The following is a 60,948-nucleotide window of genomic DNA, read 5'->3' as shown; positions in this document are numbered from 1 at the left end:
CCACGCGTCGGGGAGCCGCGGAGGCGCATGCGCGCGCGCGCCGCGCGTCCACGCCGCCGCCCCGGGCCGCGCGGGTCGGCCCGGCGGGGTCCTCGGCGCGGGCGGGGCCGCGCGGGGCGCCGGGTGGGAGGGGCGTCCCGGTCCCCGCCCCGCGCCCGCCCCGGCCCGCCCCCGAGCGCGCCCGCCGCCGCCGCCGCCGCGCGCCCGCCGCCACTCGCCCGGCCGCCAACTTCGGAGCCGCGGGCCGGGCCATGGGGGCGTCGGCGGGCCGGGTCACGTAGCCGCGTCCGCCGCGTCCGCCGCCTCCTCGCCGGCGATGGGCGGCCGCGGGGCCCCGCTCCGCGCGGCGCAGCCTGAGGTACGCGCGGCCGGGCCGGGGGCGGCGGCGGGGCCCGGGACGCCCCCTCGGGCCGAGCCGCGCGCGCGCCGGGGCCCCGCGGGGCGCCGGGAAGGGTGGGCGCCGGGCCCCCCGGCCCCGCGCTCCGCCGCCGGCCGCCCAGGCTCACTGTTCCCCTCCCCGCCCGCAGGTGGCCGAGGGCGGCCTGGCCCGGGAGCCGCGGCCGCTGCTGGAGGTGTCCCCGCGCCCGAAGCCGCCCGCCCGGCCGGACCCGGACCCGTGCGGCCGCCGCCCGGCCCCCGAGGGCGCCGGCGCGGGCGCGGAGCCGGGCCACGCGGCCGGCGCGGGCGGCTGGTGCCGCCACTGCCACACCAAGCTCGGGGAGCTCAAGCGCCAGGCGTGGAGGCTGGTCGGCGGGCCCGGGACGCCCCTCAGGGTAAGTGCGCGCCCCTCCGCGGGCGGCCCGGGCACCCCAGCCCGGACGCCCGAGGCTCGCGGCGGGACACGGGCCGCGCGCCCGCGGAGCCTCCCGTGGTGCCCCCTCCCGCGGGCCTCAGTTTCCCTGCGTGTGACGCTGGAGAGTTGGGACTGCGCGGCCCGGTTTCCGCTGCGGGTGGAGGGAGCGGGCAGGAGGGTTTTTTTTTTTTTCCCTTAGCTACAGATGTCCCACAGCTGGAACCACTTGTCTGTGTGTGCATCTGTGTGTGTGTGTGTCTGTGTGTCTGCCCCACGTGCCTGTCTCTGTGTGTGGCCAGCCACACACTCCACCAGGGCAGAGCCCCACCAGCCACCAGAAGAGGTTACTGGGTGTGGGGGGAACCGTGGCACCTGGGCCCTGGCAGGCCTGGGTCTGGAGGACTTCTGGGCAGGGGAGAAGGGGCGGCTGGCCCCTGCCGATGGGGTGCTCTGGGGTACCCAGTCCCACTTTCTCCATGGGGTTACGCCCATCCAGGACCTCTCTGCCTCCCACGGGTGGTGAGTGGCCAGGCCTCGGGGTTCCCGGGCTGCAGCCTCTGGGGCTGGCCGGCCTGGAAGGAGCCATTGTTCCAGGAACAATACGCCTGGAAGTTTGCGGCCCAGGGGAAGCGGCCTCTGACCTGCAGCTCTTTGAAGGAGTCTGGGAAGTGCATGTAGTCCCACTGAACGCAAACTCAATGCTCCAAGCACTTGGTGTGGTCTGGGTGCGGCCCTGGGTGCGGTTCTGGGCCGGGGCAGACCCCTGGGGACCGGCCGGGGCTGGGGGCTGGGGAGGCCTCGGCCTCTGTGTAGGGGGAGAGAGCGCGGGCCTGGCCTGGGAGGACCCTGTGGCTCCTTTGCCAAGCTCTGCACCCCAGATGGCTTGAGTCTAACTTAAAAGATGGCAGGGCTCCCTCAGAGATGCCATTTGGGAGGGACGGGCAGGGCTCCCCAGGCCCTGCAGGAGCCCGGCCAGGGCTGGGAGGGGCTCCTTGGTGGAGCTGGCCTCCCGGATGGCGGAGTGGACTTTGCCTTGTGCTGCTTCTCAGGCCCCAGGGCAGCTGGCCAGGGTCAGGCTCAGGGCTGTTGGGGGGATGGAGTCCATACCAGCTGACTCTGGAGTTGAGGGTCTCTCTTCTGTGATGGGGGAGGGTCCACACCCCTGAGTACAAGCGCCGGGTGGGGGTTCCCCTGGCCCTGGGCGGCACTGGCACCAGCGGACCAGGCTTCCGGCTGCCCTGGGCCCCACCCACCCCAGGTGTCCTCCTCTGTCACCTGGGCATGGCCCGCTGGCCTGGAGTGCCATGTTGAGGGCAGCGAGGTCCCTCGTCATTCTCCAGAGGACCGAGTCCTGGAGCCTGCCTGCACCGCCTCCCCGGGTCCTGTCCTGTTGCTTTTGTGGCTCAGAGTGCACGTGGCACGGGCTCTTTCCTGGGAGGCGAAGGAGGCCGTGTGCAGCCCGCTGAGAGTGAGCGCCCAGCTTTCACGCCTCGGAGCCCAGGCACGGGCCCTCGGCCATTTAGTGCGCGGCTAGGGTCTTCTAGAGAGGTCTAGTTCTTATTTCTGGTCCCAGGGAGGTGAACTCTTGAGAACAGTTGAAGGGTTTGCAGAGAAGGGAGCTGCCTCTTTCTCTCTCGCAGCTGTAGCAGTGGCGCGAGGCTGGGACCCGTGCCCTGGGGTCCCTGCCTGGCCTCCAGCCTGCCAGCGTCACCGTGAGCTTGCTGGTCACTCACTCTGCTGGCTCTTGGTCCCCTTTCCCTGCTCCAGCACTGGTCTCTGCGGTGCCCGTGTCGCAGCCGTGCAGACTGGTGTTGGGCAAGGCGGGCTGTGGTGTCCAGGACCTCTCTGCTGCCCGCTGCTCTCCTCTGAGTCCAGGAGGGAGGGAACATCCTCCTCCTGCCCAGCGCCCAGGGCAGGCTTGTCCCGCCCCATCTGCGAAGCCGTGGGGCCTGGGTGTGGGGGAGGGCCCCACTGTGTCCCCTTCCCCCCCAGGTCCCCAGGCCTGTCCCCTGGCTTAGGATGCCTGCGTGGCCTGGATTCACACCTGTGGCCTGGCTTCCTGTGGTCTCTGGGCCACATCCTCTGTGGGTCTGGAACCACACTCCTCCTCTGTCTTAGATGTCTTCCTTCTCCCCAGTCCTCCTGCCACCACTGCTGTGGTCCTTCATGGCCCCTTCCCAGGGGGCGCGCCATGCATAGCATGCCCTTCTCCGAGGCCAGAGCCAGGACCTTCCCCTGGACATAGCCGAGCCTGCTACCCTCCCCGTCCTGTGTCCTCATCTGCCACAGTGAAATGGCCACCAGTTCCGTAGCCCCTAATCTTTGTCCCCAGCCCAGCCCGCTCCAGGCAGCAGCTCCGCCAGGGGAAAACAGTGACCACGGGATGTTTGCTGAGTGGCTGAGGGACAGCTTTTCCTCCTGCACCTCTGTGGGGGCGGCTGGGCCGGATTCCTGCTCTGTTCCCGGACACTGTCCCATGCAGGGCGGTGCTCAGGTTTGCTGCAGAGGCCCCTTCTCCGCTCGGGTGGGGTGGGGGCTTGGGTCACAAGCTGCTGCCACACGTGCCCCTGGGAGGTGGCGGCTCCTCCAGAGACCCTGTGACATTTGAGGTGTCAATACCAGCACTGAATTGATTATCACCCCAACTGGGAGAGGATCGATTCTCATTTAGCTCTTGCAAACCTCCTGCTCATCTGAGGCTGGGGTCTTGTTCCCCTGCCTTCCAAGTGCCTCAGAGCCCCTGGACCGCCTTGCTTGTGTGTGTGTGTGTGTGTGTGTGTGTGTGTGTGTGTGTGTGTGTGTGTGTGTGTGTGTGTGTGTGTGTGTGTGTGTGTGTGTGTGTGTGTATGTGTTGTACAGCCTCCTCTCATGTGTGTGGCTCTTGGTTGCCTCTCCTTCCACCTGGGTGAGGGGGGAAGTCCTCCTCTCCCCAGCCTCTGAGAACTGTCTGCAAGGCCCCCAGCTCTGACGTTACATTGTGATTTTGAGACCTTGGGTCTGTGGCCCTCCAAACAAGGTGTAGCCCTGGGTGGGTGAGCCAGGCTGGAGGCTTCCCCTGCCATGCCCCCTTCCCCCTGCCTCCCCCCTCTCCCCTGCTGTGGGGAGCCAGGCCTGGGCTCCACCTGCTGCCTGCAGGCTGGCGGGCTGGCCGCCTGGGGCACTGCGGGGTGGGGCCTGGGCGGCGTCGGCTCTTTCCCACCTGAGCCCAGGTGGCACCTGGGGCAGGTGTGGGGGGCAGTGCTCCTTTGGCTGGCAGGGGACAGGGTGATTCATGGGGAAGCAGTCTGCTCCTGGGGCTCGACTGGGAAGTTTGGGGTTCCAGGCTGCTGATGGGAGGCAGAGGGGCTGGTGGAGGCCTCTGCTGCCATTGCTAGCGGACGTTAGAGGATGACCCGAGATAGGAGCTGGCGTCCTCTGACCTCTTCTGGGTCAGCTGTGTCCAGGGGTCACAGTTGGTAGAGGAGCCGTCCAGGGGCTGGGATAGCTGTTTGTCTTGTGTGAGGGATCCAGCTGTCGTACCAGGGGCTGAGTGTGGCGGCCGGCCTCACTGCCCTTCTTCAGCGGTGGGGGAGGCGGGGAATCCACACAGGCCTCGTGAACTGCTGCGCGAACTGCTGTGTAAGCGGGGCTTGCGGTGGCCTGGGCGGGCCAGGGAATGGCCCCGAGGCCTTCCCTCATCTCCCTCCGTGGTTCCCGAGGGCCTCACCTTTGGGAGTCAGAAGGGCTGTGAGGAAGAGCCATCCCCCGTCCCTGTCTGCCAGGAAGCTCACGGTAGATCAGTCTCCTTCCTTCCGTCCTGTCGCGGTGACCAAGCTGGTCTGACGGAGCTGGTCATTCTTGCGGGTTGCAGCGGTGACCGGCTCCCGTTGTGTGTCTGCCAGAGCACGTCTTGCGAGGCCGGCCCTGGTCTGCTCAGCTTGGCCGGGTCACGGGGACCCGGGCAGTCGAGGGGCGTCTAGAAGGCCCAGACAGCCCTTCGGTGCCCTCTGCCAGCTGCGGGACAGGCTGGCCTCTGCCCTGGGGCTCCAGCTTCTCACTCTGTGCTGGGGTGAACGCTGTGCCAAAGGAAATTCTCCCGGGAAGGTGGACCTGGGGCAGGACACAGAGGCTTCAGTTTCTCCATCTGTGAGCAGGGTCCTGGTGGAGTCTCTCTTGCTCCTGTCGGGCTGGGGGTCCTTGTAGCCAGGGCTGCATCTCAGGTGGGGCTCTCCGGGGTATGCGGCTGGCTGCAGACACCCAGTGTTCCCAGCCTTGTCTGGGCGCGGTGGCAGGCTTCCAGAGGGAGGAGGCCGGCGGGGCTGTGCGGGCCCGGACTGGCCTGTGGAGCTGGTGGATGTGTGGTCATTCATGGCCCAGGGCCATGCCTGGCGCCTGCTGTGGCTGGTCCCGGGTGGCCGCTCTGACATGTGGCATGTGTGAGCCTTTGACCCTGGGTGATGAGGTCAGGCTGGGCCACTGCCTGTTGGCCGATGGAATGTGCCAGGCCGGACTTTGCTTGGTGCTTTGTGCCGGGAGAGGCTCAGGCTCAGGGCCTTCCGGGACCCCGCCCTCCCCCTGTGGTCCCTGCCTGCGGCCTTGGGCCACGGCCCAGGGGCCTCACCATTCCTGCCGGCCCAGGACTGAGGGATTGTCCTCCAGCCTTCCCTGGCTTGCCTCGGGCAGCTCTGGGCACCTCTCCTTGGCACCTACACCTGCCTCCTGCCTGGGAAGGCATCTGAAGATAGATACCCTGGTTTCCTCACTCTCCAGGCCCAGAAACCCATTCTGCTCCTGAGGACCGGGCTGGGCTGGGGAGGTCGGCCTGGAGGCCCTCCAGGAGGGGGAAGCGGGCGGTGGCCAGGGCGAAGCTTGGGGTAGATCCCCAGAGTCATCTGACCTGGTTGCACGTGTCCACTGCTGCTGGGGCCTCCGAGCCTCGGAGTGACACGGGCACCGGTTCCCTCCACGGGAGCAGGGTGGAGGCAGGTCCCTGGTGCGTGGGGCGGGGCCTCGCTGTTGAGTTTGGGTGAGGATGGGACACGGGACTGTGGCCACAGGTCCTCTGAGGGGAGGAAGTTGGCCTGTGCTGCCTGGGCTGGGCGGGGCTGGGGCTGGCCCAGATGCTTCTTGTGGGTTTGGGTTCCTGCTCTCATCTGGCGGCCTTGCAGTGTGAGCTGGGTGGGCGGGTGGACAGCAGGGCCAGCGCGTCCAGTCAGCACCAGAGCTGTGTGTGGGCAAAGGGTGTAGCGGCTCTGAGGAGGGACGGTGCCGCCCGCAGGCTGGAGACCGGGTGCCCTCACAGACTGGTTCTCCATCTGCAGCGCCTGACTTTCCTACCCAGAGCCTGGGGAAGGCCTTGCTGAGTCGGGTCTTTTCCGTGACCCTGCTGGGATCTCCGGTGTCTTCTGAAGGGAGCGTGTTCTGGGCAGGTCTGCGGCTCCTCACTTCCCTGGGCGGCTAGTGGTGCTGTTTCCTGCCGGCAGCAGGGGCCTGGCTTGGCTGTGTGCACGGCTAGTGGTGCTGTTTCCTGCCGGCAGCAGGGGCCTGGCTTGGCTGTGTGCACGCCCCAGGATGGCCAGCTAGGGAGCTCCTGGCCTCGGCGGGCCCAGCCAGTGGCACCGGCAGGCTCCCCTGTGGCCAGCTTCTGATCCTGTCCCCAGCACCTGCAGTGCAGATTCACCGCTGCCCCGAAGCTGGGGGGCGGGGGAAACAGGTGCACGGGGCTCTGTGCCTCACCCACTGGCTGCAGCCTATTCCACAGACTGTCCCCGCCTCCCCAAGGCTGCCTGTGCCTGCCTGGCCTGCTGTTCCAGGGCCTGGCTGCCGGCAGGGAGGCCAGTGGCGGGGAACAGGGCAGGCCTTTGAGGGGGAGGTCTCAATGGGGGGATCTGTCCGGAGCAGTCCCGCCGGGCCGCGCCTGGCACGGGGCTGGGGTGGCGTGCTGGGCAGTGCTGGGTGGGCTGGCCTGCCTCCTTGGATGCCCCTCTGCTTTGAGAACTGCAGATCCACAGCCTGCAGCCTGGGCCTCGAGTGAGAGGCTGGCAGGGGTGGGCGGGGCCGAGGGCAGAGCCCCACTGGCAATTTCCAGGCTGGAACACTCAGCACTCCCTGGCCCCTGGGCCCCCAGCCCCACCAGTCTGCTGGAGACAGAGGAATGTTCTGGAGCAGCCCCTGGCCCCGCAGGCAGCCCCAGTCCTTTCCTGGACCTGTTGTGAACTCCGGAAAGAGCAGCTTAGGGGTCACAGCCTAGAGGCTTTGTTTGGGAAGGGAAGGGAGGAAGAGGCGGAGGGGTCGGTGGCAGGGACGGCAGCGGGGTCCTGGGCTTGGCTGTCCACTTGCTCGCACCCTGTGGTGTCCGGCAGGAGAGGCCAGGGTCTCAGGCCCTCGGCCTGTCTCCCCTGAGCCACCCTGCTTGAGGGAGCGGGGGTCCCGTGACAGCTCCGAGGGGGTCTCCCGCGGGGTTGGTGGCCCCTGGTCTGCTCGGCCGGGGTGGGGGGGGTGTCTGTTCTGCTGGTCAGGCTGGGTCAGGCCTGGAGCCCACACATCTCCAGGCCAGGCACCGGCTATGCACGGAGAAGGAAATGGAAGGATTACTTACAGCAGCTCGGAGACCCAGAAACAAAATAAAAGCTGAAAAGTCATCATTTTCAAGTAAGAGAGGCCCCAAAACCTACTGTGTGGTGTGGGGGAGCGCAGCGTTCAATTGAATCAGAGTAAGAAAAACACTTTCCAAGCGCAAGTAAAATATCTGTTTAATTAGACCATAAAGAGGAAATTAAAAGTAATATTTTGCAGTGGAGTAATTACTGTCTTTCTGAAACCACTGACTCGGGTGAGTAGCAGCCTGGGCGCCCGGCTTTCAGGGGTTCAAATCTTAAAACGTGGGGGCTGACCCCTGGGGCTGTGGCGGGGGCTGGGGAAGGGTCTGGTTGCGCGGGCTGGGCCCCTCCTGCTCTAGACGTGCCAAGTCCCACCAGCGGCAAGATGTTGGCTGGAGGGAGCAGAGTTCATAAGTGGCTGCCACGGGAGGTGGGGGGAGTGGGCTGGAGGAGGGCAGAGACAGGGCAGAGCAGCCGGACGCAGGCTGGGGTCTGAGCTCAGTGAGGTGCTTCGTGGGGAGCAGCAGGTGCGGGGCCCTTCGGAGGCTCTGAGGAGCCGTGAAGGTCGCGCGCACGGGGCTGTGCTCTGCGGTTGCTGTCCTGCCTGTCTTGCACACGCGTGCGCCCCTGGGGAGATGTCTTGATCCCCCTGGAGCAAACAGTATGGTGAGACCCGATCAGAGGCTCTGGGTCCCTGGGTTCCCCTTTCTGTCCCCCACTGCAGCCTGGCCCGCCTGAGAGACCCAGGGTGTCCCTGCTGTGTGACGGACAGGTGACCCTGCTGGGCCTGAGCCTGGGGCTGGTGGGCCCGGGAGTAGGGGGTAGTTAGGAGATGGACTTCCTTGACCTAGCAGAGCTGCTGTCCCCAAACCAGGCTGTGGCCTCAGAGCCCCACCTGGCCCTTGCCCTCAGACCTGCCTCCTGGCCCCTGCCCTACTCTTAAGGCTGCCCTGATCCCGAAGCTGGGGTGGTGGAGGGAATCCCCCAGAGGCCCCAGAACAAAGGGCTGGCTGGACTGGGCTGGTTTGGGCTGGGCTGCTGGTCCAGGGCCTGGGGCTGGAGTTGGGGGCGGGGCCCCAGTCTTTTAAGTTGGGTTAATGGCTCCAGCAGGCTGTACTTCCTTCCCCTCCACAGCCCCCTGCTGAGTGGAAAAACCAGCCCAATCAAAAAGGAGTGGACAGGAAAATGGGCAGCTGTCCTCAGCCTGGGGCTGGCCCCCACCAGCCAGCATTCCTGCCCGGCCCTCAGTCCTGCAGAGCTCCCTGTGGCTGAGGCCAGTGAATTCCCTGGGGCGCAGGAGGAGCGGGGTGTTGGCTAATCAGGACCAGGCCTGCCAGGCACTTCAGAGCCTGGAGACAATCCAGGCCTTCCGGAACAGGCTGGCGTGTGCTGGGCCTGGCAGGGGTCACCCCTTCCTCTGTCTGGGGCCGTGGGGGAGGGGCTTAGGCTGCAGAGTGTGGAGTGGAGCTGGGGGCCAGAGGAAGAGAGACCCCAGGCCCCTGCCACGGTGGGTCCCTGCCCCTCGCAGTGTTGGGTACCCCAGGGCACGGCTGTGGCCGGTGGGAGCTCCTGTGCGTTGTGGCCACGGCTGCTGACCACACAGCAGGCACAGGGAATGTCCCTGTGGGACAGCAGCCTCGGTTTCCACATCTGAGGAATGAACGCGCCTCTTCCGTGGTCAGCTGGGTGGCTGGATCAGGCCCAGGCCTGTGTGTGGCCGGCGAAGCACTGGGGTCTGCCTGGGCCAGGGTGGGAGGGGTGCCCGGGCCAGGCCGCTGGGGTGTGCGGAGTGGTCTGCAGGGAAGACCTGGAGCTCTTAGCCAGCTGTCACGCGCACACTCCAGCCTCGTCACAGTCACGTCTGCCCGTGTGACCCAGGGCTCCCTGCCTTGTGTTTGGGGCTGGCCGGTGCCTTCAAGAGCAGGACCGGCTTCAGCCAGGCTCGGGCTCTGGCCCTGAGGGGCTGCGGAGGAGGGTGGGCAGAGCCTGGCCAAGTAGCGGGGAGGCCCTGCCTCCTCCTCTGCCACTGTGGAAGGTGTGGCCCTCCACCCTGCTCCCCAGTGGGCATCGGCTCCTGCTCCTGCCCATCTCTGCCCAGTGCCCTCACTGTTCGCGCTGGGCGAAGGAGGCCCTGTGGCCTGGTCTCTACTCACTGGCCTCCTGCCTGAGCTTCCCAGCATCTCTGCTGCCGGGTTTGGTTGTCCGGGAGCTGCAAGCACATCGTAGGCACGAGCAGGAGGCTACTAAGGGCCCTGAAGACTTCACCATTAAGCTCTGATAATTATTTTCCTGCTGGGATCCCATGGATGAAATGGTTCAGGCTTGTTAGTCGGTTATGGATGGTGCTGGGTTGGTGTGGGAGCTTGCTGCGCCGTGGGGGCCGAGTCGGACGGCGGGCTCCTTGCCGGGCTCTGTGAGTCCTGGCGCTGACCGGTTTTGTCCCTTGCTGTCCGCAGGATCCCTGCCTGTCTGCTCTGCTTCTCGACAAGCTCCCAGCACCCGGGGTCTTGCCAGCATGCCGTCCGGAGGCCGAGAGCCGCTGTGACGTCTGTGCCACACACCTGCACCAGCTCACGAGGGAGGCCCTGCACCTGCTCCAGGGCCCGGCCGGCCGGGGTGGCCCTGATGTCCCAGCTCCCAGCCCCGGAACCATGACCAACGCCAAGGACACACCTGGGCCCGTAGGCCCTGCGGGGAGACCGCCCCCAGCAGGGCCCGACAGGAGGAAAGGCCCAGCCTGGCCGTCCGGACCGAGCGTCCAGGTGTCCGTGGCACCCGCGGGCCTTGGGGGTGCTCTGAGCACCGTCACCATCCAGGCCCAGCAGTGCCTGGAGGGCGTGTGGGGTCTCTCGAGGATCAACAGCTTCCTGCCGCCCACCTGCCTGGTGAGTGCCCGAGCGGGCTGAGCAGAGCTGGGGGCTTGGCATGGTGCCTTCTGGTCATGGGGCCCGGAAGTGGGAGGTGGTCCCCGGGCCTGGCGCGGGTCCCCGGGCCCGGTGCTGGTCCCTGGGCAGTGCTGGTCCCCGGGCCTGGTGCTATTCCCCAGGCGTGGTGCTGGTGGGAAGGGTCTCTCACCCTTGGGAGTGGCTGCAGATGGTTTTGGCCAGCCTGCCTGTGATGCTGTGGATTGGCAGAGGCCCAAGCTTGGCTGAGATGAGTCCAGACCCTTCCTGGGGTGGGGAGCGGGCAGCACCTGCCTGTGAGAGTGAGCTAAGCTAGGCTGGCCCCCTTCCACCGTCTCCATGGACAGGGGCCGCCTGGCGCCAAGGGCAAGGCCCCTGGTCTACAGTACGGCTGCAGGCCCGCCCGCCAAGCTGGGCCTGGTCCCTCCGGCTTCCCCTCCCCACGGAACCCACCAGGGGGCCTTGCAGTGGCTGGGCTCTCCAGGGAGCCCCTAGTGGGGCTGGACAGCGGCCACGTGGCCTGAGAAGCAAGCTCGGTGGCCACTCTGTGTCTGGGTGCCCCCAGCATCCTGTGCCCTCTGTTTTCCAGCTGGGAGAATGGGTTTGGAGGGGGACTTTTCTGGGACGTTGGAGAGCGAGGTCTGAGTTTACGAAGTGTGGCCACGTGGCTGTGCCAGCCACTCTGCACAGCCCCTGCCCAACTTGAGACACTGCTCTGGGGCTGCCTGCCTGTCCCCAGCCAGAGGCCCCGCCTGGGGAGGGGGTGCCAGTTAGTGCAGGTGGAGGGCATGGCCAGCAGAGCTAGGAGAGGCTTGAGGCTCCGTGGGGAAGGCTGTAGGAGGGGGCAGAGGCCAGGGGGAGTCCCAGGCCGTAGGTGGGTGCGAGGAGCATTGTCTCCACAGGATCTGCCTTCCAGGTATTTGGCTCTGGGTGTGGGAGACTGGAATGGGCTGGCCAGCCCTCAGCCGTGGTCTCCCAGCCAGCAGGCATTCCAGGAGGGTGGATGGAGGCTCAGGGAAGCCCACACCCTCCGGACAATGTTTTGAGATCTCTTCGGTTGACAGGCCCACCCCCTGGGATGAGGCTACCGAGAAGCCTTCCCGGCTCCTCCGGAGCTGGTTCTGGAGCTGCCTGTTGAGGCCAGTCTTTTGAGGCCATTCTGTTCTAGGGTTAGGGTACAGAGGAGGATCATGGCATCTTGTTGGTTGGCTGATTCATCCAGCAAGGGCCCCATTGTTCCTGGTATGATAGCACAGGGCTCCGTGTATCAACCCGAAGGGATCTTGGGGTGGGGACTGGGCCTCCTGGGAGGAGCTGCCCATGTGGTGCAGAAGGTGCCGGTGCACATCTGGAGGGGGCAGGCCCCGAGGGAAACCGGTGACGCCTGAGTTAAGAAGCTCACCGACCATCTTCCCTGCCATGTTCCCACGCTGGCGCCCACGGCCGGCCAGTATGCCTGACCCCAAATTGAGCAGGCTGACCTGGGGTGTTTACTGTGGTCCTGGTGGCGGGGCCCCGTGTGCCAGCAATGCCATAAAACGTGGGCATTTAAGACACCCCCTCCTCGCTTTATGTGCACATCGATTGTGTTCAGGTAGGTAGGAATGGATTTATAATTAGAGAACAGTCCCCACAATCAATAGGGAGATTATTAGAACCATAAATAGAACTTTAGGGTTCAGATGAGGTAATGCACTCTTCCTCCCCTCCTTCCTCCACACCGTGACATCGATCATTAGAGACGGCCCTGGAGTGATAAAACACTGCCGTACACTCTAGAATTAAACACTTCTGGAGTGTAGCGCTGTGAATCTGTCACAGACCAAATGTAGGCCCTGGCAAGAGTGGGATTGTCTGGGCAGTGGGCGAGGGGGGTGGGGCGGGGGGCTGCAGTGGTTCCAGCGCGGGGTGTGGGGGGGCGATGGGGGGGCGATGGGGGGGCGGGGGGCTGCAGTGGTTCCAGCGCGGGGTGTGGGGGGGCGGGGGGCTGCAGTGGTTCCAGTGCGGGGTGTGGGGGGGCGATGGGGGGGGCGGGGGGCTGCAGTGGTTCCAGCGCAGGGTGTGGGGGGGCGATGGGGGGGGTGGGAGCAGCCGTGAGCGCAGTAGGCACTTCTCTCTGGAGGCAGAGGAAGGGGGGACTTGGACATCCATCACCAGGAGAGAAGAGTCACCCAGGGCACGGGGGTTGTCCTGAGCCTCAGGCAGAGTCTGCCTTGTGCCTTGGCTGCAGCCAGTGTAGCTGAAACCAGCCCCACAGTCCGTGTTATTTTCCTGAGCGTAGAGAGGGGCCCTGTCTGGTCCGTTCTGCCTGCTTAGTGTCCAGACTGTTCTGGAACTCTGGTAGCCAGCCAGGCTGTTATTTCCCTATTGTCAGCCAGTGGCAGCTGGAATCAGCCACTGTCCCCACCCTGACTGCCCTGAGAGTGCGGCCCGCAGGCCCTTCCTGTGTTCCTGGTTAGCGGCCGAAGCCTGGGGGAGGCCCTGGGAGTGGGTTTCCCGCCATGACAGTGGGGTGGTGCGTCGGGGGGCTCTGCTGCCGTCCTGGCCTGCCTGCTTGCCTTGCGCTCAGAGCTCTGTGTGGTTCTCGGTGCCACGGAGCCATCGGGGCCGACCAGACGCTGGGAGGAAAGGGTGCTGGCTAGGCTTGGGCCCATCTGGGTGGCCCTGGACTCTGCTAGGGTGGGCCTCAGTGTACTTTCTGTGGAAGAGGGACACCCCCCCCCCACACACACCTGTGGGAGGCCTGTTTCAGTCAGGACGAAGCCCTGTGGGCTCAGATTTCCCATCTTGGGGTTGCCCCAGAGGCCTCTGGGTGACAGGTCAGGGCTTCATGGGCCGGTGAGATGGCACAGCTGGGCTTGAGCCCCCAATCCCTCTGCGGGCGGTGCCCCTGCACAGAGGGGGGGCTGCTGTGTCAGCCCTGAGCTGCCCCCCTCCCCTCACTACCACCAACCCCCCCACAGCGCTGCCCGCCCTCCCCTCACCCCCACTGAGCTGCCCCCCTCCCCTCACTACCACCAACCCCCCCACAGCGCTGCCCGCCCTCCCCTCACCCCCACTGAGCTGCCCTCCCTCACTACCACCAACCCCCCCACAGCGCTGCCCTCACCTCCCCTCACCCCCACAGCGCTGCCCTCACCTCCCCTCACCCCCACAGCGCTGCCCTCACCTCCCCTCACCCCCACAGCGCTGCCCTCACCTCCCCTCACCCCCACAGCGCTGCCCTCACCTCCCCTCACCCCCCCCACAGCGCTGCCCGCCCTCACCTCACCCCCACAGCGCTGCCCTCACCTCCCCTCACCCCCACAGCGCTGCCCTCACCTCCCCTCACCCCGCCCCCCCCCACAGCGCCGCCCTCACCTCACTCCCCCCCACTGAGCTGCCCGCCCTCACCTCCCCCCGCCCCCCCCCACAGCGCTGCCTGGGCTTGCTGGAGGCCAGTCCGGGGTGGTGGAGGCCAAGGGCTCAGAGGAGGCAGGCCTGTGCCAGCGTGTGTGGGGAGGCCTGTGGGGAAGGTCCCACGCGGTGAGTGGACACGGGTGCCCCGCTGGCTGGGGGGCAGTGCCCCTGCACTGCCAGCCGTGCCCCGGCCGGGCACCGCTCACGCTCTCTCCTCTCTTCATGCTTTTCCTTCCGTTGCTGCTTTCTGTTTGGTGCCCGCCCCGTCCCCTCTCCCCTCGTGTCGTGGTCTTCCTTCTGGCCGGCCCTCCCACTCCGCCCTTGCTTTGGGATGGCTTCTTTGCGCTTGCCTGGGCTCTGCTTCTGGCAGGAGTTGGCAGTGGCCGTCCCGGTGGACGCAGCCGTGTCACGGCAGCTCGTGGGACGGTGGAGCTGAGCGCGTGCAGGATTCCCGGCACAGGTCAGTGTGGAGGCTCAGCCTCGCAGGCATGCGCCGCCTGCTGGAAGCGGACATGCTGCTGGGGATGCTGGGGGGCGGCTGGGCCCCCGCAAACGTGGGTGGAGCGGCCCCACGGGGCAGCGGCGGCAGCCTCGCCCCTGCTTCTGCTCCTGTGTCCAGCAGCAAGCCCATGTCCTGGGCTATCAGGCCTGGCTGGGGCTCTCGCCCGGGGGTGCCAGCCCACCCGTAGGGGCCAGAGCGGCAGGAGGCAGTGCACCTGCACCCCGTAGCCCACCCTGCTGCCGCTGTGCTCAGTGAAGCCCCGCTCTGTTCTGAGGAGCGTGGTTCCCACGGTGAGCATAGCTTCACGGTTTTTGTGCTGTCACTTCAGGCTCAGAGAAAAGGTTTGGGCCTTTCATAGTCCCCGTTACTGGGTGCACAGGAATCCACGTGTGAGGTGGCGGGGTGGCTGGGAGGGAGGGAGGTGGCCAGGCTGGGTTCTGAGGGCATGTAGGGGTGGGTGGCCAGTGTGGTCTGCTGCACCATACCCAGCGTGCTGCCCCGGGCTCACCCTCCCGCTCCACGTTTGCCCTTTGCTGCTGCTGCTGGCGCTGCCGTTCCTTCTCTTGGCTCTGGGGGAGTGTTCCCTGCCCAGAGGCCGTGGGGGTGCTGGGCTAACACTGGCCTAATGCTTGGGACACTCCGAGGACTGAGCTGATTCTGCTGTGTCCCGGGCAGTGTCTCGAGGCTGGTCCTGGCCGTGGAGTGGGCGAGATGAGGCCCTCTCCTGTGGTGAGGGCAGCTGCCCTTGACAGCAGGTCCACCTGCCAGGGTCTCCAGTCCTGCCTGGCGTGGGGGTTCTGGCTGGCCTCCGTACCCTGGGACATCCGGGCATATCTTCTCAGCCTGGGAACCCCATCCACTGCCAGCCAGGATTTGGGGCACTGTGGGCAGAGGTGTGGACCCCTCTCAGGAGCACATGGAGCTGGTGCTGTGGAGGCCTTGGGACGGCAGCCCCCGGGGGGCCCGGTGTCCCGTCCTGCCCTGCTGGGGTTGCGTCCCCTCCCCCTCCAGAGCCCGGGGCCGAGGTACACAGGACCTCAGTGGAAACTGTCCTGGGGAGCGTTTAATTACGTCCGTGCTTCAGACGAGGCCACCTCCCTCTGTGGAATTTATTTTAGCTAATTAGTTGGAAATGCCACAGTAGTATTTCAGACAACGGGAACACGGTACATGATCGTGCGTGGAGCAATTAGCGTTCATGACAAACAGTTGTTGTGGGTTCTTGTCTAATTATGCCTCGGGGTGTTCCCAAAAGGCCCGGGAGTTAAAGGGCGCGGGGAGTCCATCCACCTGACCCCTGTGGTCACTGTCTTTCGTGAGGGGGAGGATTGGAAAGTCAGAGTCCTGGCAGGTCTGCAGGCCCCCGCCGAGGCTGGCCCGTCAGAGCCCCGAGCCAGGGCTGTGGGCCTTCCCTGCGGGGCCTCAGTGGCCTAGCCTTGATTTCTAGGGCCTTCTGGCCACGTGGGTAAGAGTGCCAGGGTGCCGAGCCTGGAGAGTGCAGGTCTGGGCGTGTGTGGGGTGCGTCTGCCCGCCCTGTGTCTCACTGGACTCTCCATTCCCTCAGGCGGAGGCGGCCGTGGCGGCCGTGGCTGTGGCTGACTCTGTCCGCGATGCCACCCCCATAGCAGGCCTGGACAGCACGGCCAGGCCGTGGAGCCGTGGGGCGGCCTGCACGTCGGCCCTGGTCACCCCGGCCCCAGGCACCTCCGCAGGGGGTTCCGCGGCGTCTGCCGCAGCCTCCTTCTTCATCAGGTACGTTTTCCTGGGCCCCTCGGGCAGTGGCGTGGGTGTGGCTGCGTGGACAGGAATGAGGCCCCTTGGAGACTCGGTGGCCTGTGGTTCTCCCCGGGAGGGCTGTGGTCTTGCCCGTGCGTAGTGGAGGGGTGGGGTTGTCTGGGGCCACAGCTGCTCTGCCGCTTTCAGTGGATGGCTGGCCCGCCTGCTAGGCCGTGCTTGGAGCACGTGGGCTCCCTGAGTCCCAGGCTTGAAGCTCAGCTGCCTGGGATGGACCGGGCCAGAAGTTTGCGGCCTCTGGGCCCCCCCGAGGTCTCACTGCAGGCCTAGCCTGCAGCCCGGGTCCTAGGGCCAGGACTGTGTGTATGGATGGGCCGGTGGGCGGAGAGAATGGCTCTGGAAGGGGGGAGGTGGGAGCGGATCCTCCTGGGCCTGGCCCAGGGAGCGGACCAGCCGCGGCTTGTGCAGAGCCTGGGTCTGCCCGGTCCCACGCTCACCCCGGTGGCCTGAGGGACAAGGATTGCAGGATGTTATCTCGGTAATGAGTGGTAATGGCAGCCCAGCTGCGGGTCACTGTCCCATTAGCAGCCCGCTCGGGTGCTGATCAGCTTGTCCATGAATCACAGAGGCAGGCAGGCGGTGAGGTGGGAGCCTTATCAGCGTGGGTCCGGGGGGACCGCGGGCCCTGACTGGGGAGTGACAGGGCATATGATTAGGGCATTGTCGCGCTGGCTGATGAGCAGGCTGCCGTGCTGTGCAGACTCCCTCCTGTGTCTGCTGTGGCCTCAGCCTTCACCCCAATTAGGGGCAGAGAGCTTGGCTGGGGTCCTTGGGGAACTGGTGGGGAGGGCGGGGACAGGAGCCCCTCCTAGCCGGCTCGGGAGTCCCCGTGGCTGGTGGCAGCGGTGCTGTCTGGGGCGGCTGGCTGCTGGAGGGGACAGACTTGCAGTTGGCCACGTCCCCCTCTGCTCGGGCTTTGTGGTTGCTGCTGCCACGTTCCTCAGGGCGGTGCTGGCGGCAGGATTTGAAATGCTTAGAGCTGAGAAGAAAGACCTTATGTCGCCATTGGTCCTGAGTCCAAGCCCCCCTCCCCCCTCCCGGCGCTAGGTGGGGTCTCCTGGAAGTGTGCAGGCAGGTGTTGCCCCCCACGCTGGCTCATTAGCTCCCGGGAGCCCCCGGGAGCCCCCGGCAGAGCAGGCTGAGCAGGCCCGGCCGCCTTTTGTCTCAGCCCAGGCTGGAGCTGCTTCTGCCCGTGCTGAGAGCTGACCTTGGGCAGTTACCATAGAAACAAAGAAACAAGCTAGGGCTGGGGTAGGGGGCTGCTGCCATTACTTCCAGCCTGTTAGACTCGCTGAATTGCACTGGCTTCTGTGCAGGTGGCAGGCCATGGGTCGGGTTGGAGTGGGTGTCTGGGCAGGGCCCGTGCCAGCAGGTGGGCCCCGGGCTGGGGTCGGTGGTGGCTAGCCCCTTGGGGATGGTGTTGGAGGTGCTGTGGGGCGCGTGCCGGCTCCCAGGCTTGTGGGTGGGAGACCGAGGCTCAGAGTGCGCCGGAGACAATGGAACCGGGGCCGCCTGTGGGTGGCACGTGGGGAGTGTGCCTCCTTTGTTTCCTCCTCCACCCTCCCCCAGGGCCTGGAGGGGCAGCGCTGGCCCCGGCCCATCCCTGTCCTCGCGGGTCGCAGGCTCCAGGGTGGTGCATCTGCGTGGGATGGCTCATGGGGTGCGTGGGGCAGAGGGTGGGCTTGCGGCTGAGGGAGGAGTCTGAGGCATGGCGGGGTAGGGTCAGGAGTGCCGTGCTGTCACCTTGCCATCCTGGGTGAGTCTTGGGCTCTGCCTCCCACCCCCGCCTCGGCCTTTCATGTGCACAGCCTCCACAGGCACAGCCAGGGCAGCACGGTCCCCCAGGAGCCCAGGAGCAACTTAACCCCCACCGGGCAGGGGACTAGCCTGTGGCCGCCTGGCATCCCCTTAGCTAGAACTGGTGGTCTGGAGCTGGATAGCGCCCCCAGCGGGAAGTCCAGGTCACCTTTGGGACCTGGAATGGAGATGTCTGGGGAAGATTGCTGGGCAGCATCTCCCTGCTTTCCTTCTGGCACAAGGACTCCCTGGTATACTGGGGCGTCCTGAGTGAGCTGCGGCTTCTGGGCTGGAGGGCTTTTTGGAGGAGTCTCGCCTGCTTGGAGTCTCAGGTGACCCGCAGGCCCGCCCGGCACGCTCACACCTTGCACAGAGCCCACCATGCCCGCTTCACACGGCTTGTTTGCACCTTGCACAGGTGCGTGCTGGGCTTGGCCAGAAGCGGCTGGGACAGAGGGTGGGGGCAGTCAGCCTGAGCACCTGGGGGAATGTGAGTTGAGGATCGGGGCAGCAGGCTGCGGCAGGTTCGGATGCAGCTCTGCTCTCCACTGCTCCCCACCCCTGGGCTGCCATTGCCAGCAGCACTGTCGGCTTGGTGTCTGTGGCCCTCTGTTAACTCGGTCTTGGTGGAGAGGTCTCTTGGCCCTGTATTTCCCCCGTCTCCCTGTCTCTGCCCTGCTGCTAGGAAGCCAGGCTTGAGCTTTCATAAGACTAGGGGCCCCAGGTACCAGCCTGGGCCCAGCACCCAAGGCCTTTGCAGACTCCATAGCCTCTCCTGATGGGTGTTGGCATTGCTGATGGGCGTCATTTTCACAGGGGCCTGGGTTTCATCAAAGGGAAAGTGCCGGTCCTGGGGCCCCAGTGCGGTGATGTTGCCTGAGTCATGCCCGTGGATGAGCCATAAAAGCAGGCGCCGGGGGCTGGGCGGGCGGGGAGGGCTGTCTGCTCCCAGCCTCTTGGGGCTGACGGTGAGTGAAGAAAGAGGGATTCTTGACTTACCTCAGACTGTGGGCTGTGACCTCCAGGCTCCTACACTGGCAGACCTCCACCTGCCCAGGAGGTGGCCAGGGTGCTGCTCCTGAGAGGGTGGCTGAGGGGCAGAGCTGGGCACAGCTCCGCAGTGGCCAGCCCAGAGAAAACGACCTTGCTCTTGGCCCTGAACGTGCTCATTTCCCGGGGACCGCTGCTGGCCTTCCTGTGTCCTTGAAACCTAGGGGCATGGGTATGGGACTGTGGCCTGTGTCAGAGCTGGCGGTACCCTGATCTGCGTGATCCAGGGAGGACCCAGCCCCTGGTGAGCCTGGCCACGTCTGTGCTGACCAACGCCATCTCCTTGTGTGGACTGGGAGCAGGGTTGGGGTGCCCGTTCACAGCTGAAGAAATGATTCCTGGTGGGGAGCACCCTGGCCCTGCACAGGGTAGCCTGGGAGTTTCCCGCCAGCGCCTGCAACCCCCCCCCCCACCGTGGCAAGGCCTACGAAGGTGTGCCCCAGGCAGCCGCGCCAGGCAGCTGGGTGGGGGCCCCGAGATGCTAATGTCTGCTGAGGTGGGGCTCCAGCTTCTGCCTAGGGAGGCTGCTTGGGATGTTTGGGGGTGACCCAGGTGGTTGGGGTGGGGCACAGGCTGGGAGGCCAAGGCTGGGGTAGCAGGAGGCAGGAAGAGCCCAGGGTTCGTGCTGCTCGCTTCACTGGCTGGGGACCCCCCTGCACCCCCTGCCCTCTCAGGAGTGACGCGGGTATGGGTCAGGAAGAGCCCAGGGTTCGTGCTGCTCGCTTCACTGGCTGGGGTTCCCCCCTGCACCCCCTGCCCTCTCAGGAGTGACACAGGGTGTGGGTCGGGGCCCTGCCGACCCTGGTCTCTAGCCTTCCACATGTGCAGTCGCATGGGACGGTATCGGCCTCCGGTCGCTGTGTGCTGCGGGCTGAGTGAGGTTTGCAATGCCGGCTCAGGCAGGAGAGGCTGCTTGCTGGAGTCACCGTGGTCCAGGGCGTAGACACTGAGCCCGGAGCCCCAGGCCACAGCCGCCGGATGGTAGCCAGACTGTGTGCGTCTCTGCTCTCCACCGCGGCCCAGCCCTGGGCGCGCACGGGTGCCGTTGGGGCTCCGCTAAGGACTCCGCCGTGCGTCGTAGATTACTTTTATTTTCCGTGATGACACCTCACTCGGAGGAAGCTGTCCCCTGGGCCTCTTAAAAGACAACTCCTATTAAAGATGAGAGGAGTTAGCGCAACGCCGGCCTCGGTGGCTCAGGAGCGCGAGGCCTGGCAGAGGCCCTGCAGCCTGGGCGTGGCTTCCATGGGATTCTTCTGGGGACAGAGTGGGCCCAGGAGGCCCCAGGGGGATGGGCAAGAAGGAGCGGGCACTTTGGGAGGCGGGTGCGGGACGGGCGGCCAGGTGCTGGGAAGCTTCTGGCTTGTGGTCTCTTGTTCTGGTCCCCTGGCACGCTGGGGGTCCCTGGCTGGAAGGTCGTGCTAGACACAGGGACTGGGGATGGTCAGGGTGCCCAGGGTCGCCTGGCCTGGTGGGGAGGGGAGGGCTGCTGGCTCCGGCTTTCCAGGGGAGGTAGTCCTGGGGGTCACCTATCCCAGGGCAAGAGCCGACTCAGCGATGGGCCAGGAGGCGGGGGTCCCCGAGGGGGTCTGTGTGTGCATGCGTGGTGTGCTGGTGCCCGCCGTGAATGTGTGCTGGGGTGCGAACCCCTGGTGACCCGGCGGGCTCGGTGTGTGAGAGAGAGAGGCGACCTCTGCTCTGGGGACTGGGACAGCGGTCTTGGAAGCAGCGCTGGGTGAGCTTGTCCTGCTGGGGGTTCTGTACTGACTGGAAGACGGAGGCCTGTGGAGGCTCGGTGAGCACCCGTGTGGCTGCCACGGCCTAAGGGCTGGCTGTCCTGCAGTCGGGAATGGAGGCTGGGTGGGGCCCTGTCACCTGGCCTGCGCCCGGTGCAGGCGGGGCCTGCAGGGAGGGCTGGTGGCCTGTGCAGGGGTGGGGCGGCGGGCAGCCGCTGGTGCATACAGGGACACGGTTCTCCTCCACAGGGCTGCCCAGAAGCTCAGCCTGGCCTCCAAACGCAAGAAGCCCGCCCCGCCGCCCGCCCCTGCCGCCCGCAGCACCTGCACCTACCCCACGGACTTCAGCGGCGTCCTGCAGCTGTGGCCACCCCCGGCGCCCCCCTGCCTGCTCAGGGCAGCCAAGGCCAAGGACAACCCCGGAGGCTTCGGAAAGGTAGACCCGGCCCTGGGTCTGGTAGCCTGGCAGTGGGGCGTGGAAGGGCCTGCTTCCGGCTCCCAGGCTGGAGGGGGCTGGTCAGCAGGACCTGGGGCGGATGAGCAGAAATGGGGGCGGTGGTATGTTAGGGTTCAGAGGGTGTCAGGCCCAGACAGGTCAAGGGCCCTGACCTTCCTGACCTTCCTGAAGAGTTTTTTTTTTTTTTTTTTTTTTTGCTGGTCATGGGGCCTGAACTCTGGCCTGGGCGCTGTCCCTCAGCTCTTCAGCTCAAGGCTAGCGCTCTACCACTGGAGCCACAGCGCCACTTCCGCTTTTTTCTTTTTGCTTATGTGGTGCTGAGGAATCGAACCCAGGGCCTCATGCAAGGCATGCACTCTACCACTGAGCCAACTTCCCAGCCCCCTTCCTGAAGAGTTTTGACTTGGGCGCTAGACTTGGGGAACTCTCTCCCCCGCACCTCCTCCCCGCCAGCTCCAAGGGGTCCTGCATGGAGAAGCTGTGTCTTCACCTGGGTGAGGTTGGCCTGGCACTGCAAGGTGGGAAGCCGCGCTCACAGCTATGGGTTGTAGGCCGGCCTGGGCCCGCTTGCACACCCACTGGTTTCCCTGTCCTTGGTCTGCTCTGTGCCCCGAGAGTAACGTTTTTGGAGGTTCAGGTCAGCCCCTGGCCCAGCACTGGCCGCAGGCTGGCCCCACACAGGCAGCCAGCACAGGCCGCTCTGCTCTGTGCTCCCTGGGCCCCGGTGCCCTCTGGCCTGGGTGGTGGCTGTGTGTGGCCCAGCATTGTGCCTGTCCCAGGAGCAAAGAGATTGGCTGGTGACTGTCCCAACTCAGGGGCCTCACAGCCGTGTGGATCTGAACAACTTGCCTTCCGCTGCACCCCAAGTCACTGTGCTGATATGGGGCCTGAAAGTGCTGGGCAGTGTCTGCATCTGGAGCGGCTGCTCCGTCCCGTGGCCCCCATGGCCCAGGGCCACGACTGGGCCACACCCTGCTTCCTGACGGGGCCACCTGCCCGAGCCTCAGGATTCTCAGGGTGCTGGGTGGGCTTGGTGCCAACTCCGTCCATGCCCCTTCCTGCTGGGGTCTGGCATGGTGTGTCTGCACCCTGGCCTTGGCCCTTTGCCTGTCTTGCTGGGGCTGGTCCTGCTGGGGGGCGTTGGGAGTGTCTGCCTGGTAGGCCAGGGGGGTGGGGCCTCCTTTCTGGGTGTCATAGCAAAAGCTGCAGCTTTTCTCTGTGTCTGTGGCTTGGGGCCCAGCTTGCCTCCCACCCCCGGGGCCAGGCTGCACGCAGGTGGTAAAGCTTCAGCCTTTTTTTTCTGGTGGCCCGAATCACTCAGCACTTCCCCAGAGACCCAGCACGCTGGCATTATTAGCAATAATGTCACACGGTAGAAATGCCTGCTGAAAGGCGTTTAATATTGTCACAGAGAAGAAGTTAGATTATGTTCAATTTCTGACATTAATGTGCTACTTAAGCTAATTCATCACACTGTGGTATTAAAGAAGACATCCCTTCCACGGTGGGTGCGGCGTGGGCCCCCCCCCCCCCCGCCCTCACAGCGGGGGGCCATGCCAGGAGCGGGAAGCGCTTTTTTTTTTTTTTTAATGCAAAATGCATTTTTCCCCTCCCCGGAAGGCGGCTATTCAGCCAGGCTTTGTGATAGCTGTCCGTCTGGGGGTACTTGATGCACTCATCTCCTGGAAGACCCTGTCATTTCCCCTGAGGTAATGACAGGCTCCCTGCATGCAGCAGGGAGGGGGGGCAGGCTGGACAGCAATGTCCCTGCCTGGTCCCCTCCCGGGCTGGCTGGAGGTCGGCTTGGGATTAGCGCCAGGAGGCGTGGAGAGAGCTGAGCCCTGGCTTGTCCAGGCCCTCCTCCTGCTGGGAATTCTCCCATATCTCTGGAACCCGCTCGGCTTCTCACGTGCGGAGGAGCTCACGCTGGAAAAAAAATTGCCAAAAATTACTGGGAAGCGGCACATTTTTTTTTTCCTGTCTGCGTTTCAGCTGCATTTGGAAATGAACTTGTTTTGTTCGTGTCGGGGAATAAAAGCAGCAATTCTCGCCTGATGGAGCCCAGGCTCTGCATAGCGCCAGGGCTGCTGCTTCCCTCCCGGGGTGGGGGGAACTCTTGACTCCACGCCGGGCTCCGGGTTCTGCACAGCCAGGGGAGTGGCTGGCGCGGGCGGGAGCTGCCCTCGAGAAACCAATTTTGTAGCGTTATGTATCTGTCACTTACAATTAAACCCTTGAAAAATATTGGCCCTGAAATCAGTCTCGGGTCATTTGGTTTACACCCATGCGAGAAGTCAGACGGGGAGCGGCCAGTGTCGGCCCGGCCCCGAGGAGCGCTGCCCGAGGCTGGCCGCGAGGTGCCAGTCTGGAGGTCCTGGCTACGGTACCGGCGTCTGCCACACAGGTTTTGGGTGTCTGCAGTGCTGTGGCTCTGGATGCTGGCTGGCATCTTGTCTTGACCGCCGTGTTCTCTATGGGGAGCAGGTGCCGTGGGGCCTTGCAGACCCCGACACCAGCACAGCACACATTTGGGGCATTGTTCCATACTTCGGAGGCACAGTGTCCACTCAGCTGTAGCCCTGGCTGACTGCTGCCTTCCAGAAGCCCAGGACCACCCTGGGCTTTGTTCTCTTGCCTCCGCCCCCCACCTCCATCCCCCTACCCCATCCTGCTTCAGTTATTTCTGGCCTGTCCTGGGGCTTGTGTGGCCAGAGGGTTTCAGCATTCCTGTCTTTTCAAGGATCTCGGCTGCTTTCCTGTGGCCTTTCTCCTGTTTGCTCTATGGGCTGTGAGCTTGGCTTCCTGAACCGGCTTTGGGGTCAGAAGCAGCGAGACCTGGGGATTTTTCCATGCGGCCTCCGGGTCCTCTTGGGCCTCTGCCTCCCATGGCTGGGTTGCTTGTGCGTCGCTCAGGTGGGCCATCCACAGGGGGCTGGGGCCCTTCTGCCTCAGCAGAGGAGGCTGCCTTGCAGGCCCACAGTGGCGGGTGCGTCAGAGTGCCTGGGGTCTGCCCCCCTAGTCTCGGCCTCTCTAACCCCTGTGCTGCCGCCTGGCGTTGCCCCCCCCCCCCAGCCTCACCCCACCCTGGGCCCCGCTGACCTCATATGGGATCTGCTCTGGCCGCATTCCTGCGGCGTCAGGTGCCTGCGCTGAAGCCTGGTCCGCTGTCCTGACTCGCGAGCTGCTGCTTCTCCTGCCCTGTAATTAGCCAGCTGGGCGGTGGGCGGCTCTCCCATGCCAGCTTCTCCCCGCTCCCAGGTGAAGGTCATGCTGCGGATCTGGCCGGCACAGGGCGCGCAGCGGACGGCCGAGTCCACGTCCTTCCTGAAGGTGGACCCCCGGAAGAAGCAGGTGACTCTGTACGACCCGGCTGCCGGCCCCCCCGGCGGTGCGGGCCTCCGGCGCACGGCTACGGCCGCCGTCCCCAAGATGTTTGCCTTCGACGCCATCTTCCCCCAGGACTCAGAGCAGGTAGAGTAGCTAGAAGCCACAGGGCGGGGAGTCCGGGCCACCCCCCAGGGCATGAGGTCAGGAGTAGACTTCCTGCCCGAGGGCCCTGGCCTGGGCTGTCTCCACAGCTCCTGCCCCAGTCTTCAGGCTGAGTCAGGGTGTGTGTGGGGGTGTTCCTGGGAGCCTCCCACCTTCGGAAGTGTGTGCATGCCCCCAGACGTGTGTCCCAGCAGCTGCCGTGCCCCTGTGCTGTGTCGGGGTCTGTGCTGCACAGCCAGTGTGCCCTTGGGGCCGCTGTTCGCGTGTGCCCTGTGCTCTGTGTGGCTGAGCGTGGTGCTTCGGCCCTGCCCGCCTGCGCTGCTGCCTGCCCGTGTGGCAGGACAGACATGCTGAAGTCTGTGACCTTGGCCCTTGGCGCCGGCCCCTGCCTGACCCTTGGGTTCCTTCCTAGGCCGAGGTCTGCTCGGGCACCGTGGCTGATGTACTGCAGTCCGTGGTCAGTGGGGTGGATGGCTGCATTTTCTCGTTCGGCCACGGGAGCCTTGGTAAGTGGTGCTTTGTGCCGGCTGCTCCTTCCCCGCCACCCCCGCCACTGCGGAGGCGGGGGAGGGGCTCCTCCATGTGGGAATCCCGTAGAGACGCCCCAGCCTGCCGAGCTACAGGCAGAGGCCAGGGTCTCAGCGGCCCTCCGGAACCTCGGCGTGGCAGGGTTCTGAGGATTTCTCACAGGATGGGGTGGCCCTCACCTGTCCCCATGTCCTCCAGGCAAGTCCTACACCATGATTGGGAAGGACAGCTCGCCCCAGAGCCTGGGCGTGGTGCCCTGCGCCATCTCCTGGCTCTTCAGGCTCATTGAGGAGCGCAAGGAGAGGACCGGAGCGCGCTTCTCCATCCGGGTCTCCGCGGTGGAGGTGTGCGGCCGCGACCAGAGCCTGCGCGACCTGCTGGCCTCGGTGGCCTCGGACAGCCTGCAGGACGCCCAGTCTCCAGGCGTGTACCTGCGGGAGGACCCCGCGTGCGGGGCACAGGTTCGCCAGGGCCTCACCCCCTGGGGCCTCTGTGGGGCAGGGGGTGCTCTCGACCCTGCACCTCTAAAGACGCTGCCGCCCGCTCTCGTACAGCTCCAGAACCAGAGTGAGCTGCGGGCGCCCACCGCGGAGAAGGCCGCCTTCTACCTGGACGCAGCCCTGGCTGCCCGCAGCTCCGGCCTAGCTGGTGGGGAGGACGCCCGGCGCAGCTCCCACCTGCTGTTCACCCTGCATGTCTACCAGTATCGTGTGGAGAAGGGCAGCCAGGGAGGAAGTAGGTGTACCCGCCCCTCCCCCCGCTCCCCCCCCCAGAGCCTCCCCGAGGACCTCTCTCCACGGGGTGGAGGGCAGGGCACATGGCTGCCCAGCATCACCTGCACTGTCGTTCCAGTGTCCGGAGGCCGGAGCCGCCTGCACCTCATCGACCTGGGCAGCTGTGAGGCGGCGCCCGGCAGGGGTGCGGAGGCCGCCGGGGGATCCCTGTGCCTGTCCCTGTCGGCCCTGGGCAGTGTCATCTTAGCCCTGGTCAATGGTGCCAAGCACGTGCCCTACAGGTGAGTGGGCCCCCGGGGCGGGAGCTGGCCAGCACAGCCTCTGGGTTCACAGCTGGCCCTCTGGGGACCTCGGTGCTGGACAGGGCAGATGAGCAGGGAAGAGGATCCCCGGGCAGACCTGGTGCTCCAGGCACAGCCCCGGTCTGGAGAGACGCAGTCTTCCCCTCCCTGGCCCCTTAGCCCACCCTGCACCCAGCCTCCCACCCTCACAGGCCGGCCTCCTCACCTCCAGGGACCACAGACTCACCATGCTGCTGCGGGAGTCCCTGGCTGCCAGCGGCTGCCGCACCACCATGATCGCCCATGTCTCGGATGCCCCGGCACACCACGCCGAGACGCTCAGCACCGTGCAGCTGGCCGCGCGCATCCAGCGCCTGCGCAGGAAGAAGGCCAAGGTGGGCTCCAGACCTGCTGCCCACCTGTGGCTCCTGTTTGCTGTGGCTCTGCAGCCAGGGGGGAGGGGCACCTTCCTCTGTCGGTCCCCTGTGGGTCCCCGTGTCACCTAACACCGCCTGGAGGGAGAAGGGACCCACGCCCCCAGTTCCTGCCATGTGGGGTGTGTGGTTGCCTGGCCCCAGTGCCGGACCCTGGGTCATGTGGAGCGTGAGCGCGTTCCAGAAAGAGACCCCAGCCACGTGGCTCAGGCCTGCCTGGAGGTGGGCTTGGGAGCCTCCGGGCCAAAGCCCACACTCAGTCCTAGGTGGGCATGCTCTCATCTGCCTAAGCCCTTTCCCTCCCTGGGCGAGACCCGGTCCCTCTGTGTGACAGTCCCTCCGTGTGACAGTCCCTCCGTGTGACAGTCCCTCTGTGACAGTCCCTCTGTGACAGTCCCTCTGTGTGACAGTCCCTCTGTGTGACAGTCCCTCTGTGACAGTCCCTCTGTGTGACAGTCCCTCTGTGTGACAGTCCCTCTGTGACAGTCCCTCTGTGTGACAGTCCCTCTGTGTGACAGTCCCTCTGTGTGAGTCCCTCTGTGACAGTCCCTCTGTGACAGTCCCTCTGTGTGACAGTCCCTCTGTGACAGTCCCTCTGTGTGACAGTCCCTCTGTGTGACAGTCCCTCTGTGTGACAGTCCCTGTGTGACAGTCCCTCTGTGACAGTCCCTCCGTGTGACAGTCCCTCCGTGTGACAGTCCCTCCGTGTGACAGTCCCTCTGTGACAGTCCCTCTGTGACAGTCCCTCTGTGTGAGTCCCTCTGTGTGACAGTCCCTCTGTGACAGTCCCTCTGTGTGACAGTCCCTCTGTGTGACAGTCCCTCTGTGACAGTCCCTCTGTGTGACAGTCCCTCTGTGACAGTCCCTCCGTGTGACAGTCCCTCCGTGTGACAGTCCCTCCGTGTGACAGTCCCTCTGTGACAGTCCCTCTGTGTGACAGTCCCTCTGTGACAGTCCCTCTGTGTGACAGTCCCTCTGTGTGACAGTCCCTCTGTGTGACAGTCCCTCTGTGACAGTCCCTCTGTGACAGTCCCTCTGTGTGACAGTCCCTCCGTGTGACAGTCCCTCCGTGTGACAGTCCCTCCGTGTGACAGTCCCTCCGTGTGACAGTCCCTCTGTGACAGTCCCTCTGTGTGACAGTCCCTCTGTGTGACAGTCCCTCTGTGTGACAGTCCCTGTGTGACAGTCCCTCTGTGACAGTCCCTCCGTGTGACAGTCCCTCCGTGTGACAGTCCCTCCGTGTGACAGTCCCTCTGTGACAGTCCCTCTGTGACAGTCCCTCTGTGTGAGTCCCTCTGTGTGACAGTCCCTCTGTGACAGTCCCTCTGTGTGACAGTCCCTCTGTGTGACAGTCTCTGTGTGACAGTCCCTCTGTGTGACAGTCCCTCTGTGTGACAGTCCCTCTGTGACAGTCCCTCTGTGTGACAGTCCCTCTGTGTGACAGTCCCTCTGTGACAGTCCCTCTGTGACAGTCCCTCTGTGTGACAGTCCCTCTGTGACAGTCCCTCTGTGTGACAGTCTCTGTGTGACAGTCCCTCTGTGTGACAGTCCCTCTGTGACAGTCCCTCTGTGTGACAGTCCCTGTGTGACAGTCTCTGTGTGACAGTCCCTCTGTGTGACAGTCTCTCTGTGACAGTCCCTCTGTGTGACAGTCCCTCTGTGACAGTCCCTCTGTGACAGTCCCTCTGTGACAGTCCCTCTGTGTGACAGTCCCTCTGTGACAGTCCCTCTGTGACAGTCCCTCTGTGTGACAGTCCCTCTGTGTGACAGTCCCTCTGTGACAGTCCCTCTGTGACAGTCCCTCTGTGTGACAGTCCCTCTGTGACAGTCCCTCCGTGTGACAGTCCCTCCGTGTGACAGTCCCTCTGTGTGACAGTCCCTCTGTGTGACAGTCTCTGTGTGACAGTCTCTGTGTGACAGTCTGTGTGACAGTCCCTCTGTGTGACAGTCTCTGTGTGACAGTCCCTGTGACAGTCCCTCTGTGACAGTCTCTGTGTGACAGTCTCTGTGTGACAGTCCCTCTGTGTGACAGTCCCTCTGTGTGACAGTCCCTCTGTGACAGTCCCTCTGTGACAGTCCCTCTGTGTGACAGTCTCTGTGTGACAGTCCCTCTGTGACAGTCCCTCTGTGTGACAGTCCCTCTGTGACAGTCCCTCTGTGTGACAGTCCCTCTGTGTGACAGGTCCCTGGCTGTGGCACGGCGGGTGCACTTGTCTGGATCGAGTCCTGTCTAAGCGCGGGGGTGGTGTCCACAGTGGCAGGTGTTGCTTGGTGGTCTTGGGCAGTGTTTTTGTAGGGTCCACAGGCTGCAGGGGAGTAGGACAGGGAAGGGGTCCGGTGAGGGGCTCAGGACAGGGAACGGGGAGGGATGGGTGTGGGAATAGGAAAGGGGGAGGGGCGGGATGGGATGGGGTCCGGGCACAGGGAAGGGGGAAGGGGTGGGGCTTGGGCATGGGCGGAGGCCAGTCCGCTCAGGTGTTTGCCTTGCCATCCCCAGTACGCCTCCAGCTCTTCGGGCGGGGAGAGCTCCTGTGAGGAGGGCCGGAGCCGCCGCCCCCCACACCTGCGACCTTTCCATCCCCGCTCCGCAACCCCAGACCGTGACCGCCTGGCGCCCGGCCTGCCCGGAGATCCGGACTACTCCTCCAGCAGTGAGCAGTCCTGCGACACCGTCATCTACGTGGGGCCTGGCGGGGCGGCGCTGTCTGACCGGGAGCTTACCGACAACGAGGGCCCACCCGACTTCGTGCCCATCATCCCTGTGCTGAGCCGCCGCCGGCCCTCCGAAGGCCCGGGAGAGGCCGACCACTTCCGCTGCAGCACCTTCGCGGAGCTGCAGGAGCGGCTGGAGTGCATCGACGGCAGTGAGGGCCTCCCGGGGCCCCCGGGGGGCTCGGAGGGGGCGCAGGCCAGTCCCGTCCGGGGGGCCAGGAGGCCCTCGCCACCCGAGTCTGCGTCCCCCAGGAAGTCTGTGGGCCCCCCGATGGCCACGAGCACCCCTCGAGGCAGCCAGGGGACAGATAGCAGCGGGGGCACCTTTGAGCCCCCCAGGGCTGCCGCCCAGGGTGACCAGAGGGCAGACCGGTGCGCCCGGCCCGAGCCGCCAGCCCTGGACAAGACCCCGGCAGGGGGAGGCAGGCGACCGCTGCCCGGTCCGGCCCCTCCACCTCCTCGGCAGCCGGGAGCCCCGGGCGCTCCCGTGGAGCCCGGGGGGAGGGGCGCTGACGGCGTGGCGCGCGCCCCCCCCGTGGGCATGAGCGGACAGGTGTGCCAGGGCCAGCAGCCTCTGCTCCCTGCAGACCCGGCCTGTCCCTGCCCGGCCGCTCACGGCCGCCGTGTGGAACGGGGCCTGCTGACCACCACGGTGACGGTGCAGCAGCCCGTGGAGCTGAACGGCGAGGACGAGCTGGTGTTCACGGTGGTGGAGGAGCTGCCCCTGGGGCCGCTGGCGGGCGCCGCGCGGCCCTCCAGCCTGGCCAGCTTCGGCAGTGACTGCTCCCTGCAGGCGCTGGCCTCGGGCTCGCGGCCCGTCAGCATCATCAGCAGCATCAATGACGAGTTCGACGCGTACACCTCCCAGGCCCCCGGGGGTCCGGGTGCTCCGGGGGGCGCCCTGGAGGGGGCAGCCTGGGCGGGGGGCAGTCCCGGCTCCTCCATCGGCTCCTGGCTCAGCGAGGTCGAAGTCTGCACGGCCCTCAGCTGCAGCCCCACGCTGCAGCCGCCCTTCAGCCCCAACTTCACAGCAGCGGCTGGGCCCTTGGACCCCTCTGCCTCGGGCAGCTCGCTGGAGGACGGCAGCCTCGGGGCCCTGGGTCCCGGCACACCCGGCGAGCCTGGCCCTCACCCGAGAGAGGCAGCTGTGGCAGCCCTGGCCCAGCCCGGCAGGGAGCCCTGGGCTAGGGCTCTGCAGGGGATGGCCCTGGCCCCAACCATCCACTCCAGCCTCCCCCGCAAGCCAAGGACTACCTCAGCAGCCGGCCGCGCAGGCTGCGCTGCCCCGAGCCGGGGTCCCCTCAGCCCCAGAGGCCCCCCAGAGGACCCCTGGCTGCTCCGCGCAGATGATGGTGACGCATTCCAAGTGGCCTCAGCCAGCGATGGCCCCAGCCCGCCGCCCGGCGCCCCCCGGCTGCCCGAGGCACAGGCCATGCTGGCCTGCGTCCAGCGGGTGGCAGACGGGCACGAGGTGGCTGCCAGGGCCACCCGCAGGCCAGAGGTGGTGGTGCGGACCCCGCCCCTGCGAAGGGGGGCCACCACGCTGGGGGTGACCACGGTCACCGTGTCCTGTGGAGAATCCTCTGCTGAGGGCGGGGTCTGCCCAGGCAGCGCAAAGGCCTTGCCCGGCATCAGGAAGAGCACAGCCCCCAGGGGGGGCTTCTTCCCCAGGCCCACTGGGGCAGGGCCCCCCGCCCCGCCCGTGCGCAAGTCCAGCCTGGAACAGAGCAGCCTGGCCCTGGGCTCAACCCGGCCCGGCGCCGCTGCTGCCCTCCGCGGGGAGGAGGAGGCCAGGCCCAACAGCCGGACCGACCACGTGGCTCCCAAGGCCACGTCCAGCCTGAAAGCCCGGGCCGGCAAGGTGGAGATGGCGGCCCGCCCCGCCGGCCACATGTCCTTGGAGCGGTACGAGGGCCTGGCTCACAGCAGCAAGGGCCGAGAGGGCCCTGGGCGGCCACCCCGGGCCGTGCCCAGGCTGGGCGTGCCGCCTGCCAGCCCCGCCCCCGAGCCGTCTGCTGCCTGCAGGGGCGGCTCGGCTAAGGCCGCGGGCGCTGGAAGGCCACCTGCCAGTGGGGCCAAGGGCCGGAGCCCGGTGGCCAGTGGGTCTCGGGCCCTGGGGGCTCCGGCAAAGCCGCTGGCCCCTGTGCCGGGCAGGGCCTCCGGGGGCGCAGTGACCAGCCCCCGGCCAGCCTCGCGGGCCGTGCCAGGCATGGGCTCCAAGGCCGGCCGGGGTACCGTCATGGGCACCAAGCAGGCGCTCCGGGCCGCCCACAGCCGCGTCCACGAGCTGGCCGCCGGCGGGGCTCCCAGCAAGAATGCCCCCCTGTGGGGCTCGGCCGACTCGGACAGCGGCAACGACAGTGGCGTGAACGTGTCAGAGGAGCGGCCCCTGGCCAGCGCCGCCCTGCCCTCCCCCTACAGCAAGGTCACCGCGCCCCGGCGGCCCCAGCGCTACAGCAGCGGCCACGGCAGCGACAACAGCAGCGTGCTGAGCGGGGAGCTGCCGCCCGCCATGGGCCGCACCGCGCTCTTCTACCACAGCGGCGGCAGCAGCGGCTACGAGAGCGTGATGCGGGACAGCGAGGCCACGGGCAGCGCCTCCTCCGCCCCCGACTCCACCAGCGAGAGCGGGGCCGCCTCCCCCGGCGCCCGGGCACGCAGCCTCAAGTCCCCCAAGAAGAGGGCCACAGGTGGGCGCCTAACTGGAATCCTGGCAGACGCCTGCGTGCCAGGCGGACAGACGCCAGGCACACCCCCCTTGGACGGTTTGTAAGCCTGTCTCCTCCACAAGGGGCCAGACAGTGTGGCCTTCACGGCCATCCCAGCACAGGGCCTGTGTGCTTGGGCTGTTTGGCACGTGCACGGTCCCTAGCGGGCCCAGCACATGTCCCGGTCCCCAGGCCGTCCCGCGGGCTGGGGCTCAGCCCGCATCCGGTCCTCACGTAGGCTGTGCGGTGGGAGAACTTGGGTGTGAGCTGGGCACTGGGTTCTGGGCCGTCCTCTTCCCGCGGGTCCTGGTCGGCCCCACGGGCACTGCCGGGACGCAGCGAGTGAGTCCCTTCGTGTTCCTGGCTGGGGGCCGGGGAGAGTGGTGCAGCGTCTGGTTTCAGCATCCAGCCTTCTCTGGGTGCCTGGCGGCTGGTTCAGGCTCTGGTCTCCGCTCAGCCAGGGCCCCGTTCTTCATTCCAGGCCTTCAGAGGCGACGGCTGATCCCGGCGCCGCTGCCTGATGCTGCCGCCCTGGGCCGCAAGCCTAGCCTCCCCGGGCAGTGGGTGGACCTGCCCCCGCCGCTGGCCGGCTCTCTGAAGGAGCCCTTCGAGATCAAGGTGTACGAGATCGATGACGTCGAGCGGCTGCAGAGGCACCGCCTGCCCCCTCGCGAGGACCCCACCCAGGTCTGGGGTCGCGGCACACGGGGGTTGGTGGCCGGGAGCCCTAGGTAGCAGGAGAGCGGGGGGGACACCCCAGGGACACGGCCAGGCAGCCAGTGACTGCACCTTCTCTTATCCACAGGCCTCCCAGGATGTGGAGAAGGTAGGGACTGTTCCTGAGCTGTGGAGGCCTCCAACAGCTCCTGTGTGTGCTCACACGTGTGTGTGCGTGTGTGCTCACAGGCATGTGTTCATGCATGTATGTATGCTCACGTGTATGTGCTCGTGTGCACGTGCTCACGAGAGCACGTGTGTGTTCATGAATGTGCATGTGCTGGCGTGTGTGCGTATGCTCACGTGTGAACGTATATGTGCTCACACACTTGGGCACACTCACGTGTGGCAGGCAGGGTGCCTGAGGCCCCGTCTCCTGAGGTGGAGCAGCATCTGGGCACCCCGGCATAGACCCCCTGTCCTGCCCGCCCTCCCTGGAAGCCCAGTGTGTACACGCCCCTGGGAGGCGGTGGGAGGCAGTGGCCGGTGAGGAGGGCTGGCCATTCCCGGGAGGGACCCCCAGCCTTCTCGTGAGCACCCCTGAGCCCATGCATCCTGCCCGTCTCCAGGGCCTGGTGTGTGTCGGCTCCAGGCTGCGGCTGGTGGAGCGCAGGCAGCAGAGGCTGCGGGAAGTGCAGGCCCGGCGCGAGCATCTGTGTGAGGAGCTGGCGGAGACGCAGGGCCGGCTCATGGTGGAGCCTGGCCGCTGGCTGGAGCAGTGTGAGTGCCCGGCCCCAGCCCGTGCGGCCACTTTCTGTCTTGGTTGTGCAGCTCTCCAGACGCAGGCGGTGGGAGGGGGAGGATTGCCCTGCTGCTTCCCTGACCCTGACCTGGCCGTGTTCCACCCCTTCCCAGTTGAGGTGGACCCCGAGCTGGAGCCCGAGTCCGCCGAGTACCTGGCGGCGCTGGAGCGAGCCACGGCCGCCCTGGAGCAGTGTGTGAACCTGTGCAAGGCCCATGTCATGATGGTCACCTGCTTCGACATCAGCGTCGCGGCAGCCCCGGCCCGGCCCGGGCCACGGGAGGTGGACGTCTGAGGCGGGCGCGAGAGCGTGCAGGGTGCGAGGCTGGGGCAGCCTGCAGGGGTGTGGGATGGGAGTGTTGCAGGATGTGGGGATGGGATGTGGACGCAGCGAGGATGTGTGGGGTTGGGGGAGGAGCGGAGGCTGGGGGGAGGGGCTCAGAGGAGACGGGCGGGGAAGGGCCGGCTGGCCACGGAAAGAGCGAGCTCGCGCACAGGGACCGGAAGACTGTGGCCGCTCAGCCGCCACGCAAGTGCCTTTGACTGTCAGTTAGACTTTTCTCTTTTCCAATTGGTGCTACAGACTCAGACACCAGCAGTGCACGCCGGCCCGGCCCGCGCCCAGGCAGCTGTGACTGCTCGGGCCGGGCTGGGGCAGGGGTTCTCCTCTCGCCTTCCTCTTGGCCGTGCCGTGTGCAGTCCCCGCCCCTGGCCCCGGCCCTGGCAGGGCTGCTTCTCCTTCCCAGCCGCTTCCGCTGGGCACAGCTGGCATTGGAGGCCTCCATGCCCCGTAGCCCGCAGCCGCGGGGTCTTCAGACAGACCTGCTCTGTCCCGAGGGCACTGGGGCCTGCACACGTGATGCCTTCTTCCATGGCAGGAATGCTAACCAAAACCATAAGCAGAAAACACAATGACACAAACCACTAGCCACAAAGACAGGGTGTGGGTTTTGTAAGAGTTCTGTGTTGGGTTCCTATTTTTGTATCATTTTGTCTACGCGCCTAGTTCGCAGTGGGATTTGAGGACAAATGATCTAGGTTTTTACGGTTTTCTATGGACGGTGTTCCTTGGGATCTTGGCCGCTGTGGGGGGCAGGTTCTTTTTGGGGCGCCCTGTGGGCAGCATGGGGCCCCTGGGAGGGGCTTGTTTTCAGATGCAGTGTGGAGCCTGTCCACGCACCAGGTGCCCTGCACGACAGGTTCGTGCATCCCAGCCACTGCGCCTTTTATAGGGTGTCCAGACTTTGTACAAATGTGTAGATAATATCTTGCTGCCATTTTTATTTGTGAATAAAAGATGCACCGATTGTTCACGAGGCTCTGAGTTTACTGGTGTGGTGCTGTGGGGTGTGTCCGTCCCTGGGGTGGGGGCGTCCGTGGGACCTGGGGACTCTGGGGAGCGGTGTTCCCGCAGGGGCCACAGTGCAGGCGATCAGAAGGTGGTGAGAAGCCGTGTGCTCGCGTCTCATACCTGGTAATCCTAGCTGCCCAGGAGGCTGAGATTGGGGGGATCAACGTTTCAGCCAGCCTGGACAGTGCAAGTAGCTGGGGGCGGCGGCCGGGCCGGAGGCACGTGACAGGACTGCGGTCCTGGCACTGACCCAGGCAGGAAGCAACGCCCGGTCTCAAAAATAACCTGGGCAGAAGAGGGCTGGGGGCGTGGCTCAGTGGGAGGGCACATGCCTGGCAAACTCAATCCCGTCCTCCTACCCCCTCCCCTCACACAGTGAGGGGCAGGCTCAGTTCCCACCTGACTGTCTGATCCTGGGTCCTATAGATCCTGGAAGGGTAGAGTACATTCTTCTTTTGGGTTCTGTTACCTGGGGAAACTGACACCGGCCCCCAGGAGGGCCTTACCACTGTGTCAGTTCCCCGCCTGCCTTCCACGGGGCAGAACACGTCCCTGTGGGCACCAAAGAGCCCCCACTCAGGACTTGCTTCCTCCGTGAGAATCCCCAAGCCCGTGGGTCCAGAGCCGCCGCCCCTGGCCGGATGCCCATGCTGGAGCTGGCTGAGCTGCCGCCCCCGGGCCTGAGCACCCTTGAGCTCCTCTGCCCGGCTCAGGCTGTCCCCTGGGAAATGCATTCCCGTTCCTAGCGCCTCCCAGGCCCTTCCCCCGCCTCGGCCGCCCTGGCTCCGCCCCCTGGCTCCGCCCCCCCCCACTGTGCTGTGCAGAGCTTGGGAGCCGGGTGGCCCTTCCCGCAGCCCCCTTCCAGGGCTGGCTCTGCAGGGGCCCTTTCCTGGCAGAGGGCAGTGCCTGTGGGGCCCCATGGGGGCCCTGTTCCCCCTCCCTCTCCCCCTCCCCCCCATGTGGCCCATCACAGTGTGTGTGGTCTCTATCTCCCAGGGTGGGGTGGGGGCTGAGTCACAGTCGCAGTTTCACACGGCGGCTGGCGGGGCTGGGTGCGGGCTGGGTGGCGCTGGGGGAGGCGGGAAGGAAGGAACAAAGGAATGACGGGGGCTGGTTGAGAGAGAAGCCACAGGCCCCGCAGACAGCACTCGGCAGTTTGCCTGGTCTGGGCCTCCTGCCTAGGCCTCGCTCCCGTCCCAGGGCAGAGCCCAGCCTTCCGGTGGTCTCTGGGGATCTGCCACAGGACTCTTCAGGGCTGTGGCAGAAACGTGGGTCCCAGCACCTCCGGATGGGGTCCCGGGGCGGTGGGTAGCAGGCACCGCTCCCTCACATCCCGGTCTCTGCGGTCTGACGCGGACGCGGCCCCCACAGCATGCAGCGGTCTGCTGAGGCTCTGGCCAGCCAGCCTGGGGTCCGCCAGGCCCCTGTGGCTCGGGGGGGCTTGGGTGAGGGGGTTGGGATGGGGAGGTTGGGTGGGCAGAGCGGGGGCGGGGGGGGGAATAGGTTCTCGGGAGGGAGGTGACAAGCCACCTGGTCCGTCATCTTGTGGATCCGAGCGCCTGGAGGCCCTCGTGGAGATGCTGTCCTCAGGATCGGGCAATACTGGGTCTGGGTGGACTGGAGCATGTCCTGCCCAGGCGGCCTGGGTGCTGTGGGGTACGTGGGGATTGGCTACACCCTTCCCTTCTAGAGATCACCTGCCGCCTCCCTGCCCCTCCAACCCCGTCACCAGAGGGGTCCAGAGTCTGCTTCCTGAAGGGCACACACATCCTGGCCATGGGCCTCCGTAGGCCGGGCTGGTATGGAGGGCCGGCCGGAACCTCCTCCCCATGGCCAGGCCGGGCCTGGGGGCTGCGGTGGCCAGGCCTGGGAGAGGCCCTGCCGTTCTGCACAAGGAACCCACTGTCCGGGAGCCGGGAGCTTTCATCTGTACATCAAAGCTCCGGGCCCTGTCATTACAGGCTGCCCGCCCTGTGGGGGCAGTGAGCCCCGTGCACCCATTTTATGGATGGGAAAGCTGCAGCCGCCCAGAGCCCAGCTCTTTGACTGCAGCCAAAGCTGGGGTGGCCTGTCTGAGGTCACCTGCAAGAGATCCGTGTGCATGTGTCCACCATTTGGGGAAACAGGCCCAGGGAGGGCGGGCAGCCCTCAGTGGAAGCAGGCAGAAGGGGGCATTCCTGGGGCTGGCAGGACCCTGCAGGGCTGGACTGGGATGGGGCGGGGGCGCGGGGGCAGGCGCGGGCCCGGGCTGGGAGCGGACACGCGCCGCGCAGCTCAGGGGCCAGCTCCCACGGCCTCCGAGCCAGCCTGGCGCGTGGCCATATGCTCTTCTCTCTCAAGGTGCCCGCCTGACTCATGCAGCGAGCCCAGGCCTGTGCCGTCGGCCCTGCCCACCCAGCCTTGGCACCGGAGGCCAAGCGGGAGGAGGGGGCAGGAGGCTCCCAGGGCCTGCGGGGAGCTGGGACGAGGCCCGAGCTGGGCTGGGCGGTGGGCAGGCACGACGGGGGGGGCCGAGCTGCGCGGCTGGGAGACGGCAGGGTTGGGGTCCTCAGAGACCGCTCCCCGGTGGGGGAGGGCATGCCCTGCTCTGCCCCTGAAGGCCCGCTGTGCGGCTGGGCCTGTCCGACCTGTGGGACGCCTCTGCGGGGTCATCTCTGCCCCCGAGCTCTATGGCTGAGCCTGGGAAGAACCCTAAAAACGTCTGTCGTCTTTTGTGGCACTGGCGTTTGAACTCGGGGTCCGTGTGGCTGATGAGAGCCGCCCCCCCCCACCCCTCCCCATGCCTCCGGCCCTTTGTGCTCCATGTTTCCTTTCTAAATAGAGTTTGGGGCTTATCCCTGGGCCGAGCAGAAGCTTCGTTTCTGTTTCTGCTGTGGTGCGGGTGACAGGCGTTCACCGCTGTGCCCAGCTTTTTACTGGTTAAGATTGGGTCTTGTGAACTTTTTTGCCCAGATTGGCTTCAAACCACGATTCTCCCACTCTTGGCTTCCTGCGTAGCTGGGATTACAGGTGTGAGCCACTGTGCACGGTAAAGTGTCCTTTCTACATGAACTTTATACTTAAGAAAAATCCCCAAGCGGGCACAGAGCCCCTGCCCTCCTCAGTCCCGCCGCCCGATGCCTCCCCGGAGCCGGGGGCGGGGACGGCTGGCTCTGGCTTGTCTCTGCCTCGGTTTGCCCCTGTCCCAGGGTCGCACGCGTGTGCTGGTCCCCACTGGGTCTGCCTCCGTTCCAGCCCTGGTGGCCTGGGGCAGTGCCCGGGTTTTCTGGCTGGGGCGCTTCCTGGGGCCCCTGCAGCTCTGGACTGGGAGGGCGGGAGGCAGGAGAGGGGCCCTCTCCTGGGACGCGAGCCCCGAGGACCCTGGGATTTGCTCCAGCAAACAGGAAACTCCCTCCCGATATTGTGTTCGCAAGGCAGGATCCAGACCCATTTCCACACAGGAAGCCGCGGAGGCCGGGAGGGGCTGGGAAGGAATTCCCTGAGCCGGACAAGGAGCTGGGGGCCGGGTGGCTGTGGTGGGAGAGGGTCTCAGGCTGGCATCGGAGAGCCGGGAGGGCTGCCTAGGGTTCCAGGCCGGTGTGGTGAGACCTGCTCAGACCCCGGCATTGGGAGCCCGTGTCCCCCAGTTCATGTTCTGCTAGGGACACTGAGGCCCTGGCCTGGGAGTCTGCTCCCGGCTGAGGAGGGAGTGGGGGAGGCGCGTAGCACTTGCCCTCTGCAGGGCCCAGGGCAGCTGCACGCGCCTGGTCTCAAGGCTGCAACTGGGGGAGGGGGGGTGGGCTCTCTGTCCTCTCTGTCCTCTCTGTCCGCCCTGTTCTGGGGCCGGGGACGGCTGGAGCTTCCTGAGCACGGCCCTCATCGCTGCCCTGCCCTGAGGCTGTACTGTTTCGGATTGTCCTTTGTGTTGTGGTTGGTACTAGAGCTCACACCGGGGGCCTCGGCAGCTGACCTTTATTTTGGGGCTGGTTTTTCTGGAGATGGTCTCATGGACTTTTTCTGCATGGGGTGTCTTCGAACTGCTCCCTGCCAGATCTCAGCCTCCTGCGTAGCTTGGATTATAGGTGTGAGTCACTGGCGCCCAGCTCAGAATCATCTGCTTAAAATGACTTCAATTTACGCCTGGAATTATGAGAGGGCCAGACCCCTCCGTCACTGCCTTTCTCATTTCTGTGGGGCGTTCGCAGCCAGTGAACCAGGATGAGTACCACCTCACAGACTGAAGCACAGGCTTTGCGCTTACTGATCCAGTTTCCTCTCAAGCCCTTCTTACCTGGGCCACCACGGGGGTGAGGGATGGGGTGACCCCAGTTCCGTGTGGAGCTGGCCCCCTGGTGCCTTCCTGACAGCAGCGGGGACCTCGGGCCGCTGTGAGTGAGCGCTGTGTTCTGCTGGGGGCTCCCTCCCGCCCCTCCGGCGGGCTCCATCGCTTCCCACCCCAGCCTGTGGCACAGGGGCTGGGCTTGGCCTGCCGTCTGGGGACAGGCTGCCCGCCTGGGCGTGGCCTGGGCGCCTCAGGAGTGGCTGACGCCCAGAGGACTGGGCCCCACTGTCCCCAGCCCCTGAGAGGACTCAGCCCCACTGCCCACTGCCCACTGCCCCCCAGCCCCTCAGAGGGCTCGCCCCCACTGTCCCCAGCACCCTTGCAGACTCCCCCCTGACAGCCCTGAACCCGAGCCCGCAGGCTTCACGAGTTGGTCCCAAACACCTAGAATGAGGTGCAAGGGCTGAGAGACCCTCCCCGCCTGCCCGAGACGAAGGCCAGGCCCTCCTGGTCCCCGTCATCTCCGCGTCCTGGACCGAGGTGTCAGAGATGCCTCTTTGGTGGAGGCCCCGGCCCCCTCCCTGGCGCTCTTGTTCTGGGACGTTTGCACAGGGCGGAGCCCCTGGGGCTGTCTGCGTCCCAGCAGCCCAGCCCGGCTCAGGTCTCCCAGTGAACTCGGTGGCCCAGGGTAGGGGAGGGGTGTGGTGGGAGGTGGCTGAGGCCTGGGGCAAGGTGATGCCAGTGTGGTTCCTGGCATGGCCCAAGCAGCCCGGCCTGGCCTTGGGGCCGGGAGACGGGCACTGACGTCCCTGAGAGCCCTTGGTGAGGTCACCCGGGTACCGCGGGTACCGCCTTCACGCTGCGTCTGTCACCTGGGGAGGGTGAGGTCAGACAGGAAATGCCGCCCGGCCCTGGGCCTCCGCCAGCAGTGGGCGGCTCCTCCCGCTGCCACCCAGTGGGCTTCGGCCGAGCGGTTTCCTGGAGCCAGCTGGAGGGACTGGGGTGGCCAGGCCGCCCCCTCTTTCCCTGTGGGGTGGCGGGGATGGAGGCTGCGGTTAACACGACAGCCTCAGGGCACTCAGGCGGGGAGCCAGGACTCGAGACGGGGAGCCCCACAGGGACCTGCCCACAGCCATTCCCACAGCTCTGTGGGTTCATGCGGGGCTCTCTCCACCCCGGGCCTCGACTTCCCCTCCTGTAGCTGGGCCACTGTCTGGCTGTGTCTGAGCCATCCCGGCTCGGACGCAGGGCCCTTTCGGGGATAAATCTCTCGGTTTCTCCAGCCTCCCGGATGACGGCAGTATTTCTTACAGCCTCCATGTCTGTCCCCAGAGCTGTTCCGCCCAGCTGTGGGTGATGCTTTAAATCCTGCCCCACGCTGATTTGTGGGCCTGGCTGTGGTGGCGCAGGCTCATGGCATCTTTACGAGGCAGAGGAGCCTGGGCCGGGAGCCGGGACAGGCTCGCCTGATCTACAGCCCTGGGCACCCCGGCCCGCCGGTCTACCCGCATACCCGCCTCTCCCACAGCGGGGCCTGCGTCAGCTCCAAGCCGGGCCTGGGCTGACAGGCCGGTGCGGCCTCTGGTGCGGCTTGTTCTGGGAGCCTGGAAATTCGACTTTGTGAAGGACTTTCCCACAGTGCAGCTGTGCAGCGTGGGCTTCCTGGACAAGCCGAGAGGGCAGGTGGCAGAGGCCGGGTCTTGTCCCCAGGGAAGCCAGTCTTGCTGGGATCAGGGAGGAGGTGTCTCTGCTAAGGAAGAAGGTTGGATCAGTGCTGGCCTGGGCCGGCCGGCCGGAGAGGCTCACAGCACCGCTGGGAGCGTGGCTGTGAGCTCTGGGCCCAGCAGCAGGGGCGGGGGCATTTCAGCCTCGGCTGGTACTTCACCTTGCCCAGCTTCCCCCCTCCATTTTTTTTTTTTTTTGTAGGTTGTGGGGCTTGAACTCTGGGCCTGGGCGCTGTCCCTCAGCGCTTCAGCTCAAGGCTAGTGCTCTACCACTTGAGCCACAGCGCCACTTCCAGTTTTCTGGTGGTTTATTGGAGATAAGAATCTCACGGACTTTCCTGCCAGAGCTGGCTTTGAACCGCGATCCTCAGATCTCAGCCTCCTGAGTAGCTAGGATGACAGGCCCCAGCTTCCCTTTTGCCCTGCAGGCCCAGTGCGGCTGTCTCGGCCCACACCCTCCACCCCCAGGCAGCAGTGGCCGTTCCCAGGGAAGCCTGTGGATCTCTCCTGGGTGGAAGGTCCGGGCTCCTGTTTCTGGCAATCGATCACCTGCCAGGGACTTGGTTTCCCCAGATGTACAAATTGAACAAAGTGCTCTCCTGTGAGAGCCCCCTGGAATGGACCAGTCCGATGCAGTTCTGGTCGGATTGGATTCCGGAGCCCAGTGCAATGAGGGCTGGTCCCGAGCAGGCCTGCGTCGGTGCTGGTCATGTTGAGGCTGGTGGCCCAGTGGCCCTTGGGCAGAGCGGCCTCCTGAAGGTGTGGGCAGAGCAATTGGAGCCTCTGGGAGCAGCCAGCCCTCTGATGGGAGTAGCTTTGGCGCCGGCGCCGGCCCCCACTACGTGGCACTGTGTCCTTGCTGGTGCGGTCATGCGCCAGTGACATTGCTGGTCTCACTGCCAGCCCCACCCATGCCTATGGGGGCCCCACTGAGCCCTGAGCCTCTGACCTACATGGAGCCTCAGTCCATTTGCCACAGTGTGGCTGGGGCCTCGGCTCATTGGCTCTAGTGCGGCGGGGTGGGGTGGAGACTCAGCTCATTGGCTATGGTGTGGTGGGGGCGCGAAGAGCCTCAGCCCATTGGCTACAGTGCAGCGGGGGCCTCAGCCCATTGGCTATGGTGTGGCTGGGGCCTTGGCTCATTGGCTATGGTGTGGTGGGAATGGGGGGGTGCTCAGCTCATTGGCTACGGTACAGCGGGGGCGGGAAGAGCCTCAGCCCATTGGCTACAGTGCAGCGGGGGTGGGAGGAGCCTCAGCCCATTGGCTACAGTGCAGCGGGGGTGGGAAGAGCCTCAGCCCATTGGCTACAGTGCAGCGGGGGTGGGAGGAGCCTCAGCCCATTGGCTATGGTGTGGCTGGGGCCTTGGCTCATTGGCTACTGCATAGTGGGGGGGCTCATCCCGTTGGCTATGGTGTGGCTGGGGCCTCGGCTCATTGGCTCTAGTGCGGCAGGGTGGGGTGGAGACTCAGCTCATTGGCTATGGTGTGGTGGGGGCTGGAAGAGCCTCAGCCCATTGGCTACAGTGCAGCGGGGGCCTCAGCCCATTGGCTACGGTGCAGCGGGGGCGGGAAGAGCCTCAGCCCATTGGCTTCGGTGTGGTTGGTTGCCTGTACCAGCTTCAAGAAGGTCCCTACCAGGGTCTACTCCGCCAGGCTGCTGGGTGCTCCTCCCAGGCTCTTGGGCCCGTATACGCACACCCAGTGTACCCCCATCCAGGTGTTCATCGACCTGGTCCCCAAGGCACCACCCTGCAGAGCGGGCGCTGGCTTCAACCTCCGAGTGTGGACATTGACGGGATCTCTCTCCCTGGTGTGCCTGAGATCCAGCCTTTCGATAGGCTCAGCAGACTGTTGAGGAAAAGGCCGGGTTGTCCAGGCAAGAAGGTCCAAGCCCCGCAGAGCAGGTGTGTGACCTCTCTCCTACTGTGGGTGATGCTGAGGAACCCCTGGGCCTCCCCGCCTGCCCCGGCCGCGGGAGTGTGCGCGTCCTCAGCGGGCTGTGTGTTGTTTAGAGGGTGGCGGGTGGATGGGGTGCCATCCTTCTGAGGCCCCGTGGCCTCCGTCAGCCAGGACTTCAGGCCTGTTGTAGCAGCTGTGGGCTGGCACCCTTGCCCTAGAGGTTTCTGCGGCAGCAGGATGGTCTCTGGGGCGCAGCTCCCCTTGAACAGGTCACTGCTACGGCCCAGATCCCTTTCCCTTCCCGTCCCCACTGGGTATGGGTGGCCAGAGATTTCCCAAGGGCAGGATGTACCTGGGGAATATCGGGGTGGTTCTGCTAGGCCAAGGATGAACCCCCAAAGCCCACCTCTGAGGGGAGCCCGGGAACTGAGCCGGGCCCCAGACCCTGCGGCGGAGACCGCGAGCCTGAGCCTGACGTAGTGGAGGGGTGCTTGTTCCCACCCACCTCCATGGGGTGAGGGACAGGCGGCCTCTTCAGGCTGCATTCCTGCCCTTGGAGGGAGCTGCTCCCCAGACAGGGAGGAGGGAGGTGGACTACGCCCAGGCCCTGGAGGACCTGGGAGGCCGGGGCTCACCGGGCCACCTCCCTCTGTCTCCATCTCCAGCTCTGATTTGGGCCAGCCCAGCAGGCTGGCCATCCTCAGAGATGAGAGACAGCAGGCCCACCCAGGCCTCTGGGCCCTGCTCGGCGGTCCCCTCCCCACAGAGGCCTCTCAGACCCCAACTTCACCCCAGCACCGTTGTGGGGGGTGGTCCTCAGGCTCTCAGGACAGCCCAGAGGAGGCCCAGTGCCCAGAGGAGGGGCTGTAGTAGCACAGGACTGGGGAGTATCTTTCTGTGAACCCTCAGTCTGGTCCTCTTTGCTGAAAGTTGAGCATTTCATTCACAAAGACCAACAGTCCTTCTTGGCCCTGGACTCTGACCCTGCCCGTGCAGTGCAGCCCTGGGCACCGCCGGTCTGTCTGGTCTGAGCCGCTTCCTGCTGCAGACCAGCCCAAGTGCTAGGCAAGGTCGTGGCCTGCCTGATGTATGTCTTTGTGAATGTGTGGGGAGTCTTTTCTTTTAAGGAAGCAAATGTTTGTTCTGGTTTCTGCGTGGTCCCGGGAGGCCTCTGGATGAGGCCTGGCATCTGTGAGGGGATGGGTGAGGCGCGGAGCTGGCAGGGGCGAAGGCAGATGCAGGTCTCACGTTGCCAGGCTGGGTGGAGTGCCTGGGGTGCCCGGGCTCTGGGGGAGACGGGTTGGGCTGGGCTTTCGCCTCATCGTAGTTGGGGAGCCATTTCTTCTTCTGTAAATAGAAGATCACCTGCAGACTGGGTGTGGGGTGGTCCTGGGTGTGCAGTGGTCCTGAGGTTTTCTTGAATTCCCCAAAGCTAGCTCAGCACTGCTGTGTGTCAGGAGGTGACAGAGGAGGTATCAGACGGTGACTGTCCAGTGGGCTGCACAGTCTTGGGGGGGGGCCAGGCCAGTGTGGTGAGGGGGAGAAGGAGGCCGTGCATGCCGTGGTGGTTTTGTTTAGCTGCTTGGGACAGCAGGAGGGACCTGGCCTACTCAGCCTCAGCCATCATGATGCATCTTATGTGGTTCAGGGCAGTGTCCTGTGGTGGAAAACTCTGTCTGTCCTCTCATCCATCCATCTGTCCATTCACCATCCATCCATGCATCTACAAACCCACCCTCCCACCACCACCCACCCACCTACAAACCAACCCACCCATCCACCCATCCACCCATCTACCCATCTGTCTACCCATCCGATCCATCCATCCGTCCATTAGTCCATCCATCCATCTGTTGAGACATCCATCTACCCATCCGTCTATCCACCCATCCACCTAGCCATTGTCTGCCCATAGCTCCTGCTTGGCAGACGGTGCGGGCACCAGATCCTACTGCCTGCCAAGTCACAGTTGCTAAGTTTTTAGTTTTTAGAGCCAGTTGCTAAACATATTTGTCATTAAATAATGAAGAATCAAATCATGTCTCGATCCTGCCATGTTAGGAAAACTAACTGGAGTCTGTGGGTTGGCACCGGGGCACTGGCAGACGCTGTTGAGTGAATTGAATTTGTGTGAGAGCGAGAGCCGGTTGAACAGCGGGTCACACCTTACGTTTAATGACAATGGCAGCTCCCTCCGGTGCAGTGAGCGGGAGCCATGGGGTCGGCTGCCAGTCAGAGGAGCCCTCGGCGGGAGACGGGCCCGGATGGAACTCACAGCGCAGAGTCTTGTATGAGCTCTTGTTCTTTGTATGTTGCACGCACGTCTCATGTAGCAGTAGTGTGCGGGCCACGCTTGCCTGGGTGGGGTCCTGTTGTTGGGTGCTTCCTGGAGGAAGTCTGCCAGGCAGGTGAGCATGTTTGGATGCACTCAGGGGTGGAAGAAGGCGGCAGGCACGGGGGGGGGGGGGTCGAGGGCGGGCACGGGGGGGGGGTGGAGGGCGGCACAGGGAAGGATGGGCATTATTATTATTATTTTGGGTCCAGTCGTGGGGCCTGAACTCTGGGCCTGGGCTGTCACTCAGCTCTTCAGCTCAAGGCGAGCGCTGTACCACTGAGCCACCTTCCCAGCCCTGAAGGATGGGCATTATAAAGACAGAGCTCACTAAAGACAGGGCCAAAGCCAGGAGAGGGAGGGTGCTGTGCCGGGGGTGGGGGGTAGGGGGGAGGCAGCGTCAGGGGCTCCCTCCAATTTCCCTGCAAGCCAATTTTGTGTCCCTTCCATTGTTACCCCAGTGGCAGGGTCTGGCACCAGAGCCTGCCTTTTCTTGCCCCCGATGGTAGGTGCTTGCTGGGTGGAGCAGGAGGCTGCAGGGGGCATCGTGGGTGTGTGCAGGCCAGCCCGCCTCTCCCAGGCTTCCTCCGAGGCTGCACAGTCTACTTGCCTGGGGTCAGAAGGAGGCTGAGGAGGGAGGCTGAAGAGCATGTTGCGCCAATGTAGACCAGAGTGGCAGGGCGTGGCAGGGGTCCTGCTCAGACCTGCCCGCTTGGGCCCCTGTCATGGAGGGGGCTCCGGGGCCCAGGCCCTGAGGACTGTCTCCATGTTTCCCTCGCAGCCATCCAGCAGCTTGGCAGGGGAGGAGGGAGTTGGTTACAGCAGCCTGGTAGGGGAGGAGGGAGGCGGTTACAGCCTCCAGCCTCCAGCCTCCACCACGCTCTTGTGTGTGTTTGGAGCTGTGGATGGAACCGGAGCATTGGATTTGTGGCAGACGCTCTCCACCCAGCTACATGCACCTGCTCATGGAGAAGTAGACTCTGGTGTCTGCTTGGTTCTGGTCCTTGTTCCCCTGGAGCCTCTTTCCCCCACCTCCCCATCTCCACTTCCTCCCGCCCGCTGTCAGCGGTTCACCCATCCATTTCCACACTCCCATCATCCACTCACCTTCCACCATATCATGTGCCTGTCATCCTTCCTTCTCTCCACCATCTGGGCATCTGCCGCCCACCCGCCCACCTCTCCACCCGCCCATCAGGAGAGCATCAAACCTCATCCATTCCGGACCGAAGGCTGTGGTGGGGTCTCTGGTCCTTGGTGGTTGGGGCCCCTCAGTCAGTCAGAGACGCATCCCGGGAATGGTGATGAGGTCCATGCCGGTCTGAGTGTGTCAGGCTGCTCTGATGGCGGTGGAGCCCGGACTGGGTGGGCCAGGGCTGTGAGGGCAGGTGGTGAGGACCCACAGCCGGTGACCACCTTGCATTCAGAGCTCGCGTGCCCTGGTTCCCCAGAGGTCTGCACTGGACCACTTGGACTCTGCCGGGTGCCTGGGGCATGGGTGTCCACTTTGCCCACCTTGCCCAGCCCTGCTCTGGAAGGACCCTGCTCCGGAAGGACTCAGGTCATCTGGAGGTGGGGCAGGGCCCAGAAGACCTGGGGTTGGCTCTGTCACCTGGCAGCGAGACCCTCAATCTCCTATGACCCAGCTTTCTCACTTATAAGAAGTCTGCATTCAAATAGTCCCACTCCCAGGGCTGACAGTGTGTGTGTGTGTGTGTGTGTGTGTGTGTGTGTGTGTGTGTGTGTGTGTGTGTGTGTGCATGTGCACACGTCTGAGCACGTGTGTTTCATGCCCGTGAGTTTGTGTGCATGTGTGTGCATATGAGTTTGGATGTCAGTGTGTTTGTGTGTATGTGTGTGTGCACACACATCTGTTCATGTGCATGTGTGTGTGCGTTTGCATGTGCATGTGTGCACATGTGAGTTTGCATGCCTGTGTGAGTTTGTGTATGTGTGTATGCCCATACATCTGTGCACATGCATGTGTGTGTGTGAGTTTGCATGCCTGTGTGAGTGTGTGTATGTGTGAGTTTACATGCCCGTGTGAGTTTGTGTGTGCATGTGAGTTTGCACACCTGTGTGAGTTTGTGTATGTGTGTGCACGCCCATACATCTGTGCACATGCATGTGTGTGTGTGTGAGTTTGCATGCCCATGTGAGTGTGTGTGTACGTGTGTGTGTGTGTGTATGCAGGTTGCTTGGGGGGCTTGGCAGGGCTCTGGCAGTGGGTGCAGAAAGCTGGGCTGGGAACTTTGGGGGCCTCAGGGGCCTTAGCCATTCTGCTCCTCCCCAGAGCTGTGGGCAGGACTACTGCACAGCGGGGTGCTGTGTTGTGCAGAGCAAGTCGGGAGAGGAGGAAGCTGCTTCCCACCAGCCAGCCAGGCCCTGGCTCTCCCCAGCGCACCGTCCCAGGCAGGTGGGTGGCCCTGTGACTCTTCTGCCGCCCCTTTGCCGCCCTCTGGGGGCTGCGTGCAGGGCAGTCCAGGGCAGAGCGGGCCCAATGGCTGTGATTCAAGTCAGGCTGGGCAGGAAGGGAGGGGGCGGTTTGCCTCATCTGTCTCAGGTGATTTGTGGGAAAGCCGCCGTGTAACTGTGTCCTGAATCATGCTGGGCGTGTTGCACGAGCCTCACCAACAGACTGTTCCTAAATTATCTTTTATGATCGCCGGCAAATGTGTGGGTAGCGGGCATTTGTACCCAAACCCAGCCGTTACTCGTGGCGGCAGACACGACATTAATTATTGACGCCCAGCCACCTCCTTGCCACCTCCCGTTAAAATTCATGGTCCAGCCACTCTGCAAATATTGATTCTGACCCAAGTTGATGTTTTCCCCTTAACATTATTATAATGAGGGATAAAAATCAAATTGCCTTCGCTGACACCCGCTCAATCATTCTTCTGTGCCCTTCCTCATCGATCTTTCTTTCCCCAGGTTTTACCATAAATTATTCTATTCAATTAAGTAAACTCACACATAATGGCATTTTGCAAACTGAATAATTTATTGACTGTTTGGCAAAAGCTGGGTTTGGGGCGGGCCGAGGGAGGCCAGGGCTCTGCCCCGCATCGCGGGCCTGTGGCCTAGGCCTGGGCTGGGGCCTGAGCTGCGGCCGGCCCCAGCGGGGCTTGTGGGCTGTGGGGTGCACAGGCAGCGAGAGGGAGCCCCGAGAGGCTTGTTGGAGCAGGAATGGCGCGGGGAAGTGTCAGGACAGCAGGAAGGGAGCGGCGGCCATTTGGGCAGTATGGCTAGTTCCCAGCAAGAGCGAGGAATCAAGTACTGTCACCCTGCCTCTGTCTCCGTCTGTCTGTCCGTTCACCTGCTGGGCTCAGCCTGAGCTTCCAGTCTTTGTACCCAAACCTGCTTCAGTCTCCCTGGCAAGACCCCACAGCAATTTATGTCTCAGGATTGCAGATTGGGGCGGCCTGGGGCGGCCGGCCCCTGGCCCCTCCCTTGGCCTGGCTTCCTGTATCCCCAAGGGCTGTGGGTCTGTCTCCTGGGAGTGTCGGTGCCCGATCTCTGTGCCTGGGACGCCGGCTATGTCGGAGTAGCCGCGCCCTGTGGCCTCACCGTACCTCAGTCACCCCCGTCTCTGAAGACAGTTGCATTGGGAGGTTTTGGGGTTAGAGCGTGAACGCACCCATTTTGGGAGGGTCAGTCATTCAGCCTGGGCCCCAGGATGGCCGGCTTGGCCCTCTGACCGGCGGTGGGTGGCATTGGGCCCAGCTGTCCCCTCCAGATCCAGCCTCCTCAGACGTTCTAGGGCCTCCCAGACTCCTCCCGGTCCCCCGTCCCCCGTCCCCCTTCCAGCACCCTGCTCCTCCGGCCTGTAGCTCCTGCTCAGAAGGGAGCTGCCGTCCCTGCTGCCTGCCTCCCTGGCCTGGGCCGATCCTCCCCGCCCCTCCCCTGCCCCGGCCAGCCCGGGGGCCTCAGGCTTGCTGTGGGGGCCTCGGGCTTGCTGTGGGGGCCGATGGCAGCACGTCCCAGCGGGAACCCATCCCTGCCCCGCCCGCCCTGCGCCCTGTCCTGACCCAGCCATTCACCGGCACGCGTCAGGAGACAGGGCCCCGCTACTCACGCTCTGGCCTCTGTTGCTGTCATGCCGCTCCAAACCTTGCGAGCTGCGTGGAGGGGAGGGCGGCAGTTAGGGCCCTGCCCGTGGGCCATCGCTGCCAGGCCGGGCCAGCGGCTGGGAGGCCGGGCCTGGGTGAGGGGCAGCCTCTATGGGGTGCAGCTGTCTCTATGGGGTGCGTGTCCAGGGCCAGCGAGGGTGCAGAATGGCCTCTGCCATGCAGAGTGCGGCTGGGGCAGAAGTGGGGAGATGGGGAAGGGCTGTACCCCCAACAGGGGGATGTGGGTGGCAGGGTTGAGGGAGCACGAAGGTCGGCAGGGGACAGCCAGCCGGAGCCCTTGGGACAAGGGGTGCTTCACCCCCCAGAGAGGGCCCCTGAGGTCGGAAGGCCCGAGGCCAGATCCGGGCCTCTGGGGGTCGCCCGGGGCTCTGGGCAGCCCTCCCGGGGCGGAGGGCTGGGCAGTCTTGGCGGTGATTGCTGTAATTAGGGTTAATTTCTCCTGGAGCCTGCTCTGCCCCAGCTCAAAGCTGTTAGCACTAATCGCTTCCATAATGAGTCTGCATTGGCAGGGCTCAGCTTGTGCTGGGCAGGGCTCTGCTGGCACTGGGCAGGGCCGCAGTCTCTCCTGGGAGGCTGTCTGGACCTCCCCAAGGTCGCCCAAGGCCCCGAGGAGAGGGGGGGTGGCTGAGGCCCCCCGATTACCTGCTGGCCCTCAGAGATGGTGTGTGTGTGGGGGGCCTGAGACCTGGGGCTCAGCCTCCTGGCCTCGTCAAGGTTGGGGCAGAGGTCAGGTCCCGGCCTGAGGACCGGCCTGGGCCCCTTCCGAGTTGCTCTTAGAAGCAGCTGGTGGATGGTGGCAGGGAGCTCACCTGCTTTCTCCTGCCGGTGTCAGAAGGGGAAGCCACGCCTACCCCAGGCCTGGGAACACTGGGAGCCTCGTGGCTCGGGAAGCCCCGGAGGCCAGGCCGGGCAGGGCAAGTGTTCTGTGTGTGTGTGTGTGCACACACACGTGTGCGCATGTGTGGCACATTGCAGTGCAGAAGCTGCCCAGGCTGAGAAATGTTTGTGAGATGCTAATGATGTAAACGCCGGGTGTGCTGGAGAGGCGGGCGGGGGCGGGGGGCTGGTCACACCTCTCCCCTGCGCCTTCTGGGGTCAGGCGGCTGTGCTCAGCTCCAGCGCCTGCTCGGCCCTGGGCCTCTGTGCTGCTTTTGCTCGGCCCGGTGGTGTGGCTCGGCCCTACCCCATCCGTCTGCAGTGGTGGGAGAGAACGCGGACGGTGGTGGGGAGGCATGGGGCGTGCGGACGGTGGGCCCGCACCCCTGCCCCCCTCCGGCCTGTGCTGGGGGAATGGCCTTCCCCCACCCTGCTCACGTGCCGCCTTCTATGGCTCCCGGCGCTCAAGCCGTCCCAGCCCCGCCTCCCTTCCCCTCACTCCTCCCCCTGCCCCCGCCGGGTGCTGGGCACAGAGGGCACCGCCAGCCTGGCTGCCAGGTGGTCGATGAAGCCCGAGCTTGGGAAATGCCGCAGATGCGGTGCCAGCCTGCCCGTCCTCCGCACTCAGGGCTGAGGCACCGACGGCCACACCGCGGCCACTGCTGGGAGCCAAGGGGCGATTCGCCCCCGAGTGCCGGGAGAGGGCCGGGACGGAGGAGCCGGTGCCCCCGGTGTGCCCAGCTGGCTCATTCCGGGGCCCGGCGGGGAGGGCGGTCCCCCGGGACCCCGGATGGACTTCCAGGGTGAAGGATTAAGTTGTTTGCAGTAATCAAGCCCCCAGTGAAGCTGCTAAGTGAATTTTGCTGGTGGATCAATGGTGTAATTGGTGCTGGCCCCCCTCCCCCCAGCCCGCCTCTCATCTGGGCCCCGGCTCTTCTGGCTTTTGTCCTGCGGGGACGGGGGCAGGTGTTCTGTGAGCATAGCCTGGGATGTGATTCCGGAGAACTTTCTGGCTAGAAAAATCTTTAAAGAAAATGGGTCTTGGACCATCCTTAGGGTTTCCCATTAAGTCTGGTTCATTTCCTCCTCAGGAAATGGTGCCCTAATCCTATTTGTGGCCTGTCTGTGTGCCGCAGATGGGAAGGCGCTGAGGGGGACGTGCGTTACGGCCCTCCTTGCCTCCCAACCCCACGCGCGACCCCGGCTCCCGACGCCCTGGGCCGGGGCGGGACACTCCTGTGTGGAGGTTTAAATCTTTGGGGCCGGCGCAAGCCCCCTTCTTCTGAGATTCTGTTGGGAAAGGTTTCAGATTGTCAGAAAGGTCAGATTGTCGCAAGCACCGTGGAGCTTCACTGCTCCTGCGAGGGAGCCACGCGGCCTCTGCCTGGCGGTCTGGGGCCCTGGGTGAGCGCGGGGCACAGGCTCAGGCCCGCCTCAGTTTCCCAGGGGGTGTCTTGCTTGGAGAGTCGTCCCTGCAGGGTAGTGAGGACTCTGCACACTGCCCCCGCCCTGTGGAGGGGGGGAGGGGGGAGGGGGGGAGGGGGGAGGGGGGAGGGGGAGGGGAGGAGGGGGAGGGGAGGCCTCCGCTCGCTCCCGTGCTGGCGCGTGGCGTGTGTGTGCTGGTGTTTCCCATTCTCCTGCCCCGGCACCGCCACCGTGGGCAGCGGGGCTGGGTCTCCGCCCTGGGATGGGTGTGGGCTGGTGTGTTCTCAAGGCCATGGGCCAAGCAGAACTGGGGCGGGGGAAGGGGGGCTTGAATTCAGGACCAGGAGGACTAGGGAACGGGCTCTGCTGTTCTTGGGGTGCCCTGGATGAGGGGGTCGACAAGAGGCCAGGCCGGGCCTCCACAGCGGCCCTGGGCAAGGCCGCCATGCCCAGAGTCGCACAGGGGTAGACGGTGTGTGGCAGGCGGCAGGCGTGGAAGCAGAGGGCACCGGGGCCGGCCGCACCCCAACCTCCCTACTGGCACCTCCCCAGCCAGGGGCTCCGGGCCCGTGTCTCACACTTTGTGAGGGTGGGTGGCCCTGTTTCTGATCGACAGGCGCAGGTGCATGGGGGGCCGCGGGCGTGCAAGTCCAGAGCAGTGGGGGGGGGAGGGGGAGGTGGGGGAGGGTCGATGGAGGGGTGGGAGGATGGGGGAATGGAGGCTGGGGGGCTGGGGGCTGGGAGGACGGGGCTGGGGGCTGCCGGGCGCACCCGGCTCTGCCCGCCTCCTCCCCTCCTCCCCTCCTCCCCTCCTCCCCTCCTCCCCTCCTCCCCGCACCTGTGCTCCGGGTTGCAGTGACCCCACAAGAACTCCCCACGGGCCTACTCTGGTCCGGAACTCCCAATTAGGGCCTCGTAGTGGGGCCCAGCCCAGCCTGGGCACCTGGGCACCCCCAGGGGCAGGGATGTCTTTGTTGGGGATCAGCTGGTGGGTGGTTTGCGTCCCTGCAGCATGGCCGCTCGGTCCTGGACGCCCAATTACGTGCCCTGGGACAGGGGTGGCCGGGTGGGGTTGGGAGAGCCCCCCAGGCTCCCCGGCTGTACCCTGCTGGCATGGGCGAGGGGGGCCCGGAGGTGGCAGCGGCGACAGCCCTCTGCAGAGCCGCGTGGCGCTGTCCTCAGGCGTCTGAAGATTCCTCTCCCAGGTGGTGTGAGACACGTGTCCTGTCCTCTTGAGTGTGCCCCTCTGCCACCTCCCAGGGCACCCAGGGCTCCCCAGACCAAACCCCTGAGAGACGGGCACGGCGGAGGGCGGGGGAGTGGACTGGACCCCACACCGGGCCGGCCTGCGGGCTCGGGAGGGTCCCTGAGGCTGGCCCACGTGCCTCTCGGCCCAGGCATGCCGTGCCCACGCACAGCTACGCGGCACCTCAGTCCCACAGGGCGGGCCGCAGGGAGAACCCCATGTACCGGGTACTGGCCGGCTGGGAGTTCCTGCTGCCGTGGGTCGCCTGCTGAACCCAAGGCAGCTGCTGACCCGGTCTGACCATGAAAGACTGGATCTGCACTGTCTGCAGCTGAGTGCCAGCCACCGAGCGCCAGCCAAGCGCCAGCCACCGAGCGCCAGCCACCGAGCACCAGCCAAGCGCCAGCCAAGCGCCAGCCGAGCGCCAGCCACTGAGCGCCAGCCAAGTGCCAGCCAAGTGCCAGCCGAACGCCAGCCACCGAGCGCCAGCCACCGAGTGCCAGTCACCGAGCACCAGCCGAGCACCAGCCACTGAGCTCCAGCCAAGCGCCAGCCACCGAGCACCAGCCACTGAGCGCCAGCCAGCTGAGTGCCAGCCACCGAGTGCCAGCCAGCTGAGTGCCAGCTACTGAGCGCCAGCCACTGAGCGCCAGCCACTGAGCACCAGCCACCAAGTGCCAGCCACCGAGCGCCAGCCACCAAGCGCCAGCCACTGAGCGCCAGCCACCGAGCACCAGCCACCAAGCGCCAGTCACCGAGCACCAGCCACCGAGCACCAGCCACCAAGCGCCAGCCACTGAGCACCAGCCGAGCACCAGCCACCAAGCGCCAGCCACTGAGCGCCAGCCACCGAGCGCCAGCCACTGAGCTCCAGCCACCGAGCGCCAGCCACTGAGCGCCAGCCACCGAGCGCCAGCCACTGAGCTCCAGCCGAGCGCCAGCCACTGAGCGCCAGCCACTGAGCTCCAGCCACCGAGCGCCAGCCACTGAGCTCCAGCCACCGAGCGCCAGCCACTGAGCACCAGCCACTGAGCGCCAGCCACTGAGCGCCAGCCAGCTGAGCGCCAGCCACTGAGCACCAGCCGAGCGCCAGCAGAGCGCCATCCAGTTGCTCCCCCTCGCCCGGCGTTCATGGGATGGCGTCAGGGTTGAACAAAGGGACAGACGGCTGCTGGTCAGGTGGTCTGTGGTCATCTCTAAGTGTGGGCTTGCCAGGGGCATCTTGCCTGCCCATCCTGCCTTGGGACAGGCTGTGGACACAGCCCTGGGTGGGGCTGACAGCAGGAGAAAACCGGGGTGGCGAGGTTCAGGGCTGGTGGGCGGGGGGGGGACCCTCTGGGCAAAGGGAGGGAAGAGGACCTGGAGGGCGTCGGGGAGGAGCGGTCCTGCTTGACCCAGGGATCCATCCTTGGGCGCTCTGTGCTCAGGAGGCCTCAGAATTTCTCACTCTGTGGCTTCTGGGAGCATTGGCAAAGGGGCGGTGCCCACAGGCCTGAGGGGGGGAGGGGTGGGCGCTCTCCTTGCAGCCTGGCGCTGGCTCTGCCCCCCATGCCCCGCCGTGGCTCCCTTCCTCTGCCCACACCTGGCTCTTCCCAGAACACCTGCTTTCTGTCTGTCCAGAGCATCGGAGGAAGTCCAAGCTGTGGAAAGCACACCTGCTTTTGGGGGGCTCTCTGGCTCTGCCCGGCACTGAGCCATGGGTCCTAGCCACAGGGCACCCTGCTGGTGACGACAAGGGGGGCTCTCCCGTCTCGGGAACTATTCCTGAGGCCTCAGGCAAGGAGGGCTGCCTGGAGCTCAGTATAGGAGAGCCAGCAGCCAAGGACGGCTGGAGGGGAGGGGTGCGGGCACCCGAGGCGCCCACCGAGGGGGCGACAATGAGATGGTCAGGAAGCCCAGCCCTTCACTATATCCATCCACCCATCCACCCATCCACCCATCCATCCACCCATTCATCCCCCAACCATCCATCCATCCCCCAACCATCCATCCATCTATCCACCCATCCACCCATCCATCCATCCACCCACCCACCCATCCATCCATCCATCCCCCAACCATCCATCCATCCATCCACCCACCCACCCATCCATCCATCCATCCATCCCCCAACCATCCATCCATCCATCCACCCATCCACCCACCCACTCATCCATCCATCCACCCATCCACCCACCCACTCATCCATCCATCCATCCATCCATCCATCCATCCATCCATCCATCCATCCATCCATCTGCCCACCTCCTCACCCATCCATCCGTCCTGCCAGCCTGCCTGCCTGCTGGCCTCTGTGTGGTTGATGGTCTGCCTGACTCCCAAGGCTTCTGAGGTGTTGGGAGGGTAGAATCCAGGGCTGGTGGAATTAGAGGAGGGCGTCAGGGTTGAGCCTTGAGATTGCTGGCTTTATGGGAAGAGAGGACCAGGAGACGTGCCGCAGCCTGTCTCTTGCCATGTGATTCCCAGAAGGCCACCAGCCATGTGACTCCGCACCTGTGTCTGTGGAAGTGTACCCAGCACCTAGTACTGCTGCTGGCAGCACCAGTGACTCCGCACCTGTGTCTGTGGAAGTGTACCCAGCACCTAGTACTGCTGCTGGCAGCACCAGTGAGGAAGCTGGTGCGTGCTTCCCTCCCCCTAGGCTTCCCTCCCCCCTCCCTCCTTCCCTCCCCCTTGGCTTCCCTCCCCCCTCCCTCCTTCCCTCCCCCTAGGCTTCCCTCCCCCCTCCCTCCTTCCCTCCCCCTAGGCTTCCCTCCCCCCTCCCTCCTTCCCTCCCCCTTGGCTTCCCTCCCCCTCCCTCCTTCCCTCCCCCTTGGCTTCCCTCCCCCTCCCTCCTTCCCTCCCCCTTGGCTTCCCTCCCCCCTCCCTCCTTCCCTCCCCCTTGGCTTCCCTCCCCCCTCCCTCCTTCCCTCCCCCTTGGCTTCCCTCCCCCTTCCCTCCCTCCCCCTCGGCTTCCCTCTCCCCCTTCCCTCCCTCCCCCTCGGCTTCCCTCTCCCCCTTCCCTCCCTCCCCCTCGGCTTCCCTCTCCCCCTTCCCTCCCTCCCCCTTGGCTTCCCTCTCCCCCTTCCCTCCCTCCTCCCTCCCCCAGGCTTTCCTCTCCCCTTCCCTCTCCCCCCCCCAGCAGCTCTTCCAACACAGCTTCCCAGCTCTGGTCCTAGCCTGTGGGACCCCACTTGGACTGGCTCAGGTCAGAGTCCTGGGGTCTTTAGAAAGGGAGGTTGAGGGCCAGGAGGATTAGAGATGGCCCTGGTGTGGCCTGAAGCCCAGGTCTGCCCCGTGTGCATGGCAGTCCAGCAAGGGCTGGACTAGGCACTGGGTGCCAGGGGCAGTGAGCTGGGAGGGCTGGGGAGGCGGGGCTGGGGAGGCGTGCCCAGTGCGAGGGGGCTGGCGGGGGCTGGCGGGGGCTGGGGGAGGCTGCTTGTGTTGCCCGCCACACCCTCTGTGAAGGCTGGAGCTCTGCTCACCTTGGATTGGGCTGCCGATCCTGAGCGTCCCCAGCCCCCCGCCGATAGCGGTGCTGGGGCTTCCTGCCGGGGCCACCTTCCTCTTCTGGATGGGGACCACCTGGGGCAGGACCCTGAAGACGCTGGGGGGCTCTTGGTCCTGAAGCAGCCGGGTGAGCCCAGGGAGGCCGTGGTTCTGTCCTGAGCTGGCCGTCCTGTGAAGTTCGAGGGGCTGGTGGTCCCCCTCCGGGGAGAGCCTCAGGGCTGTGGGTCCTGGGGAGGCCGCGCCCTTCCTGCTCTCCTCCCACCTTCCTCGGTTGCTCGTCCTAGCCTTTACTCCTTGGCAGGGATGGAAAGCGGGCAAGGGCTCCCAGCCGCTGTCCCAGAGGACTTCAGCTGCACCGGGACTCAGCGCTGGTGTGCAGGCAGGCAGGCCGGCAGACAGACAGACAGACACCTGTCTTCCCCTGAAATCTTTGCGCCTGTTGGAGACTTCTGAGGAGACCCTGGGGGCGCCTGACGCCTCGGCTGTCCCTGAGCCGCTCTGAGTTCACGCCTTCTGAGCCGCTCTGAGGTCAAGCCTCTTCTGAGCCCGGTGCCGAAGCTGGGGGCCTTGGCTCTCTCCTCCCACTCGGTGCTGGCCGTTCTGGGCAGGGGTGGTCCGTGCTGGGGGCGGGGGGCGCCTCCCGCCCTGTCTGTGCAGCCGGAGGCTCTGCTTTATGGGTGTCAGCAGCCGCTCGGCCGAGGGAGTCGCTCAGGACTGGTCTACGCGTGGTCACGTATTCACTCATCCGCACAGGTGTGCTGTGGACTCTATCTCGTGACTGTCTGGGAACCGACCCCATGCTGCGGCGTGGACAGCGGTTGTGAACGCCAACCACCACACCAGAGAGGCCCACGGCCCCGCTTCTGCACAGGAACTCGGGCCAGCGTGGGTTGAGGCGGGCAGCAGGGGCTCCTGGGGCCCGGCGCGGGGAGTAGCGCCGGGCTTCCAGGCCCTCTGCTCCCTGATGTGTGTGTGTGTTGGGGGGGGCTGGTCTGTTCCTTGTGATGTCCGGGCCTGTGGGGGAGAGGAGAGAGGCCGCCCCCTCTCCAGATGAAAGGGAGCCCGGCAGGCCGAGTATGAGGGAGGAGACGCCAATTACCGCCGAGCACAGATCCCCAGGCAGCCCTGGCCCAGCCCAGGATCAAACGCCATCCTGGCCGCCGGCAGCGCCAAGCCCAATTACGAGTCTAACTGGGGTGGATGGTGGCCTAATGTAAATTCAGCAATTAGCCCACCTCTGGCTGCTCCTAATGAGCTCCTTTGTGTGTTTGCACATGTGTGTGCCCATGTACTGTGAGCGTGCAATGTGGTGTGCGTGCATGATGTATGAGTGTGTGTGTACGTGGGTATCTGTGTACGAGTGTGCCTGTGCACCAGTGTGCATGTGTGCGTGCATGCAGGTATGCATGAGTGTGCACGTGTTTGTACATGTGTGCGTGCATGCAGGTAGGCACGAGTTTGCATGTGTGTACATGTGTGCATACATGTAGGTATGCACAAGTGTCCACGTGTGTTTGTACATGTGTGCGTGCATGTAGGTGTGCACGAGTGTGTACGTGTGTTTGTACATGTGTGCGTGTATGCATGAGTGTACACGTGTGTTTGTACATGTGTGCGTGCATGCAGGTATGCATGAGTGTGCATGCGTGTTTGTACTTGGGTGCAAGGCTGCTGCTCACTTGGGAGAAGGATCCCCATTCATGCTGGATGAGGAGCAAAGTTCTTGTGAGACCACCTGCTCATGTGGGGTGGCCACAGGCCCTTGGCACAGCCCTGGGGGAGGGGCTGGAGACCGAGCAGCAGACCTGCCCAGGCTGTGGCTGAGCTGTGGCTCGGGCCTGGCGTCCTCCGAGGAGGGCTGTTTGTGCTCTGTCAGGGTGGTGTGTGCCGAGTGTGGAAGGTGCAGACCTTGGGGCGCAGGTGTGGCCGGCTGGCCTGGCAGAGGTGTGTCTGCCAGTGTGCTCTGGCCCACAGCCTGCGTCCTGCCTCTTGTGGTGCCTCGCTCAGACGCGAGGGTCTCAGCCTGGAGGCCGCCCCCCCCCCGGTCCAGCCCCGCGCTGCCCGCCACGTGCGCCGATGGTTTGCCTCTCTGCCACCGTAGTGCGTGGAAGCCGGGGACAGAGCCTGGGCATCCGACTGGGGTCCGCGAAGCGCCGTCCTCCCAGCCCTGCTGGCTTCTGCAGCTGCGGCCTGGGAGCTGGGGCAGGGGACGCCTCCCGCCTTCGGCCCGTCCACCCTGGCAGGCAGGCTGGGGCCCAGCGTGAACCGTCCTCACTGCGCTTGGCCCTGCTCCTGGACTGTGCCTCCACACCCCGCGGTGCCCGCTGCCCTCTGCCTCCCAGCCCCTGCGCTGCCTGGCCGGGGAGCTGGCCTCTGGGACCGGGCGGCCGTGCTCAGCTCCAGTCCTCCGCGGGGCCCTGCCTTCGTTTCCTGGTCTGCAGAGCGGGAGGCTGTCCCTGCCTGGGCCGCCCTGCGCTGCCCAGCCCCTGCGTATGAGCGTCAGGCCGTATGGGGGCTGCACCAACACAGGGGATGGACCGGGGTCAGCCTGGGCTCCTCTGGGGGCCTGCACTGCCCATCTGTCTGCCCAAGACGGAGCTATGAGTCAAGGAGAGAGGCTGATCCTGGCTGCGTGCTGGGGCCGGGTGGCGGTCAGCCAGCCTGGGGGTGGGCGCTCTGAGCCTAGGCCCTCCCCGGCCCTCCCCACGTGGCCAGCCCCCCTTCAGAGGCTGCGTGGGGTTCCTCAGGAGAGGGGGGTCTGGGATCCCTCCTAGGAGGCCCCACCCCGGCCTCCCCATGGCACAGCGGGCATCCCGGGCCTGTCAAGGCTGAGGGAGGGAGGGAGGGGGAGGGCGGCCGGCAGCGGCGGCCAGTGTGGTGCCCTGGGCGCAGGGGCGGATGGCAGCATTCCTGTGGTAGGGAAAGGATCTCCGTGGGAGCCCACACCAGTGTCCAGGCACCTTAGCTAAGCTGTGCACACCGGGCGGAGAACTCAGCTCCATGTCTGAGCCCAATGGGGGCTGCCCCTCCCCGGGAGCCCGCAGGGGGCATCGGAACCTCAGGGCAGCCGTGTGTCCCCAGGGCCGAGGCAGGCGCACGAGGGAGGCCCTGCCCGGGGGGTCATTGCGATGTCTGTCGGTCACACAGCTCCAGACCGCAACCCGCTTCTCCAGAGGAGGACTGGAGACCCCCAGTGCCAACAGCACAAGCTTTGAGGCTCAAGTGACAGCACGCACGGCCCTGGACTCCAGACTGTGGAGTCAGCCAGGGTCCCGGCCGAGAGCGAGGCCCCGCGAGCCCCGAGCCCGCAGAACCCAGCAGCTTCCGTCCAGCCTCGGGCCTGGCAGCACCAGCGCCTCCCTCCCTCCCTCTGGTTTCCCAGCTGCGCTGCCCCCTGCGGTGAGCTCGCTCCCCACCGCCCGGCCGGACTCCGGCCTCCGGCCTCCGTCCCTGGGTCCGTGGCCCAGTCACCTGTGGACGGGCTCCTGGCAGGTCAGCTTCTATCGGCTCTCTGCGTGGCACCATCCCATCCTTTCTGCTTTCTTCTCTCTGGCTCTGCTCTGGCTGCAGTCTCTGGAACCTGATTTTCTGGGCCATTCTGTTTGGGTGCAGGGCTTGGCAGGTCGTAACCATCTATACCTCTGCTGCCTCTGCTCGGGCTTTGTGTTAGCCATGTCTCCCCCAGAGATCTTGGGAGTGGGACCAAGGCTGGACCCCGGCCTGGAGAAGAGGGGGCCGCTGTATGTGTGGGTGTGGGGGTGCGTTGGGTGTGTGGTGTGTGGGTGCGGAGGTGCGGTGTGGGAGTATGGTGTGTGGTGTGGGGGTGCGGAGGTGTGGTGTGGGAGTGTGGGGGTGCAGGTGTGGCTGTGTGGTGTGGGGGTGTGGAGGTGCATTGTAGGGGTATGGGTGTGTGGGTGTGTGGTGTGGGGTGTGGGTGTGTGGTGTAGGGTGTAGGGGTGTGGTATGGGGTGTGGCTGTGGGGTGTGGGGGTGTGTTGGGGGTGTGGTGTGGGGTGTGGGGGTGCAGGTGTGGCTGTTTGGTGTGGGGCGTGGGGGTGTGTTGGGGTGTGGCTGTGTGGTGTGGGGTATGGAGGTACGGTGTGGGGCTGTGTTGGGATGTGGAGGTGCGGTGTGGGGGTGTTGGGGTGTGGGGGTGTGTTGGGGTGTGGAGGTGCAGTGTGGGGGTGTGTTGGAGAGTGGCTGTGTGGTGTGGGGGTGCGGGGTGTGTTGGGGTATGCAGTGTGGGGGTGTGGGGGTGCAGGTGTGGCTGTGTGGTGTGGGGGTGCAGGTGTGGCTGTGTGGTGTGGGGGGGCGGGGTGTGTTGGGGTGTGGGGAGTGGTGTGGGGGTGCGGGGTGTGCAGTGTGGGGGTGTGGGGGTGTGGGGGTGCAGGTGTGGCTGTGTGGTGTGGGGGGCGGGGTGTGTTGGGGTGTGAGGAGTGGTGTGGGGGTGCGGGGTATGTTGGGGTGTGCAGTGTGGGGGTGTGGGGGTGTGGGGGTGCAGGTGTGGCTGTGTGGTGTGGGGGGGCGGGGTGTGTTGGGGTGTGGGGGTGCGGGGTGTGCAGTGTGGGGGTGTCGGGGTGTGGGGGTGCAGGTGTGGCTGTGTGGTGTGGGGGGCGGGGTGTGTTGGGGTGTGGGGAGTGGTGTGGGGGGCGGGGTGTGTTGGGGTGTGGGGAGTGGTGTGGGGGGCGGGGTGTGTTGGGGTGTGGGGAGTGGTGTGGGGGTGCGGGGTGTGCAGTGTGGGGGTGTGGGGATGTGGGGGTGCAGGTGTGGCTGTGTGGTGTGGGGGGGCGGGGTGTGTTGGGGTGTGGGGGTGCGGGGTGTGCAGTGTGGGGGTGTCGGGGTGTGGGGGTGCAGGTG

At 65.4% G+C, this 60,948-nt stretch overlaps 1 protein-coding gene across 1 annotated transcript; it reads left to right on the top strand.

Annotated features, from left to right (window-relative positions):
- Positions 1 to 232: 232 nt before the first annotated feature.
- Kif26a (kinesin family member 26A) lies at positions 233 to 33,753 on the top strand. Its single transcript, XM_069997453.1, has 16 exons — positions 233 to 358; positions 528 to 773; positions 9,828 to 10,256; positions 15,740 to 15,927; positions 20,802 to 20,988; positions 24,268 to 24,480; positions 24,911 to 25,004; positions 25,225 to 25,487; positions 25,581 to 25,761; positions 25,879 to 26,041; positions 26,274 to 26,436; positions 28,973 to 31,877; positions 32,377 to 32,582; positions 32,701 to 32,721; positions 33,182 to 33,332; positions 33,468 to 33,753. The coding sequence occupies exons 1-16, from the start codon at positions 317 to 319 to the stop codon at positions 33,647 to 33,649; spliced, it is 5,634 nt and encodes a 1,877-aa protein (XP_069853554.1). The 5' UTR covers positions 233 to 316; the 3' UTR covers positions 33,650 to 33,753.
- Positions 33,754 to 60,948: the final 27,195 nt, after the last annotated feature.

The sequence above is a fragment of the Dipodomys merriami genome, unplaced genomic scaffold, assembly GCF_024711535.1.
Source record: "Dipodomys merriami isolate MVZ:Mamm:240054 unplaced genomic scaffold, mDipMer1.0.p SCAF_50, whole genome shotgun sequence".
Classification (NCBI taxonomy): Eukaryota; Metazoa; Chordata; class Mammalia; order Rodentia; family Heteromyidae; genus Dipodomys; species Dipodomys merriami.
Note: the sequence above shows the minus strand (reverse complement) of the source record. Positions and strands in the feature narration are given on the sequence as shown.

What these genes read in the sequence shown, in the direction of transcription:
- Kif26a (XM_069997453.1), top strand. Translation starts at nt 317, where the DNA reads ATGGGCGGCCGCGGGGCCCCGCTCCGCGCGGCGCAGCCTGAG. An exon ending in TCCCCCAGGACTCAGAGCAG is followed by an intron (nt 24,481 to 24,910) that starts GTAGAGTAGCTA and finishes GTTCCTTCCTAG; the next exon opens with GCCGAGGTCTGCTCGGGCAC. An exon ending in CTCGCGAGGACCCCACCCAG is followed by an intron (nt 32,583 to 32,700) that starts GTCTGGGGTCGC and finishes TCTTATCCACAG; the next exon opens with GCCTCCCAGGATGTGGAGAA.